Consider the following 72,089-nt stretch of genomic DNA (forward strand, 5'->3'; position numbering starts at 1 on the left):
CTTGAATGCTGAAACACAACTTAATAGTTGTGTGCCCTTTATCTGCTTACTTAAGCTGGATAAGCTTCCATGGTCTCTACTTGTAAAGAAACAGATAAATGCCTAGGGTAAAGATTTCAGATTTCTTTCTTCTTCTTTTTCTTTTTTTTTTTCTTTTTTTTTTTTTTTTTTTGCTTTGGTTTTCTTGTTTGCTTTGGTCTGTATAGTCAAAACTGTGATTTTTCCAGTAGTCATGTACAGATGTGATAGTTGGACCATAAAGAAGGCTAAGGGCTGAAGAATTGAGGCTTTCAAATTGTGGTGCTGGAGAAGCCTCTTGAGAGCTACTTGGATAGCAAGGAGATCAAAGCAGTCAATCCTAAAGGAAATCAACTCTGAATATTCATTTGAAGGACTGATGATGAAGCTGAAGCTCCAATACTTTGGCCACCTGATGCAAAGAGCTGACTCATTGGAAAAGACCTTGATGCTGGGAAAGACTGAAGGCAAAAGGAGAAGGCAGCAGAGGATGAGATGGTTTGATAGCATTGTCGACTCAATGGATGTGAATCTGAGCAAATTCGGGGAGAAGGCGAAAGGCAGGGAAGCCTGGAGTGCTGCAGTCCATGGGATTGCAAAGAATCAGACATGACTGAGTGACTGAACAACAATAGAACAGACGTAAACAATATTATTTCCGTTTTCCATTCCCTTCTCTCTTTCATCTGAATGGCACTGTACTTGTACAATTCTGTAGTTAGCATGATCAAACCTGGAGATTTCACACTGTACATTTGGGAATACAAACCAAATTGAAGAGAAGAATGTGACAAAATTGCATGGTGTGTTTGTTGTGAAAGTTGAAGGTGCTGATTAAATAGTTTCCATTTCTTAGATTATTTCTGGCTCAATTTTCTAGACTGTTAGGTACTTTTAATATCTTTACATTCTTAAGAATAAAACATTCATCTTTGCATACAAACAACTATGTAGAGATAGAAGAATAAAGTAATATACTCATTATCAATAAGTAAATTTAAGACTGTAATGAGCATAACTAAGTATCTTCATCACTTTTGTATTCACTGCCTTTTTACACATGCATGATAATCAGGTGTGATAGGTAATTACAAGCCCTACTTCACAGATATAGTAAGGTTCACTTTACGGGTGTACAGCAAAAAGTTGCAGGCTCTCTAAATCTCATCTTTTTCTATAATATTGCTGCTACCAAATGCAACCATATTCACTTGTGTAAAAAGATCACATTTTATCAATAATTTCTCTGATGTTAGGAGAACACAATTACTGGAGAGGAATGTGGTTGACATAAAATCACTGAAAAAAAAAAGTAAGCACTCTTTTCAGGGAATCTGTCTCTAATTTTAGAAAGTCCATAACTTTCCAAAAGAAAGTACCATAAAGAAGGGAATGAGTTAACACTTACTACCTAGGAAACATTATGTAAGGTCTTTATGAATAGGCCTTCAGTCCTAGATCTTTAAAGTCTACTAGTTGTGGGACTAGAAGCAGTATACCCAATATGATAGAATTTCCAGGAAGGTATGATGATACCTGCTTGAAGAGAAATCATTTCCAAGTCATTGCACCTTGAACAATGTAAAAGTAAGCACTACTGACATACCTGTTAGACTAAATAAACTCAGAATACAATATAAATTGATGAGATCTTTGCTATCTATAAATATTAAATAAGCATTCGACCTGCCTACATCATGGAGTATTTAGGAATTATCATGGAACTAAAATATCCCATATTGTGTAAATGACAATAATATTATAAGGAGGTATTATTCTCAATCTGAATTTAAAAGGTTCTGTTGTTTTAATCCACCTAGCTCATTATTTTTGAAACTTATTGATCATTCATTTAGCATATATATATTGAACATCTACTCCATTGCAAAAGCTGTGATAAGCACTTAAAATTTATTTTAGTAGAAAAAACTTCGTTCAGTAGATAACTGTTAAGTACATTTTGAGCCCAAATGTGTTTACACTAATAGATGTGTTTCAGGGTATCTTTCGGGTCATATGTTTAAGGGTGAACAGAGAGTGGGATGGAGAAGAAGGCAGTAGATCTTTGAAGAGAGTGGATAATTTTTAATACAGTTACAGAGAGAGAGAAAGCAATGAGAGGAAGATAAACAAAGCAAGGTTGTTAGATTACTGAGGATCCGTTTGGTTTTGGTAATCACTGCTTTACAGTCAAATCGATATATTGCTAAGTTTTCAACTTCTATAGGCCTTGTCATTACAGTTTCAGTAAATCAGCTTCAAGATGCTGTGTAGAATGTCCGATCTTAGGAAGATCTTTAAGATGTCAAAATATAGTAAATTAATTGCAAGATGGTGAAGAAAAGGCAGACGAATTAAAGCTGTATAATGACAACTGTGTCAGTTGTTATAAACTTTTTTTCTTCTTTATTACAGCAACACCATGCTGTAGGTACTGTTCCTCTAATGTTACATATGGTATGAAATTCAGGAATATTAAGCAACTGGCCCAAGGTCATGAGTGACAATAACCAGGAATAGCACCATATTCGTCCCTGTCCTAAGTACGTGCTATTTTCTCTCACTACACTGTATGTCTATTATGGGCATTTTTTTATATTACTCTACAGAGTATAATCCCAATGTGTACTTCCCCCAAAATGTCAAGAACACCTACCCCCCAAAAAATGTTCTTTAGGAGGTGAGGCTTTAATCTCTTCAGTGTTTGTGCAAATACATAGTTGCTGCCTTCAATTTCTGTTCCACAAAGCACAAAGGAAGTGGCTTTAGTATGGGAAGTTTTGAAAACAGGCATTTCCTGTTATTTGCTTCTGCACTGAAAGGCCCTTGAAATGCCCTGTGCAGCACCAGATTTTGAGCATGACCACATTTTAACAGATCTGCCAGGATACATTAGCTGCAAAACACTTCCTCTGGGTTGACCTACTGACCTGATTAGTGGCTTGGCTCAACATTATCCATCTGGAAGCTGAAGCGTGTCTGCCAAACACAATGGTCAGAGTTTTGGCAGGGTTGAAATTGAGCTGTTCATTCTAATGATGCCTTGCTAACAGGTTCATTTACCTCCCATGACCACTTCTTGAACGTTACAGTAATGTCATGCTTGGTGGGGTGGAAAACACATAGGTTTTGGAACGGAATAGACTAGCATTTGAACTGATTTAACCACTTATTAGTTTGTCAATTACAGTACCACTTTGAGGATCAGTATTTTTTTAAATCCGTAAAGTGGGGACAATGATTTCTTTTCAATGGAGTTGTTTTGGGGATTAGAGATAGTGCCCTGTGGAACAAGAAGGAATCATTTATTGAAACTTTATTGTTGAAATGCATTATATCACATGCTTTACAAAGATTATTTCATTTTGAAAATATCATATTCCTTAAGCACTATTATTATCCCAAATTTAAGAATGAAGAAATAAAAGTTAGATAGGTAAATTCATTTGCCTTATACAACAACTTCAGAATTAGGAGTAGAATTTGATGTCAGTAGACACACTTTAGAATGTCTGTGATTTGTCACCAGATATAAATGCCTTCAAATGCCTTGGTGAATTTGCAATCTCCTGGTTTGGGGAACTGACTAGAGATCACCCATCAAAATATCAAATTACAGAGTTAAAAGTTTCAGAAAGGTTTACTAGATATAGCTTACATCATTTAATGTTCAACACACTTATAAGATCAGAGAAGGCAATGGCAACCCACTCCAGTACTCTTGCCTGGAAAATCCCATGAACGGAAGAGCCTGGTAGGCTGCAGTCCTTGGGTCTCAAAGATTCGGACATGACTGAGTGACTTCACTTTCACTTTTCACTTTCATGCACTGGAGAAGGAAATGGCAACCCACTCCGGAGTTCTTGCCTGGAGAATCCCAGGGACAGGGGAGCCTGGTAGGCTGCCGTCTATGGGGTCACATAAGAGTCAGACACGACTGACACGACGCAGCAGCAGCAGATACTTATAAGAATGACAGAGGAATATATTAACTGATTTTCTGTAGTCCTCTTCTGCTCTTAATTATGCTGGGCTTCCTGCAGGAAGTGTGATGGAGGAATTACCAGAGCTCAAAGTAATTCACCATTCACTAGGCTAAATGTTTTGCACAAGTCTCTTTTGATATTCATTATCTTTAAAGTGTGTCCCTCTGGTAGTAGATGAACTAATATGGGAAGTTGTGCTTAGAGCATAAAAACTGACTGAAACAACATTTCCAAAGGGGGAAAAAAAAAGCACACCAATTTGAGGAGTGTGTGTGTGCCTGTGTGTGCATGCAGTTCTATACGTTGTGTGTGGTACTCTCAGTTCGCATGCAGTTGTTTATGTTGTGTATGTGGTATTCTCGGTTTGCCTGATAAGGGAATCTGCCTGCTAAGAACTCTCCTCTTTAAGACGTACTGTAATAAAGATTTTACCTGGGACAAATTGAGCCAAGAACGTGAACAAAATGAATAAATTCTCATAGTTTGTGTAACATATTTCCAGAGACATAAAAGATGCACCCAAACATTAAGTGACTGGAAGTGTTCTCTGTAAACTTACTATAACAAGATTTCAAGTCTAAACTCTTTCAACAATCTATCAGGAGCTTGACTTAATCTGCCTGTAATTTTAAGTAAATATTTTCAGTAGAGGCAAAGTTTTATGTCTCCCTTTCATGGAAAAAAAAAAAAATCAGGGCGCAGCTCTCAACCATGGCAGGCAAATGAACACCACCTTACTCAGAAATGCACTGAGCACTGCCACTGATTTGATGCATTTATAACCCTGAACAAACCATTTAACCGAGGGCACTGGGAATGCAGCTCCCACACTCTGGCCACCTGACGCGAACAGCTGACTCCTTGAAAAAGACCCTGATGCTGGGATAGATTGAAGTCAGAAGGAGACGAGGACGACAGAAGATGAGATGGTTGGATGGCATCACTGATGCACGGCAGGAACTTGGGCAAACTCCAGGAGATGGTGGGTGACAGGGAGGCCAGGTGTGCTGCAGTCCATGGGGTCACGAAGAGCTAGACACACTTGGTAACTGAACAACAACGACAACTGGGAATGAGGCAACTATTTGTCAATGGAGGAGTTTTAATTACATGATTGAAGGAGAAAAATTATAAGGAAAAAAATATTTTGGCAATTTGAGATTCAGATTTCAGCACTACTGCTTCCTACATGTATTCTCATCTGTAAAAAAAGAAAAAAATACTTTCATAATTAGAGTCCTGTGAAAGTGAGTTTACATAATACATACCAGGACTTGACAAAACATAAATAATCAATAAATACCACTTATCTTTCCTTCAATATTTCACTCTCCACAATTTCACAATTGTAAACCTGGGGAACCAAAAAATCTTGATTCTAATGAGAAAGTTGCTTAAATTCCCTGAGTCTCATGTTCAGAATTAATACAAAGATAAAGTTAGATCAAGACTGTGAAAGAGGTTTCAATCCCTCTTATGCATTGGTAATGGCCTTCTGGAACAGTCTGTTAAAAACATTTAAGTCTACGTGGAGACTACAGGGGGAAAAAGGCTGCTGTTAATAAGTCTGCTGTGATACAGGCATGCCACATACACTCTATCCTGGGATAGTGATTTATACTATTCTCCCCAGACTTTAAAGCACAGGGTTACAGAATTTGTTGAAGCTTACACTGGAAATCAATTTTGAAAGAAAAATGATGTGTTCCTTTAGTCATAGTACAGTGACAAGATGATGTCATAAACAGATATTAAACAAGCCACATATAATGCACTGAAATCTGTGCTAGGGATAGTGAGAGACATAAATTTGAGAAAAACATCTTGTCTTCCAAGAACAAACTACTATTTACTAAGGCTTAATTAACAGGCCCATAGATTTTCATAGGAGTCTCAGCATTAAAGCACTGGTGATGGTCATGGGTACCCTCATGCTTGCAGAATAGATATTTGCAAGCACACTAGAAAGAATATGCCTACTAATTATATGATTAATCATATTTAGATTTAATAATCATGTTCATGTGCCTGACCCTGGGTTAAATTAAACAACACACTTAACCTCACTATAAATGATAAATTAAGTAATACTGTGAATTAATGTACTTTAAAAGTAAACTTAGAAAGGTAAAGGAATCGGTCCAATGTCACACAGTATCTACTGGAGCGAAGACCTGAAGCAAGTCCTGCTTGCCTATAATTTGGTTGTTTAAAATTCTACCTTATTAAAATGTCATGGACTGATTTGCAATGGAAGGGAGTAGAGACGCATCACAGCTACCTAGTCAATGGTTGAATGAAAGAAAACTATTCCTCAATTTCTTTGAGCCTCTCAATAAAAATGAGACAAAGTAAAAACATATCTCCAATATCACTTTGAAAATGTATCAAGCAGTATATTGTAGGTATATAAATTAAAAGTGAAAAGGAATCTAGAGATATTTAAGCAAGTCTCTTAATTTTAGAATTGGGGAAAAACCAAACGGAACAAAAGCAAAAGTTTCAAAACTGATCAAAAGATAGTCAATTTGATCTTTTTCTGAACAACATAGATTTCACCATACCCTACTAGCCTGCTGATGATTTCGTTTACAATCTGAGTGAGGGGGTGAATGTGTTAAGAATTTCTAGTTGTGCAAGAACTGGGACTTACCTAGTTTCCATTCCAAGGATTTGGCACATTGGACAAAAAAAAAAAAAATGTGCTTAGAAGCAGAGCAAAGAGCAGATTGCACAAATCAAATTAATTTGAGTTTTGCCTTGAAGTATGTTTGGGGAGAAACTAAACAAATAAACAAAAATATACAATTAAAATGGCAAGTACAGAATGCCCTCAAAACCGCAGGTTAGGGCAGACAATGCTAAAGGAGAAAAGTCAAGATAGAAGTGTATATGGCTATTAATATCCATGGCCATAGGAGCTTAGAACACTCACTGTGGAGAGTGCTACAAAGTAAATTGACGCTGATAAAAAAATTCAGTGAAGAGAACTAAAGCAGTGGCAATATTGTTGCTGCTGCTGCTAAGTCACCTCAGTCCTGTGTGACCCCATAGACGGCAGCCCACCAGGCTCCCCTGTCCCTGGGATTCTCCAGGCAAGAACACTGGAGTGGGTTGCCATTTCCTTCTCCAATGCATGAATGTGAAACGTTAAAGAGAAGTCACTCAGTCATGTCCGACCCTCAGCAGTCCCACGGACTGCAGCCTACCAGGCTCCTCCGTCCATGGGATTTTCCAGACAAGAGTACTGGAGTGGGTTGCCATTTCCTTCTCCAATGCATGAATGTGAAACGTTAAAGAGAAGTCGCTCAGTCATGTCCGACCCTCAGCAATCCCACGGACTGCAGCCTACCAGGCTCCTCTGTCCGTGGGATTTTCCAGACAAGAGTACTGGAGTGGGCTGCCATTGCCTTCTCCGGGCAATATCGTCAAGCACATTTAAAACATTGTTTGCTCTCTGGACAAGTAATTAATGCAAAGATAGCATTAATTCATCGGATAATGAAACTCTGAGCTTCTCTCCTGTCCTAGGCATTCTGCTTGGCGCTGTGCACATAATGGTGAATCAGATTCAGGCACAGAGAACTTGACTGATACACTATCTTACACTCACAGGACTAGACTTTTCCCTCAAATATAAAGGAGATATTAAGTTTCTACAATTAGGCCCAGATTATCAGGATGGTTTACTGTACAGTGAGTCCTCAGAGTACTAAAACAATGGTCCTGATCAGCCCAGTCTACTAGAGTCACAGGATTGAGGCCTCACTAGTCCAAACTAAGGGCCCCGGGGCCCTAGCAGGAAGGGAAATCAAGGATAAGAGATCGTAAGATACTACCTATGCAGTAATCTATGTATTACTCTATTGTAAAATAGTTATTCCTAGTTGTTGCTGTCATAAATTGAACTTAACGCAATGTTTCTCAGTTCTCAGGTTTAATTAAAATTTGCTTCTGTAATAGTGTATGAAATGAACTTTATACTCATATAAGGATCTCAAATAATAAGTAATCATCCAATAAATTGAATTCTCCATGATAAAATAAAAATGGTCATTTCAGTTATAATATGGATCTTAGACCTGGCTTAAATTTAGAGTTCATTTTGTTCAACTCTATCATCTTACCACGAAACATCTGAAGAACAGAGATGGTAGAGTGCTTGCTTAAGGTCACATAATTATTAAATAGTTGGAGAAGCAAGGATCTTATTCTCTGGTTTTCTAAATAACTTTTCCATCAGATATCACTACATACAAAAACAAGCACTATTTTTTCACCTCCCCATATCAAAATGAGACATCCATTAATCCTCCGTTTCCTTTCCCTCTTAGCTCTTCACTTGACTAATTACTAAGAAGCAAAACGTGTATACCTGTGTTGGATTCATGTTGATGTATGGCAAAACCAATACAATATTGTAAAGTAATTAACCTCCAATTAAAATAAATAAATTTATATTTAAAAAGTTAAATAAGCAGGGTGACTATATTAAAAAAAAAGAAGCAAAATCATCAATGTCACTCTGATGTGGATTTCATTGTCTTTTATCTTAACAATATTAATAACATTAAAACAACCCTATTACTTTTCTCTTCAGTTCAGTAAAAACACTTTTATCACTAGGAAAAGGGTAGCCTCCTAAAGAAAAATGGGGCAATTCCTTGAGAATATGAGAAAATCAATCTTAGGCAGGAAAAGAATAATATTTGAAACTATAATGTATTTGCAAAATCAATTTTCCTGACATATAATTCTAATCATATAATTTGCCTACTCCACAACTTTCAACATCTTCTAATTGCCAAAGAAATTAAGTTGTAATTTATCATTCTGCTATTCAAGGACTCCCCAACATTGACTGATCTATCTTTTGAGATATCTCCCCTATTTTTTCCAGCAGCTCTAAAATCTATACTGTGATTTGATTGAGTGGTCTTCACATTTGTTATCCATAATGTCCATATTTACAGGTTGAACACTGAAAGTAATCAATATTCACACAGTAAAATAAATAGAATAGAGCTGGTGATTCTGCCACATTTTATGTTTCATTATAAATTAAAGGAAACATCACAGTTGGTTAGATTGTTTTTCACAGTCTGTGTAGAGAAGGATTACCTGTATGTGAATAATTAGCGGTACTCAGTTTGTAAAACTAAGAGCCACGATCTTGATCACAAGTTGCACCATCAGTGTGGAGCTACTCATGAGTCATAGCCTGAGGCTGCCCCTCATATTCTGTATGCCACCTTGCCCTCAGTAGGTACATAAGGCATTATGAGTATCTGGTGGTCAGAGCAAAGTACTCTGCAGCTGGAAGACCAGGGTTAGCATTTCAATTTTGATAGCCAGTAGATATATAATGCTTGAAATGGGATCTCTGCAAGGGAAATTCTCCATAGCTGAAGGATGAAAGGCTGGACACAACTGCCTCTACATTTTCCTTAATTGTGTAATCTTATTACAATGATTACAAATTTAAAGTAATATTCAAATTCAAAAACATTTTCTAAGTTGAGAGCATCATTGGGGAAGGAGCCTTGAAAAATGTCAAATCTAGCTTTCTTTTAACATGGTAACATTGACATAGGAATATATAAATTGGAATTGGCATGTATTTTTGGTGACATAGACCTGTTTTAAATATAAAAAAATAATTATCTAAACTAACCTCTTCATGAAAAATTGCATAGAAGAAATTAAACGACATGGATACAAATAACCAACATGTAGTAGACAAAGTAGATTCCCCAGATTACCTCTGTTTTCCCCACCCCACTCGTGTTCTTTTCTTTTTTCTATGTTTAGGGATGGATATATTTCACATATGACGTATGATTTGCTATCAGGTTTAAAAAGATTTTTCCTGACATAAGTGTAAGAACTCACATAAACACACATGAAGGACAGCTGAAATGAAAGAAGCTTGGAAACTTGCTAACATGTATCTTTTCAATACATGTTGACCCAAACTTTACACAATACTACAAGAAAATTACTATGACTAATTACGATTTAAAATATGACTGCCTGTTATATGTTTCCAAATACAAAGACTGTACCATACTGAAAAATAAAAAAAAATAATAAAGAGCACATGCTGATAATTTGATTTATCTTTGAAATGCGTGCTGTAAGAATGTTCTAATGCTCAAAAGTTTCTGATCTTCATACTGGGTAGACAACTGAAAATAGTTGTTTGTTTTCCTTAGGAGAAAATACGAATGAAAATATTTCTTCTAGAGGAACTTGGGCATGGGATGAAGGCTGGGTAAAACTGGACCATACTGGAACGTCATAAAAACAAATCTTTGAATAACCATACATGGATAGCCAATGGTTCATACTATTCTGGATGCTCTAAGAGTATAAACTATTATTCTTTGTTTTCAATTTTTATTTAAGTATAGTTGATTTACAACATTGTGCTAGTTTCAGGTGAACAGCAAAGTGAATCAGTTATACATATACATCCACGCTTTTTTTTAGATTCTTTTTCCATTTAGGTCAATACTGAGTGTTGAGTAGAGTAACTTCTTATTAGTTAACTATTTTATATATGGTAATGTATATATGTCAGTCCCAATCTCCCAATTTATCCCTCCTCCTCTCATTCGCTGATAACCATAAATTTGTTTTCCATATCTGTGATTCTACTTCAGTTTTTAATTAAGTACATTTGCACCATTTCCCCCCCAGGTTTCCACATATAAGCAATATCACATGATATTTGTCTTTCTATGTTTGCTTATTTCATTCAGTAAGACCATCTCTAGGTCCATTCATATTTCTACAAGTGTTTTTATTTATGACTGAGTAATATTCCTAGGTATATATGTACCACATCTGTGAAGAGTGAAGTACTTCACATATGTACCATATTATTCACTCCTCCATCAATGAACATTTAGATTTCTTCTGTGTCCTGGCTGTTGCAAATAGTGTTGCAATGAATATTAACATGCATGCACCTTTCTGAATTATGGTTTCTCTGGGTATATGCCCAGGAGTGAGATTGCTGGGTCATATGGTAGTTCTAATACAGTTTTTTAAGGAACCTCCATACTGTTTTCCATTGTGTCTGTACCAATTTACATTCTCACCAACAGTTCCCTTTTCTCTCCAGCATTTACTTATATATACATATACATACACACATACTTACTGCCTGTGGTTAAATATTTTATGTTGTAATATAACTCATCACTCTGAATTATGTGTGTATCTGCATTAAAGTAATGGACTTGTTCATATTCTGTGTGTGTATACACATATGTAGTAAGTAGATATATTGTTCACTTTATAGCATTGAATAGATACATCATTGAATAGATACTTGGCATTAGATGCAATAAGAAATTCATGCTAAATGATGGTTTTTATTAATTAGATAATCATCTGTTTCAGTTGTACCCTATTGCTAAACATCTTCAAGGAAATACGTTTACAAAGTTAACAGATAAATCTAATTACAGTGGACTGCTTCCTGGCACTGCTTTGGATTAGCAAAATGGTTGATTTCTCTGATACACAAATAAATCATTAAAATTATCAATACTATTTTATGTAATATTAATGAAAATAAAGAATAATCTCTGTAGTAGTTTTGTTGAGGACAAATACAAATACAGGGGAAATATAAAACTAAATTATACAAACATACTTTATTAAACAAAATGGTAAGTTTTAGGAAAACTATATGATCAAGCATCATTAAGTTATAGATGTCACAGTTTTATTGACTACATTTTTTGATAAGATTTTGATTTAAAAGAGGTTTTAAATTTGGAGAAAACTTGTGAAGATTTTTTAGGAGGTCTCCATATGACTCACATCAAGTTCCCCCAATAGTTAATGATTCACATAGCACATTTTTATAATTAATAAACCAACACTGACACATTATCATCAACTAAATTTTGGGTATTATTCACATTTATTTTGCCTTTACCTAATTTTTTTCCTATCCCAAGATTGCATCCAGATTGGCATATTACATTTAGTAAACATGTATCATTAGATTCTGTTAATTGTGGGAGTTCTACAGACTTTTCTTGCTTATGATGACCTTAACAGTTTAAGAAATAATGGTAAACTGTATACATTTTGTAAACCGTATACCTCAGTTGGGATTTGTCTGACATCTTTTCAAGGTTATAGTGGGATTATGTGATTTTTGTAAGGAAAACCAGATATAAAGTGCCATATTCTTCACATCATATCAAGGGTACTTACTACTGACATGCCTTATCACAGTTGATGATAATCTTGATACCTGGTTGAGTAGTTAGTGTTTATCAGTTTTTCCATTGTGAAGTTACAACTGTTGAATCTGTTCACATTGTGGTCTTTGGAAAGAAAGCAATATGCACAGCTCACACATAAGGAGTAAAGATGGTAAAGCCTCTGCATAAATAATCTGAAATAATGGATGATAGATTTGTCTACTCTTCCCTATTTATTTATTCAATGATTTATAAATATCAGAATGGATTAATGGATATTTATTTTATACTTTGGGTAATAATACAATAAAATTTTATTTTGTTGCTCAAATTGATCCCTGCTTTGGTCACTGAGAGCTTTTCCATTTGGTTCCTGTGTCCCTTCAACGTATTCACTTTCTGTATTTCATGACTGCTTCTCTGGTAGCTCAGATGGTGAAGAATCTGCCTGCAGTGTGGGAGACACAAGCTCCATCCCTGAACTCGGAAAATCCCATGGAGAAGGGAGTGACTACTCACTCATATTCTTGGCTGGAGAATTCCATGGACAGAGGACACCGGCAGGCTAAATTCCATGGGGTCACAAAGACTTGGACATGACAGTGACCAACACTTTCATTTTCACCCTCGTCCTACACTGAGCCAAATCTCCAAGAAGGCCTGGCTCCTCTTAATGTAAGAATCGTATTAGAAGCCGAGATCTAAGTACTAGGTGTGCTTGTAGCTACTGAGGTGTGGATGTTTCAAGACTCTCCAATGTGAGAACAATGTGTTTATATTAACCTATATGTATATTCATACATTCATATCTATAAATTTATATATGTAATAAATTCTATTTTGAGTCAAGTATGTATTTATACTAATGAATCTAACTGTAACCCATTACCACATAAACTACCTCCTTATTGTCGTTTTTCTCTAAAGTCTCACTCCAGCGGCAAGAAACTTTCTTGCTTTCTAACTTCTACCATAAGCCATTCATTTGCTTAATTCTAGAATACATGTTGATGTATACTAGTGTGTATATATATATATATACACATATATATATACATATAAATATATATATACATATATATATATGTTCACTGACTCTAGTATATATACGTTAATTGATGCTTTTGAACTGTGGTGTTGGAGAAGACTCTTGAGAGTCCCTTGGACTACAAGGAGATCAAATCAGTCAATCCTAAAGGAAATCAGACTTGAATATTCATTGGAAGGACTGAGGCTGAAGCTGAAACTCCAATACTTTGGCCACCTGATGTGAGAAACTGACTCATTGGAAAAGACCCTGATGCTGGGAAAGATTGAAGGGAGGAGGAGAGGGGGACGACAGAGGACGAGATGGTTGGATGGCATCAGTGACTCTATGGACATGAGTTTGAGCAAGCTCCAGGAGTGGGTGATAGACAGGGAAGCCTGCTATGCTCTAGTCCATAGGGTTGCAAAGAGTTGGACACAACTGAGCAACTGAACTGAACTGAGTGTACATATGTAACACTATGAGTACTGCGCATCAGTGCCTGAAGGAAATAACTAACAGCTCGACTACACTATCTATGTTCAGCCTCTTTTGCCTTTAGTCTTAGACTCCACTCATCTCCAAAATTACTTAAAGCAAAATGTTTCTTCCATCCCATTAGGTGAAATTGTTTCATATATATATATATATATATATATATATATAATACAGTTAGATTGCTCTGTCTCATTCTTCTGTGTGTCCTGGGACCCTATGATATAAACATATTTTAAATTTTCATACACCAAGGTTCAACTTGTAGCTGTAAAGCTCTATGGCTTTTGACTAACACACAGTGCCAATTTCATATAGACTACGTTCAGTACCCTCTTCACCTTCCTCCTCTCTGGCAATCTCTGATATTTTTAATACTTCTGTAGTTTTGCCTTTCTTAAAACGTCACATATTTGGAATCAAATGGGATGTAGTCTTTTCAAATGGGAGGTAATTTTTTTACTTAACATTTGCTTATAAGCTTAACCTTGTGCCTTTTCACAGAATGCTAGCCCATTTCCTTTTACTGCTGAATAATATTCCATTGTACAGATATACCATAGATTGTTTAACAATTCACCTGTTGGAAGCCTTCATGCTTGCTCTCAGTTTGTGGCATATACAGTTAAAGCTGTTATGAACATTTACTTGCCTATTTTTGTATAGATGTAGATTTCAAATCCATTTATTGAATATGTAAGACCATGACTGCTAGATTGAATGACAGACTCTTTAGATCTTTGCAGGAAACTACCAACTTGTCTTCCAAAGTGACTCTGCCAGCTGGCATCACCTCCAGCAATGATTAATAGCTTCTCTTGCTTTCAACCCTCAACAGCAACCAGAATTTTGCTTTCTTTAAAACTATTTTAGCTACTCTAAAATGTGGGCAGTGATATCTTACTGTTGTCTTAAAGTTCTATAATGTCAAATGACATTATGTGTCATTTCAAATGTATTTGTTGTTGTGTATCGTCTTTGAAAACATGGCTGTTAAGACCACTTGCTCATTTCTTACTAGAGCTGCTTTCTTGAGTTTTTAGAGTCATTTGAATGTTTGAGATTAAAAAACAAAACAAAAAGTTTACCAGATAGTGTTCTGCAAATGTTAAACTTCCAACCTATGACCAGTTTGTTTTATTCTCTTAATGATGTCTTTCACAGAGCAAAATTTCTAATTTTAATAAAGTATAATATTTTTCATGGATCATGCTTTTGGTATTGTATCTAAAACACATGGGTAAACTCAAGGTCATCTAATTCTTCTCATATTTTCTTCTAGAAATTTTATAGTTGTGTGTTTTACATTGAAGTCTATAACCCACTTTGAGGCAGCTTTGTAAAAAGTGTACTTGGTTGGTTTATATTCATTCTTTTTTTCATATGCACATCCAATTGCCCTAGCATCATTTATTGAAAATAATATCATTATTCATTGAATTGCCTTTTTTGTTTGTTTGTTTTGTCAAAGATCAATTGACTATGTCTCTGTGGCTCCACCTCTGGGCTTCCTTTTATATTCCATTGATTCATGTATTCACACTCTGTTGATTATAGTAGCTTTAAATGGTCTTAAAAGTCAGGTAATGCCAATTCTCCAATTTGTTCTTCTAAAGCATTATGTTGGCTACTCAAGGTCATTTATCTTTCAATATAAACTTTGGATTGAGTGTTTTGTTTGTACAAAATAATTTGCTGGAAGTCTGCTTGGGATTACATTGAATCTATAGATCACATTTGAAGGAACTGACAGCTTAACATTAGTGATTCTTCTAATGGATGAACATAGATATTTATCAGTTTATTTATGTCTTTGTTTTTTTTTTTCTGAGTGTTGTAGTGTAGTTTTCCACATTTTATTTGATTTATACATAATTATTTCATTCTTTCAGTACTTCTGTAAGATGTATATCTTAGCTATGTTAAGAATATTAAAAATATTTACTTTCATTTATTCAATCTCTGATGCTTTCCCTTCTTTACACAGATTCAAGTTTCTAACCTATCATTTTCCTTTTCCCTGAAAAACTACTTCTAACATTCTTTTCTGGTCATATATGCTGGTGATGAATTCCCTCAGTTCTTATTTGTCTGAGAAAGGTTTACCTGCTCTTTTTGGAGGACAATTCATTGGAAAATAATTTTAGTTTGGTGATCTTTTTTCAATACTTAAATATTTGTGGACAAAGAATGTTCCCTACCACCAAGTCATCAGCCACTGCAGCCAGCAATAATGCATTCTGAGGGGAATTTTGGGTGGAGAACAACAGGATACTGGTCTTATATACGTAAGATGCATATCAGAGAAATCATTATTAATTTGAGATGTCTGTTTTCATTTGGTGACTAGCAGTAATATTTTGGTGTTTGACTACATGTTTTGTTTTGTTCCCAATAAAAACTCCTGTGTAAAATGGATAACCAACAAGGACATAGCACAAGGAACTCTGCTCAATGTTATGGGGCAGCTTGGATGGGAGGGGAATTTGGGGAAGAATGGATACATGTATGTGTACGGCTGAGTCCCTTCCCTGTTCACCTGAAACTATCACAACATTGTTTGTTAACTGGCTATTTTGTTGTTGTTGTTTTTCAGTTGCTAAGTTGTGTCCGACTCTGCAACCCTATGAACTGCAGCATGCCAGGTTTCTCTGTCCTTCACTATCTCCGTGAGTTGGCTCAAACACATGTCCATTAAGTTAGTGATGACGTCCAATCATCTCATTTTCTGTTGCCCTCTCTTCCTCTTTCCCTCAATCTTTCCCATCATCAGGGCCTTTTCCAATGAGTCAGCTCTTCACATCAGGTGGCCAAAGTACTGGAGATTCAGCTTCAGCATCAGTCCATATAACTGGCTATACCCTGATACAAAATAAAAAGTTAAAAAAAAAAAAAAAAAAAAACCAAACCTGTGTATCCTGGCTCCACCATTACCTCTTTGCAACAGCTTCTCAGAGTTATTTGAGAGGCCACTTCCTGGCTATAGTCTTCAGCAGTGCTCCAAATAAAATATAATTCTCAACTTTTAGGATGTACATTTTTTTTTAATTGACATACTCCATTTTCTACTGTCTTAACTTGGTTTCTGTTGAGAAGTTCACTGTCATTTTTATCTCTGTTCATGAATAAGTAAGTTGACCTTTTTCCTTCTCTGGCTTCACCAAGATTTTGTTTTGTTTTGGTTTTCTGCAGTTTGACTATGACATACATAGGTGTAGTTTTTTCATTTGTTTCTATGCTTTTGTTTGTATTTATCCTTCTTGGTGTTTTGTGGGGTTCCTAAATAAGACTTAGTGTGTGTCATTAGTTTTTAAAATTCTGAGTCTTATATACTTTTTGCTCCATTTTCTCTTCCTTCATCTTCTGATATTGCAGATATATATCTTACACATTATGAAACTGTCCCAGACTTCTTAGGTGATCTGTTTATTTATTTTTAATTCTTATTTTCCTCTTTGTATTTCAGTTGGGAAATTTCCATTGACCTATCTTCAAACTTACTGATTCTTTTCTTGGCCATTTCCAGTGTACTGAGGAGCCCATTAAAGGAATTCTTAATTCCTGTTTCTAGCATTTCCTTCTGATTATTTTTTAGAGCTTTCATCCCTCAGCTTTCATTAACCATCTGTTCTTACATGCTGTCTACTTTTCCATTAGAGCCCTAACATATTAATCACAGTTATTTAAAATTCCCTATTTGATAATTTCAACATCTGTGCCATTTCTGAGTTTGGATCTAGGTTTACTTTGTCTATCAGACTGCTTTTAAATTTTTCTTGCTTTTTGGCATGTTTTGTAATTTTTCTGTTGAAAGATGGACATGCTGTATTAGAATGATAACTAAGATATGTAGGTCCTTGGTGTAGGAATTTATTTTAGTGTGGCTGAAAGTGGGCTTTTTAAATATTTGTTGTGGCTATAGTTCCCAGAGGCTTCAAATTCCTCTAGTGTTTTTCTTTTTGTTTGCTCTCTGGATTTTGGTCTTTACTGCATAACTCTTCTCAGAAAGAGTTCATGTTTTGTACATCTTTCAGTTGTAATTTCCCATTATACTATTATACTGGAGTTCTATTAGCATAGTAGTAAGGTATGCAGAGGGGAAGCATTGTGTATACCTCTTATTAACTCCTAAACATTTAGTAGTCCTCTGTCCCTGGGCTATGACATTCACAGGTTTTTCTCAGATTTTTGTTCTCCTTTGGTAACACTGGAAGACTAGAATGGGGCTGAAATAGGATGTTTTCTTTTCCCCCACATTAAATAAAGCTCTGGAAAATAAATAAATAAATAAATAAAGCTCTGATAAAGACAATTCTCCTAGAGAGTAAGCCTTTGTTGTGAAGATAGCTCTGGGAGTATTCAGGAGAATTACCCTTCCTATCTACCTATCAGAGTCAGGAAGGGATTTTTTCATATTTTTACCTTGAGAAGCTGGTAGGGCTCCTGGAGGTAAAACCCCCAAAAGTGTGGAAGTCACTTTAAGACTGTTTCAAACCAGGAGCTTCTCATTCTTATGCTAGTCCACACTCAGACTCCAGTAATTTTTTGAAATTATCATTTAAGTCTTTCTACCAGTTTATCGCTTCAACAATTTCCATTCCAAGCAGATTTCAACTGTGCCTCCCTAGATACCCCCGCCAACCCAGATTTTGAGGTGGCAGTTTGCTCTGTGAACTACAATTCTCTTATGAAACTAAAAAAAGAAAAATCTCCTATATAACAATACTCACTCTGCTATTTCTAATGTACTTGGATTGACAGGGAGATCAGCAAGGCACCATCTGGAAGCAACTGATGGTCTTCTTTCTCCTCAAATCACCAAGCTTATCTAGAAGTCTAGGAATTCTTCTCCCTTGCATATCTAGCTCTAGAAACAGCCTCTTCTCAGCTAGACTACCGACACCTAGTCAGCCATTTCCTCACTCTGATGTCCCACCATCCAACTGTTAGAAATACTAACTTGTCTGTGGGAATAGAAATAAACTCTGATTGTTCATGTACTTTTTTTTTTGTCACCTAAACCATTTTTTTTTAATTTTTATTTTTACTTTATTTTACTTTACAATACTGTATTGGTTTTGCCATACATTGACATGAATCCTCCACGGGTGTACATGCGTTCCCAAACATGAACCCCCCTCCCACCTCCCTCCCCATAACATGTACTTTTGAAAATTAGACATTATTCCCGGACTTTTAAAAATTATTATTAAGATTGTATTTTCTACAGCAGTTTTAGGTTCATAGCAACATTGAGAGGAAGGTACAGATATTTCTGGTGTACCCTCTGCCTCCACAGATGCATATCTGCATGTGGGTGCTTAGGTGCTCAGTTGTGTCAGAGTCTTTGCGACCCCACAGATCGCTAGGCTCCTCATCTATGGGATTCTCCAGGCAAGAATACCAGAATGGGTTGCCATTTTCTACTTCGGGGATCCTTCAGATTCAGGAATCAAACCTGTATCTCTTCCGTCTCCTACATTAGCAGGTGGATTCTTTACCATTGTGCCACCTGGGAAGCCCCCACACATGCATGGCCTCCCTCATTATCATCCTCCAGTAGAGTGGTACATTTGTAACACTGATGATCCTACACTGACACATCATAGTCACCAAAAGTACCTGGTTTACATTATGACTTACTTTTAGTGTTGTGCAGTCTATCAATTTGAGCAAATATATAATGACAAGCATCCATCCTCGTGGTATCATACACAGTATTTCACTGTCCTGAAAGTCCCATGTGTTCTGCCTATCCATCCTTCCCCTTTGTCCCCCCTAATCCCTGGCAAACATTGATTTTTATGATTTCCATAGTTTTGCCTTTTCCAGAAGGTCACATATTTGGAATCATGCACCATATTCGGATGATCTCTGAACTTTTTATATTTCATGTTCTTCAAGTTCATAATCTCTGGCCCTTGCAATGTCTTGATAGTCACATAACAACAAGGTTCAGCTTGTATCTGTTCTTCGTAACAACAATTTATTAAGCTGTGAATGACATATTGCTAGTATTGGAAAGAAAAAAAATCTTTAGGAGGCATTGAGGCATGAGGGACTCTAGGAAATAAAACAAAATTGTACATACAGTAGCTATAATCATATAAACATAAGCTATTTAACCATAGTTTCATGATTGCATAAAATAATTTCATAGCTTTAGAATAAAAATAATGCTTTTATCCAGAATTTATTTATAATTACTTTTAACAAACAATGATTCAGAATTAATTAGTGCATAATAGCCATCTACTCATAGACTATAAGCTAAAGGCAAGGATCATATTTAATGCATTAATAGTTATTCTAAAATATCTATCACTAAACTGTACACACAGTAGGTGTAAAGGATAATAAAGTTAAAAGCTTATTTGAGCAGTTAAAATCATAAGTTTTAGTTCCATCTATAGCTTGACAATTGCTCTAATAAGACATTGTGTTGAATGTAGTTGTGTTGAAAGTTGTGGGCAACTAGTATCCAATGAGTACCTACTTTATGCTGGGTGTAAAGTAATTCTCATAATTATAACAAATGTTAAAAATGAAAATTAGAGTATTTATGTAATATTCCCAGGAGCCAACTACACAGATCAGATTTGAGTCATGTATTATGATCCCAGAGCTGTTATTTTTCCTTCCTCTATGTCAGTATTATATTGATGTAGTTATACACAATTGACTTGGAATTTCATTCTGGATTTTTTAATGAAGCATTCAATACTTCACAGAAAACACTTTTGTCTTCTGTCAGTACATGCAGAGGAATTACTGATGTTTCACTTTTTAGAAGAAAAAATATCGGTTGGTTTTAGATTTGTTACCACAAATGCTGTACTGTATGTCACTATTCTGGATTGGAATAGAAACACAACTAGTGAAAGAAAGGAATGTGTGCGGCAGGTTTTTCACACTTTACAAATTGTTACAAAGTGATAATTAGCAATGTGCTAAATACTAGGTGATAATGCTCAACAGAATAAGGTGAAAATTAATTGTCTGAGATACAATATCACTGGAATGGTTCATTTCCTTAAAAGTCACTGAAACAGATGAAAATTGACTCTCTCTAATTTTGAGGTACATAATACACTATCATCAACTCAATTGAATTGAACCAGTCCTAGTCATTACCATCATCTTTCATTCATGCTTCTGTTCATCCAAAAAATTATCTATTGAATGTTGGTGTTGTGGCTGTGATAGATGCTTGAGGATAAAGGAGCAAACAAAAGACACATGGCCTCTGCCTTTATGAGAATTTTATTATATCAATTCTTATCACCTTTGGTGTCTTGTTACCTTCAATATCACTCTCATCATCCTAATCCTATTATCATCATCATCACCACTTACTCTAGAGACAAACTCTATTAATGGGTGAATTAAGAGATAGAAAACAATTAGGAAGCTGTTATATCTTACAGTGGACTCTTAGCCTTTTCTCCCCACGCTCATTTACAGTATAAATTTAAAATTTCATCCCACAAAACCTTCTCTGATCATCTCATTTAAAGTTGATACCCTCAGTTGGGCTTCTTTGGTGGCTCAGATGGCAAAGATTCTGTCTGAAATGCAGAAGACCTGGGTTCAATCCCTGGGCTGGGAAAATTCCATGGAGGAGGCCATGGCAACACACTCCAGTATTCTTGCCTGGAGAATCCCCACAGACAGAGGAGCCTTGCAGGCTATACTCCATGGGGTCACAAAGAGTCAGACAAAACTGAGCGACAAGCACACACACACATACTCCCAACTAGGCCTCCCAGGTGGCGCTAGTGGTAAAGAACCTGCTTGCCAATACTGGAGATATAAGAGACATAGGTTCAATCCCTGGGTCAGGAAGATCTCCTGAAGGAGGGCATGGTGACTCACTTCAGTATTCTTGCCTTGAGAATCACATGGACAGAGGAGCCTGGCAGGCTCCCATCTCAGTTCAGTCGCTCAGTCGTGTCCGACTCCTTGAGACTCAATGAATCACAGCACGCCAGGCCTCCCTGTGCATCACCAACTCCCGGAGTTCACTCAGACTCACGTCCATCGAGTCAGTGATGCCATCCAGCCATCTCATCCTCTGTCGTTCCCTTCTCTCCTCCTGCCCCCAATCCCTCCCAGCATCAGAGTCTTTTCCAATGAGTCAACTCTTCGCATAAGGTGGCCAAAGTACTGGAGTTTCAGCTTTAGCATCATTCCTTCCAAAGAAATCCCAGGGCTGATCTCCTTCAGAATGGACTGGTTGGATCTCCTTGCAGTCCAAGGGACTCTCAAGAGTTTTCTCCAACACAGTTCAAAAGCATCAATTCTTCAGCGCTCAGCCTTCGTCACAGTCCAACTCTCACATCCATACATGACCACTGGAAAAACCATAGCCTTGACTAGATGGACCTTTGTTGGCAAAGTAATGTCTCTGCTTTCAATATGCTATCTAGGTTGGTCATAACTTTTCTTCCAAGGAGTGAGCGTCTTAATTTCATGGCTGCAGTCACCATCTGCAGTGATTTTGGAAAAATCACTGCAGATGGTGACTATAGGCTATAGTCTATAGAGTAGTCTATAGGCTACAGTTTACAGAGTCTCAAAGAGTTGGACATGACTGAAGTGACTGAGCACAGCACAACACAGCACATACTCCCAATTATTTTACATCATTTGAACTTAGAATGATGGTGGATGCCCAAATCATAGTTTCTGAATGAATGCATAAAGTAATAGACATTTTTGTTTTCTCTCCATACCTTTAATGGCCACATGTGGCAAGAAATAGTCACTAAAGGCACCAGGCCATGAACTCGGGCAGAGCTCCAGTGTTCTGTCTGCAACCAACTGCTTTGCCCCATCACTGTCAGCATCTCATTAAGTTTATAATTTTTCATCTTGAAACACCCTCGCTCTATTAAATACTGGCTATCTTACTCTGATGAAGCTTGGTTGGCGTGTATTAACTTTCTGCAAATAATTATCTAGATGTTATTAGTGGCAATAATTCACCTGGTCAGGACTGGGCCCCAACAAGTTAGCTGTGGATAATTGGACCACACCGTATATAATATTGGCCAGAATAATGAATATTTAAATTAGAGTGATAACAGTGGGAACTGGAAAAGGGATATAAATCCAAAAGACAGAATAGGACATTGCTTATACTAACAGAAGAAGAGAACACTGGGACCTGTTTTACAGATAGTTCTTCATGATATTCAGGCACTGCTCGAAAGTGGGCTGCTCGTGAAGACCCTAAAATTTTGTGTTCCCTCAGTCTTGAAAGAGCTTCCTCCAGACTACTGTTATGATCTCTGTCCTTTAACTAGCTCAGGTCTCTGCTAAACTATTACTTTCCAGAGGGGGATGCCTTGAATACCTATGGATCTATCTTCTATTTCCCACTCTAGACCCATTCTCTAATCTGTTCCCTGCCCTACCAGGCAGTCCAGTATCTACTATATGACTAACTGCCTTGCCGTTTTATTTCTGGTAGGTCTTGTCTACTGAACAGCACCATCTGGAGACTAGATGGAGGAAGGCATGTTAGTTTGGGGTATTTATTCCTCTGTTCTTTGTGGAAGTCACCACTAAAGTCACAGTTCCTCATCAAATGGCTCTATTCATAAATTCTCTCTCTATTCCAGATTCTATTCTGGATGCCTTCAGACATGATAAGGTCTCTTACTATCCCAGGAAGTATTAAATCATCTGTTAGAATTTTCCAGCATTGAGTTCACGAGTTTATAAACAGTCTCTTTAATAAATAAATACCCTAAAGTATCCCAGTTCAAATGTGTCATTGTGTTCCTGCAAGAACCTTATCAGAGAGGGTGGGACAAGTTAATAAGAGAGTAGCACTGAGACATATACATTGCCATATGTAAAAGAGATAGCTAGTGGGAAGTTGCTATATAACAACCTGGTGCTCTGTAACAACCTAGACGGGTGAGGGGTGGGATAGGGGAGCAGGAGGGAGGTTCCAGAGGGAGTAGATACATGAATGCATATGGCTGATTCACACTGTTGTAAATCCAGTACAGTACTGTAAAGCAGGTATCCTTCAAAAAAAAAAAAAATTCAAAAAAGTAGAGAGATAACAAGTGGTGGTGAGGATGTGGAGAAAAGGGAACTCTTGTACCCTGTTGGTGGGAATGTAAATCCGCTATGGAAAACAGTACAGCAGTTCCTCAAAAAATTTTAAAATAGAATTGCCATATTCTGGGTGTACATCTTAATTTATTTTTAAATACATTTCCATTCTCCCTCCTAGATTTGATGTTGCCAGTTGACCAATCATGTTCTTGCTGCTCAACGTCCCTTCATTATCTACTGTGATGTTTCTAATATACGATAGTTTGGGGAATCAGAAAACCAAACTACTGCAATTAGAATGTTGGGTATAGTATGAATAAACGAACCCTCGTTCAACATCCAAGAGGTATTTTAGGGTTAAAGTTCATGAAAACAGCTAAAAGGGCTTTTGACTTTTCAGAAATTTTTTAAATTTAATATCTCTATTGTTGCTTAATTAGGAGTACTTTACAAAGAAAATGAATCACTAGAGTAATGACGTTCTAGTGGAGAAAATAATTTACCAAAATCCAGAGAAAAATGTCACACAATGACACTTGAACTTGAAAAAATACATCACTAGCAATTGGCAATAGTGTATAATTCTTGTCTGTGAACTTCTTAAAGAGTATTTTCTATACCATAAAAATGCATGTAATAAATAAGACCTCATTAAAGTTTTAGGACAATTAAAAAATAATTGTAAACAGTATGAAATCCTATACAAATAGTCTTATAAATCTTACACTTTTACTATGCTTATTTTCCTTCAGGACATTGACCACCCTTTACCATGGCTATATATCTGTTTACAGTCTATCTTGCTCACTATAATATGAGCTCTACAAGTCAATGGGGTTTGTTTTGTTTACTGCCATATCCTGATTCCTTGAACAATGCCTGGCATATAGTGAGTGTACAAATATATATGTGTCCAGTGAACAAGTATACAAATAGTACACCAATGTCTACCATAGTACTGCCATTTACCTTTATTCTTTTCATATCTTCCCCTAACATTTTTAAGTAGAAAATATTTTATATTCTAAATTGTTTTGATCAAAATATGTAGTAAGTAATCATACCCTCTAGGATTCAAATTCTAAGAGAACTGTACATGATGTTAAATAATGCAAAGGTGTATGTGTGTGTATGTATGTATATGTGTATTTCATGGATATTCCAAACTTATTTGGAATGAAGTAAAATTATTTTACTTTACACACTGATAAGCACTGAATTTCTAATTACCTATCCCTATTTCAAACTTCCAAAATTGACTGAATTAATCTATTTCTCAGAGTGCTCTGCTAAGTTACTCAGGCATGTCCAACTCTTTTTCAATCCTTTGGACTGTACGTAGTCCACCAGGCACCTGTGTCCATGGCATTTTACAGCAAGAATATTGGAATGGGTCGACATTTTCTCCTCCAGGGGATCTTCCCAACCCAGGGATCAAACTGGTGTCTTCTGTGCCTCCTGCACTGGCAGGTGAATTCTTTCCCACTGCACCACCTGAGAAGCCCAATTCCCAGTGAAGTATTTTTCAGGGAGTATGTATATACCAGGAGGAAACTGAGCGAGAGATTATACTGAAGAGAGGAAAACAGCATGCCTATCTGAATTTCAACTTAACAGAACCTTGTAAAAACTACTGTTTGAAAACATTTTATAGCCACCAACAATCCAGAGAATATTCAGAGATTGCCAAAAAAAGATAACTACATCTTTTAAAATTTTAAGCAGTATGAGGTTTAACTGTGAGCTATTTTTGAGTATTTAAGCGTTATGTATGTATTTTTAATTTTGATTGCTCCAATGAGCTATACAGTTATTTGCTAGGGATACACTTCAAAAAAGAATTACCAACACAGTTAAATCAACCACTTACACTTACCAACTAAACAATTACATGTAAGGCAGTTTTGAGGCTTTTTTTTTTTTTAAATCACTCTTCTTTACAAGAAACGGTTAAACAGAACCAAGTATGGGCACAGATTCAGATAACACTTATAATATCCTCATAATTGTTTATAAAATAATAAGAAAACTATATTGTTTTGTATGAGTTCTTATAACGTTTAGATGTTTTCATATGAGTTATTTCATTCCATACTCCCAAGAAACCTATGAGACATATTATTATCTTTAATTTCATATGTAAAAAATGTCAATAATAGAAAAGGCCTTGAGATAATCTAGTAAGTAAGTCATCACTAAGCTAAGATACAAGCTAAGGTTTTTCATGAAGTCCTACTCAAATGAAATTGTATTTGAATCCCCTCTCATAGAAACTCTGTGACCTTGAGCAGACTGTTTATATTTTCTGTTTCTCAGTGGTAAAATTGTGAGCAGTAATATCTGGCTTATATTTTGATGAAGATTAATTTATATAAAATATAACTAGCTAAAAAATCAGATACTCAGTGATGACAATAATACTAGAATTAGTAGAAGCAAGTCAAGAAGATGCAATTGTGAACTTGTTATTATTTTGTTATTATTCTGATTCTAAATTCTATTATTTAGATTTTAATTGTATTTGGAGTCTAGAACCTTGCACTTTATAGAAATGTTAATGCATTGATCATCGTGTTTCTATCTTGTCTAAATTGTTTTAAAAATTTCCTTTGCAAAAATGTCATTAGTATTTATGAAGATATGATAATCAAATGGTTGTGTCTTCACTGGGAGCTGACAGTATACTGACATGCAATTATCACATGGTCATATCCACCATAAGTAGGCAATGCAGAAGATACTTTGTTTTCATCCTGCAAGTAGTAGAAAATTGCCTTAGGTTCACAGCAGATTTGTTTTCAAATTTCTTTTTTCTTTTCACCCATTTTCTCTTTGCTTCTAGGGAAAGCATATACTGTACTAGTAGTTCAACTTTTTTGTCAAATGTGCATAATACTGGTGTTCGTTTATTCCTGTGATAGAGTAAAGTGATTCAATACCTTTATTAGGATACCCTACATCACATTGGGTTCAGCAAGTAACACCAAAAGCATCAGTGTCATGTTAAATGGTATCCTTATACAACATTCATGTCTGGTCCAGGTGATTCTCCAATCCATCCATCCTCTACATGTTATCTCAGCATCTCTAGATGCCTCTACTCAAATGCACCCTTTCAAAAACATTTTCCCCCCAGGGGAAAGCACAGTCTGAAGAGCTGAGCATCAACAATTAAATGCTGATACCTGGAACTGATGCATATCATTTGTACTTATATGCATTTGTACTTATATTCTATTGCTCAAAAGCAAATTATATGATTTTGCCTATACCTCTGAGAAGTGGGGAACTCAACTCCTCCCACAGTCTCAGGAGTAGATGAAAACCATATATTGATGAACAGAAGTTACCAAAAATAAGATCATAATTTACAAGGGGAGTGTCTTTAAAAAAATATTAAACCATGAAACACCACACTGATACAGCTGACAAAGCAGTTTTTTGTATATGAACAGCCATGGCTATATGTCAAATGATTTCTCTGCTATAACAAGTTATTCTTAACCTAGAATAAGTTGGTTTTTCACCTCTTCACCAGAGAGAACCAAAAGATTCCTGTAGTGTCATAGTACAAGTGTTAGGGCTAATAACATGATGGATATTGTTCAAAGAGGCAGATATTAAAACTAGAGATGCTTACTGTGTTTTTATGTGAAAATAATAATCACAATTCTGCTACAAAGAAAGGACAGATTCTAAAAACTTCAGTGTTGCACAGACATCACTGCACAACTACAGATGAAAGATCATTAAGTCATTGTAATAAGATAGAAATTTCTGCAATTGACATCTTAATTTTTCTGTAAGGAAGTACAACTTGAATTTAGATACTTTCTTTTATAGTTTCAGTTATCTTTTCTCAATTCTTTTTCTTATATTCATAAAGCCTGGTAAAAAAGAAACACACAAGTTCCTGTTTCAGATTGCTATATGGGCTGGGTGAGGCAGATGCTATTCTCTAATCAGATGCAATTTATTAGGATAGTACCTCCATTCCCCACCTAATCATGGTGTTGACTGCCAATACCTGCACCCATCTTCTCCAAAGTATTATTCTTGACCAATAGGAGCCAACTTGTCCTATAGATGTCTGGAATGCTGGAAGGTTATACTCCTCGTACCTCCAAGGCAGACCACAGCCATGGTAGTCTTATCTTGTTATCATTAGGTAGGACATCTGTAAAACAATTTATCTTCAGGATTTCATGTGATACAATGTGGAAGTTGAGCCTTGGAAGGCACATCTCTGTGGGTTGCTTTCCTGTCCTCATCTCTTTCCTCCTCATTTCTTATAGATCTCTCTGAGAGAACTCTTTCAAAAATCACTTTCACAGTAAACCTCTCAGGCTCTGATTCCAGGACTGACCTAAGATAATGAGTAAGCTCAACCTGGAGAAGGCAATGGCACCCCACTCCAGTACTCCTGCCTGGAAAATCCCATGGACGGAGAAGCCTGGTAGGCTGCAGTCCATGGGGTCGCTAAGAGTCGGACACGACTGAGCGACTTCGCTTTCACTTTTCACTTTCATGCACTGGAGAAAGAAATGACAACCCACTCCAGTGTTCTTGCCTGGAGAATCCCAGGGACGGGGAAGCCTGGTGGGCTACCGTCTATGGGGTCACACAGAGTTGGACACGACTGACGTGACTTAGCAGCAGCAGTAGCAGCAGTAAGCTCAACTTAATTAGTGCAGTGTCTAGAACCAAGGCAGAGTTGTTCTCACAGAAAGCAATCTTTAGAATGTTGTTCCAGCCTGCGTTTGCTATGCCTTAAACAAACAAGCAAAATAAATTATACAAGCATAAAACAATATCACCAACCCTGAGGCTCTGCATTGAACCACAAATTATTGATGTTCAGCAAACAACTGCTACATCAACAGACTGTCTTGAGTTAGTCAAATACATAAGACAATACCACTACATTCACTTTGCCTGCTAATTGCATTAAAATTGTAGTAGGTTCTGGTATGTAGACAACACAATTTAAAAATATTCAGATTATGAGCCTTAGTAACCTATCAGCTAACTGGGAAATGAACACCAAGAAATTCCTTGTGAAGTTTACGAGAACACAGTGGAGTACATATATAGTTCTGCTCCATGACCCTTATTGAAATTACAGTTGCAGTAAGTCAAGCTCTAAGTGACATGCAGGCAATCTGATGTCCAGAGAAAAAAGATTAGAGTTTGGGGGGTGTATAATGTAAACATGTATCACATGAAGGACTTCAAAGAGTTATGAACACATTGTGAACATCTCCCACTCTGACTAATTAGTATCTTGTTGTTATATTATGGACTTGTACACAAAAACTAGTTATTGAGTTCAGAGTAATTGAAATTAAGTTATCCATATGTATTTTTTAATCAAATAGAAATTGAAGTTTGTTGCACAGATTTTCTATTTCACAAATTATTTTACAAGTATGGTGGTGATGGTTTAGTCAGTAAGTCGTGTCGACTCTTGAAATTCCATGGACTGAAGCCCACCAGGCTCCTCTGTCCATGGGATTCTCCAGGCAAGAATACTGGAGTGGGTTGCCATTTCCTTCTCCAGGAGATCTTCCCAACCCAGGAATCAAACCCAGATCTCCTGCATTGCAGGCGGATTACCAACTGAGCTATATTTAACCATTATATTAAATTATTTAATCATTAATTATAACAATCAGAGACATGCTGTAATGTGAAATAATATTTTAGTTACTCTAGAAAATGGGAATTATTCAATAAGATCTTTATCATAATGATGGAATATAAAGGAAAAATTCATAAAATTAGGGGAAAAACAAACTCTTGGTTCAAAAGAGAGAACTGTTAATAAATACCAAAGGATTGAGGGTACCACCCCCAATGCTAAGCATGCTGGTATTAAACATATGTATATCACTGCTATGTTCAACATCATCCATAGATCAAAGTTTTGTCTCCAAACTACCCTCATACAGATAGCCTGGACTGCTCCAACAAATGAACAGTACCAAGCTCTAAGGACAGGGAAACCTAGCATACTCTATTCCATGGGATCACAAAGAGTCAGACACGACTGAGCAACTGAACAACAACAAAGCTCCACCCAAACAAGTAGTATCAAAACCTAGAGGAACAAAATAGGGGTAGGGGATCATGAGGTACAAATTACTATGAATAAGATAAATATGATCTAAAGATATGATGTACAGCACAAGGAATATAGTCAATATTTTATAATAACTTTAAATGGAGTATAACCTATAAATATTTTGAATAACTATGTTGTACACCTAAAACTAACATAATACTGTAAGTCAACTATACTTCAATTAAAAAAAAAAAAAACAGAGAATAAGTATACAAATCATCAAGTATCCAGATGATTCAGATACAGTTTCATCCTAAGAAATATTGGAATCTTTTCTGAGCCCAGACTGAGTCTAGTGATATTGTAAGGGTGAAGTAACTATGAAGAGTAATCAATTCATTTCTTTTTTTACTTGTTTTTCATTGAGGTATAGTTGATGTGTATAAGGTTCATGCATATAACTCAATGGTAATTTTTAAAGTTTATATTCCATTTGTACTTATTATAAAATATTGGCTATATCCCCTGTTTTATTTATTTTAGAGATAGTTTACTTTATAGATAATAGTTTGCACTTCCTAATCTTCTGCTTATATTTGGCCACTTGCCACTTCACTTCTTATCTTCTTTTTCTTGGAATATAGAAAATATTTCCCATCAATAACTGTAGTGACTCATGGTTTCAAAGTATTCTATTTCAAACTTACTCACCTAAAGCAATTCCTCCAAATGATCCTGTTATCCCAGTACCACCTTCTCCATCCAGAATTTGCAATAATAATAAAAGCACACAAAGAAGATTGAAAATTCTTAGCACAAACAGCACAGTGGTTATGCCAACGACAGTTGCTGGTTAACAAAGTTTATATTTAGCTGTGTGGAAGAATCAGCATCACTCCAAGCAGTTAATACACATGGAAGGTGAGGTGAGATTTCTTTTCCACCTAATAAAATCCCGGAGAAGGCAGGGCCATAGTGGAAAGAGATAAAGCGATGGAGCCCAAAATACTCATGTCTGTACCTTGGCTATGCTATTTTCTATTTGAGCTGCAACACATGGTTTAGCCTTTTTGAGCTTTTAAACAGTTTGAAAATTTGAGACCAATATTTATTTCTTTGTAGGAAAGAAAATAATAAGAGCTAACATATATTGAAAGCTGGGTCAGCATCCAGAGCAATACAGGAAATGTTTGCTGAAGCCCTTTAGATGGGTACTATTATTATCTATTACAATTATATTTTGAAGATGAGAAAACTGAGGTATAAAACACTAAACTAATTTCACAAAGAGACACAGATGATAAATTGACAATCCTAGTTCTGGTCTTAGGACTCACATTCCAGAAAAGAAAAGTTTGAATATTGAAGTATAGGCATTACTGCAACGAATGGATTTATTGACTATCCCATACACATCACATACCAAAAACACTAAGCCATTTGCCTTTATCTCTTGCCTTTTTGGATTAAACTGAACTATCAATGCCAGACAAATATTGTTAGTCCATGAGGCATATCACTTCTATACTCTTATTCCAAATGATTCTCTTGAAATGATGAAAAGAACTTTTTTCAATGAACTTTTAGCCCAGCAAAGCAGTAAACCAATACCTTCATTACAAATAGGCTTTATGTCATTTCAATGGAATGTGATAAAACTGGAACATATAGGGAGTTTGCCTCTGTTTCACCAGCACTTTGCATGCATGCATGCTGTCACTTTAGCCATGTCCTGACTCTTTGTAGACCTATGGACTGTAGCCCACCATGCTGCTCTGTCCATGGGATTCTCCAGGCAAGAGTACTGGAGTGAGCTGCCATGCCCTCCTCCAGGGGATCCCCCCCAACCCAGGGATGGAAGCCACATCTCTTACATCTCCTGCAGAGGCAGGTGGGTTCTTTATCACCTGTGCCACCTGGGAAGCCCTCAATAGCACAGACTTATCTTCAAACAGCATTTAGTTAGGCTCTTTCCATTATTTCACTAATGGAAAGTAAGAAAACTATGTATGAAGTTACGTCATTACTGAAGTGGTAATGCTTAAAATTCAAGATTTTGAATGCTGTGTGTGCTGTGTGTGTGTGTGTGCATGACTTAACAACCACTGCTGATACAGCATTTGTTCTGCCATTTGACTACTCAGAGACCTAAGATTGATATTATGTGCAGCACTTGACAATTCAAGTAAAAAATAATGTGATATTTTTCCAAAACTGGTCAATAATAAATGAGTTTTAGAATTTAAATCAAAACAATGGATTTCTCATAGTACATTATTGATAAGGCACACTTTTTCTAACCATATTTTCAAAGGATAATGCATTATATACTGCCACTACTAATAAAAACTCCAATATAAATGAAAGTATTAAACTAAAAAACAAAATAAAATAGGTTTGTACATGGTAAACATTCTGCAGGGTAGTTTATTTGGAATTTGGGTAGAGATAATGTGTAACATGATTTGCTTCACAAATTCCCTATTTTATTTTATTTTTTTACCCTGGTGAGTAAAACATAAGTTTCTTATAATGGCTTAAGTGCTATAGCCAAACACTAAAATGTCATATAACTATTCCATATGATTTATGGTACGTATTGCTGATCTGAGAAAGTGACAAGTAACTCTTCACAGTAATAAAGTTGTATGAGTAGAGAATACTACTTTAAGGATTTATTTCATAATTAGATATTTTACTATGATTTTTAATTTTTTTCCCAGGAGTGTTTTCAGTTTTTTACTTTAAATACTGTGTCTAAAGAAATGCAAGTCTCATAAAATTATGCTAACTGAACTTGTTTGTTGAATGAATAAATTAATGCATGCATGACTATTGAAAGAAGAAAAACAACACAGGAAGAGAGAGAGACTTCAATGATATACAATCATAAATGTACAAATTTAGCATAAAGGGATGCTGATTCTCTCACACAGCTAAAAATTAACTCTGTAAACTCTCGCTTTATACTATATCCCCATACTACTGACCATTATCTCCTGGCAATCACTAACTTGTTCTCCATTTCCAAAAATGTATCATTTCAAACAAGCTTTATAAATGAAATTCTTTAGGGATTGTTTTGTTCATACAGCATAATTCCTTACAGATGCATGTCAAGTGTAGTGTTTATCAAGTAGTTCATTGTTTGTTTTTTTTTTTTTTCCATTGGTGAGTATTATTCCATGGTATGTATATACCACAGTTTATTTAACCATTCATTTACTGAAGGGCATTAACTCTGATTCCAATATTGGCTGTCACAAATAAATCTGCTATGACCATCCATGCACAGTGATTTTTATGTGTGACTGTATGCAAATAAACTTTCCTTTTAAAAGGATAAATACAAAGGAGTGATGGGATGTGTGACACCTGAATGTTTAGTTTCGTAAGAGATTACCAAAACGTGTTCCAGAGTTCCGCATTTTACATTCCCACCAGTAACACATAAATGATTCAGTTTCTTCATATTCACATCAGCAGTTAATGATGTCACTATTTTTATTTTAAACATGGATATAGAGTAGATGTCATTATGATGTTAATTTGTATTGCTCTGATGGCTAAGGATGTTGAACAACTTCTCAGTTTTTATCTGTTTTCTGTAAATTCTTTTCAGTGAAAAGTCTGTCCAAAGGGGAAAAAAAAAGAATTTGTTAAGGTTTGAGAGTTAAAAAAATATATATATTTTAGATACTAGTCCTTTGTCAGATATGTCATTTGCAAATATTTTTCTATCAGTTGTAGGTTCTCCTTTCATCATTTTTACATGGGTTTCACAAAGTAATTTTTAAAACATTTTGATGAGGTCCAATACCTAAACTCTTTCACAGATCATGCTTTTGGTATCAGGCCTAAGAACTCTGTCTAGACACAAGTCTGAGGATAGTTTCCTATTTTCTTCCTAAAAGAAAAAAAATGTGTAGTTTTACATTTTACATTTAAGTGTGTGATTTATTTTGAATTGACTTTTGTACACAATGTGAAGTTTAGGTTATTTTTTTTTTTTTTTTTGGCCCCTGGATGTCCAAATATTCTAGCACCATTTGTTGAAGACTATCATTTCTCCATTGAATTGGTTTCACACTTTTATCAAAAATCAGTTAAGTGTGTTTGCATGATTTTATTTCTAGGTTCCCTATTCTATTGGCCTATATGTTCCACCACTTCTATACTGATTACTATAGATGTATGCTGCTAAGTCACTTCAGTCGTGTCCAGCTCTGTGTGACCTCATAGATGGCAGCCCACCAGGCTCCCCCGTCCCTGGGATTCTCCACTCAAGAACACTGGAGTGGGTTGCCATTTCCTTCTCCAATGCATGAAAGTGAAAAGTAAAAGTGAAGTCTCTCAGTTGTGTCTGACTCTGCGACCCCATGGACTGCAGCCTTCCAGGCTGCTCCATCCATGGGATTTGCCAGGCAAGAGTACTAGAGTGGGGTGCCATCGCCTTCTCCGACTATAGATGTATAGTAGGTGTTAATATAGGGTAGAGTGATTCTGTTGTCTATGGGTAGCATGTTTTATACATGTCAATTAGATCCTATTAGTTAACTGCATTGCTTAGAGATTTAATATTCTCACTGATGTTCTGTCTCGCACTTCTGTCAGTTCCTATGATAAAGTGGTACATTGAAGCCTGCAACCATAATTGTTGATTTGCTTATTTCTCCTTGAAGTTTTTTCCATTACTTCTTCATGTACTTTGAGGTTCAGTTGTTTGATGCAGACCCATTTAGGAATGCTGTCTTTCTGGTGAGTATTTCTTTTATCAGTATGTAATGCTCCTCTTTGTCTGCAGTAATTTTCTTTGCTCTGAATTCTACTTTTTTTAAAAATTTAACTTTATTTATTTTAATTGGAGGCTGATAGCACCCCACTCCAGTACTATTGCCTGGAAAATCCCACGGACAGAGGAGCCTGGTAGGCTGCGGTCCATGGGGTGGCGAAGAGTCAGACACGACTGAGCGACTTCCCTTTCACTTTTCACTTTCATGCATTGGAGAAGGAAAAGGCAACCCACTCCAGTGTTCTTGCCTGGAGAATCCCAGGGACAGGGGAGCCTGGTGGGCTGCTGTCTATGGGGTCACACAGAGTCAGACACAACTGAAGTAACTTAGCAGCAGCAGCAATTACTTTACAATATTGTATTGGTTTTGCCATACATCAACATGAATCCACCATGAGTGTACACATGTTCCCCATCCTGAACCCCCTCCCACCTTCCTCCCATACCATCCCTCTAGGTCATCCCAGTGCACCAGCCCTAAGCATCCTGTATCCTGCATCAATCAAACCTAGACTGGCGATTCATTTCTTCTATGATATTATACATGTTTCAATGTCATTCTCCAAAATCATCTCACCCTCTCCCTCTCCCACAGAGTCCAAAACACTGTTCTAAACATCTGTGTCTCTTTTGCTGTCTCCCATACAGGGTTATTGTTACCATCTTTCTAAATTCCATATTTATGCATTAGCATACTGTATCGGTGTTTTTATTTCTGGCTTAATTCACTCTGTATAATTGGCTCCAGTTTCATTCACCTCATTAGAACTGATTCAAATGTATTCTTTTTGAACTCTACTTTACTGCATATTACTATTAAAGCAATTCCCACTTGAAAAATCTTACATGCATGTTAACCTTTTTCCCTCCATTTACTTCTAATCTATATATATCATTTGAGTCAGTTTCTTTTTTTTTTTTATTTTTATTTTTATTTCTATTTTTATTTATTTTTTTTTATTTTTAAATTTTAAAATCTTTAATTCTTACATGCATTCCCAAACATGAACCCAGGCAATAGTTGGGTCATATCTTTTTAACTACTCTATCATTCTCTCTTTCAATTTGTGTATTTATGTTAAAGATAATTACTGGTATGTTAGAATCATATCTGCTATTTTATTAATGGTTCTGTTTGCTTCTTCTGGTTCCCATCTGTCTCTTTTCTTGCTTTCTCATGTGTTGCTTCATCATATATGTTTCCATATTGCTTTCTATAGTGCTCATGAGTACATCTCTTTGTCTAGTTTTCATATGGGTGCTCTGTATGCTACAATATACAGATGTAACATCACAATCTGTGAGTATCAACATTTATTTACCCCTTCAAGTCAAGTACAAAAATCTGTTTCACTTAGGTCCCTTTACCTTCCTCACTTTTAAATAGCTATGTCTTGAATATTAGATGATATAGGAAATTCTGCTTTGATCATCAAATGTGATTTATAAAACTCATGAGGAAAAGGACAATGTACATTATGACCCATGTTTCTGTTACTTTCCATTGTTTTTTCTTTTTTCCCTCCTATCTTATGCTCCATGATTCTTTCTTTTCTATTTTCTTTCTGTTTGAAAAGCTTTATCAGCCAATCTATAAAGGTAGGTCTGCTAGCAATAAATTATTTTCAGTTTCTCCAACTGAGAATTTCTTTATGTCTCATTCATTCCTGAAGGGTAGTTTTATCAGAAATACAATTTTATCATTAACAAATTCTTTTTTCTTTTTCCACTTGAAAAAATATTTTGCCACTTTCTTTTGGACGCCAAGGTTTCAAATGAGAATTCCACAGGCATTTGAAATGGTGTTTCTATTGGGCAATACACTGTTTCTCTTTTCTGCCTTTAAGGTGTTTCCATTGTCTTTGGCTTTCAAATTTTCATTTATTGTTGTTGGTGTAGGTTTCTTTGTGTTTATCTTATCTGGGTTTGCTTAGCTTCCTGGACCTAAATGGTGGTTTCTTCAACAAATGTGGGAAGCTGCCAGCCATTATTTCTTCAAATATTATTTCAGTACCAGTCTTTCTCCTCTCCTTTTGATACTCTGATAATAGGAACATTAGCCTTTTTCTGCTTTTGTTCTATAGGCCCCTGCTGCTGCTGCTGCTGCTGCTGCTAAGTTGCTTCAGTTGTGTCTAGCTCTGTGTGATCCCAGAGACGGCAGCCCATCAGGCTCCCCCAACCCTGGGATTCTCCAGGCAAGAACACTGGAGTGGGTCACCATTTCCTTCTCCAATGCATGAAAGTGAAAAGTGAATGTGAAGTCACTCAGTCGTGTCCAACTCTTAGCGACCCCATGGGCTGCAGCCTACCAGGCTCCTCCATCCATGGGATTTTCCAGGCAAGAGTACTGGAAGGGGGTGCCACTGCCTTCTCCGATAGGCCCCTGAGTCTCTCTCAACTTTTTTCAGTATATTTTCTCTCTGTTGTTTCAAATTGGGTAAATTGTATTGATCTGCTTTCTAATTTGCTGATTTGTTTATATGTCATCTCCACTCTACTGACACCATTTGCTGAATGCTTTTCTTATTATTTCTATTACTGTATTTTTCATTTCTATAATTTAATTTCATTTTAGTATAATTTTTTTTCCTTGGCCACAATTTTTATATTTTTTAAATTTGCTTTAGAAATTTGTAATTCCTTACTGTAACACTTTTGTGGAGGAAGCTTTAAAATCATTGTTGGATAGTTCTAATATTGGGTTAATCTTGGCACTAGCATAAATTTACTATCATTGCTCATTTAAATTATTTTCTTGGTTCCTGCTACAATGGGTGATTTTCTATAGTATTCTCAATATAGTGTCTATTAGGTTTAGCAGCTTACTGCCTATTTAACTCAAGCAACTAGTCACTGTGTTTAGGTTTATCATGCAAGCCTTGGCCTACATTTGTAGATTGATGCTCCAATGGCACTCTAACTTCCTCAGCCTTGTTTGGTTGGTTGGTTTCTTGTTTTTGTTTTATTTTCAGTTTACTAGGTACCAGCATGGATCCCAAAATGAACACAAATGGGATTTCCCCATACTGGGCTGTTGCTTGTCTTCTCATGGAGGAGTGATGTGGTGGGATCACCTGAGCAGTCTCCCCAACCTTCCTCAGCTGTCTGGTTGTCTCTGGGAAGAGGGAGTCTCAGGCCTCCTGAGTTAAAGACTGTCTCTAAAACAGAAGCTTGCTACTGCTATCTCCTCCTTGCCTGTTCTATCCATGTACTTCAGTACCTCTGAAGAGCAGTTATTTTTTTCTGTTTTTAGCTGCTTATTGTGGCTGTATCCATCCATTGGTTGTGCCCCACCTCCAGTGTCTCTGAATGGGATTGAGGGTCAGGATTGAAGAAAAGAAAAGACAGTCTCAGGACTGTGAGAAAAGACTCCCAAATGGAATTTCCTGTTGTGTTGTGACCAGATCCCTTCTTCCTCTTCTACTTTCAGGCCTCAGTACTTCTCAGTGGGAAAGGGGAATCTCTGGCCCTCTAGCAAAGGAGAGTGCTTTGCCCTGGACACTTAATTTTGGCAGAGCTGCTGGTCATGTTTGTGTAGAGCTCTTCGGTGTCGTATGCACTCTGCTATATTCAGGGCAGGAATGAACCGACCAGGGACACGTTCTATGGCTTGCCTGGAGGTAAGAAAATCTCAGGGCTTAGCAGTCTTCATCTGCTGGGTGGGGGGATATTAAAATGCCTATTCTTTCAGTCCTGGGATCCTAACCCAGCTCAGTTCCCTCTTACCACATTTACAGAGTTCTCCTTTGCTGTTGTCTGTGTTATTTCCAGGGTTTATACAGTGCTTAGCAAAGAGCAGAAAGATACAGGTCTATGCCATCCTGTCTCAATGGGAAGTTCCTAAAATGTCCATTATGTTTTTCTTAAAATAAAGATGCATATTACTTTTCCTTTCTTACTGGTGAGAGAAACTAAGGTACAGAAACATATTCTATTTGTTCAATGTCATGAAGTAAGCAAAAGGCAGTAGAGATAAGATTAATCTACCTATCAAAGGGCTCTTTTTTTTTCACTTACTCTCTTTCTTCATACGTGTAAACAGTGTGATAACAACAGAAAAGAGAAAATTCTAAGAAACTATTCTTTACCTAATATCATTTAACTAAGAGGATAAAAAAATCTATGAAATTAAATATGTTCATTAAATTATGTCAAGGCAAACATAGAGGCTAAGGAGATAAATGTAAAACAAATACTTTCCGGGAAATTCCAGGCAAAGGCAATGAGGACAATGGTAATGTATATAGGATTAAAGAAAATTAGCATTTTGAAGGTCAGGTAATGTCTTAGGAAAATGACTGGCTCAGCTCTGTTGCTGGTTCCTTGGCAGTCCCGTCCAAACATGTTTTCAAGAAAAGTAGCACCCCCAAAGAGGAGAGGCACATTTGGCTTGGGAGATTGCCAGAGAGCAAGGACAGCTGAGTTGATTTTAGGCTGCTGCTGCCGCTGCTGCTAAGTCACTTCAGTCGTGTCCAGTTCTGTGAGACCCCATAGATGGCAGCCCACCAGGCTCACTCATCCCTGGGATTCTCCAGGCAAGAACACTGGAGTGGGTTGCCATTTCCTTCTCCAATGCATGAAAGTGAAAAGTCAAAGTGAAGTTGCTCAGTCGTGTCTGACTCTTAGTGACCCCATGGACTGCAGCCCACCAGGCTCCTCCATCCATGGGATTTTCCAGGCAAGAGTACTGCAGTGGGTTGGATTTTAGGCTATCAGTTTGCAAAGAATAAAAATGGCTAACTCTGTTTCTTTGTCTTTCTCTGCTAGACATTTCAGATGCTGGCAGGAGGACTGTCTGGAACTGACAACACCAGCCGTAATTACTGAGGAGACACTTTGTAAGAATATGCTTTGTTTTGTTTTGTTGTCTTCAAATACCAAAGGCAAATAATGAAGTGTTTACAAGAAGGGAAAGATCATCCCTCACTCCTTTTCATGTTGACAAATTCCAGAATAAGTGAAAGAGATAATCCAAGTTACTGAGTAAACATGAAAGAGTTCCAAATAGAGACCCCAGGAAACGGAGGGGCAGAGAGAGGGTATGAGTGCAGAGGGAGAGGGAAGCACCTGAAGTGGTTCACTGGGGATGAGGGAGCCCAGTGTACATCTTCTTCTCCTGCTGTGTGAGAGGTGAAATACAGCAGCAATTTTGTTTCTTGAGATTTTTTTTCTCAATGAAAAGGAATTTTTTTAAGTGACATGGAAATATTGACTTGCAGTGTTTTATCTTAGTAGCTTCCAAGAATGGGATGGGTGCCTGCCAATGTGACAGAAAGAGCTTAGCAATCCTTCCTTCCTAAAACTAGACTTTGACAGAAACTCTTTTCATACAAGGCAAATATGTCTAATAGACAATGCGTTTGCTCCAAGGCAATTATCTGTCTGGTGAGAAAAAACATGGATTTTGTAGAGGAAGGTGAGAAGAACATCTAATATTTATTGAATACTTACTGTGTAATAGATACTGCACATACAATATTTCCCTGAACTGACAGTCTCCTGCAGTGGGATCACCAATCGACTGACGAGCAAATATCAACTCAAAGAACTGCCCAAAGCAACATAACTAGTAAATGGTAGAGCTGAGATCTGAATCTACGATTTCCATACAATATTTTTATTACTATTGAATAAAATTATTAATCATTCATCTAAAATATTGAATGGAAATTGTTTTCCATTTTATTGCAGAAATCACAAAGACTTTCATATGCCAATATGAATCATATGTAGTATTAAAAGGAAAACCATTTTAACACTTTACTAACAAAAACTGATCTGACTTTGGTACATTATCCCCCAGAAGCACCTGTGGTTCCTGGAATCGATGGAACAAATTTTGGGAAATGTTGATCTAGGTGATTAGTATTATAGAAGACTTAACCACCAAATCCAGCTCACCAAACTACTTCCATTCTTAAAATGTTTTCAGGTTTTTTAGGATGCTTTGTGGCTTCTCAGATGGTGCTAGCGGTAGAGAACATGCCTGCCAATGCAGGAGACAAGAGATGCAGGTTGGATTCCTGGGTTGGGAAGATCCCTGGTAGGATTGCACAGCAACCCACTCCAGTATTCTTGCCTGGAGAAATCCATGGACAGAGGAGCCTCATGGGCTACAGTCCATAAGGCTGCAAAGAGTTGGTTACGACTGAAGCAACTGAACACACATGCAGAATTTTAAAAACGCATTCACTTCCATCTGCTTGTTTTCATTTCACAAAAATCAGTGGAAACTAGAATGCCTGCCACCACTTGCCATCCATCCAAGGTCGCAGTGTTCTTTTTCAGGAAGTTTTCCCCAACTTAGCACACAAGATACTCTGTTTTCTGTTTTATTCATCATATTGATGTTCTCACTCAACAGCTCTGGTAGAGTGAAGACAACAGAGGGAAAAAGAAAGGGAGTCCTAGAGACTTGTATCTGTTATGGCACTGCCATTCCCTACCTCTTCAATTCTTAGGATTTAATATTAGGACTTCCCTGGTGGCTCAGACGGTAAAGCGTCTGTCTACAATGCAGGAGACCTGGGTTCAATTCCTGGGTTGGGAAGATCCCCTGGACAAGGAAATGGCAATCCACTCCAGTGCTATTGCCTGGAAAATCCCATGGACAGAGGAGCCTGGTAGGCTACAGTCCATTGGGTCGCAAAAAGTCGGACACGACTGAGCGACTTCACTTTCACTTTCACATGTATTAACAGTAGTAATAAATAACCTTTGCATAGTTTTGAGAATGTAATGAAACAAAACATAAAAAGTCAGAAGAAAGTACCAAAGAGATATTAGTATCTCTCCCCAATCTGCCTTTTTCTTCTCAGTGTTTACAGATGGCTTCCACATGGTCCATGGTTCTGCACACCTCTAAGATATTTAAGATCACATAGGAGGTCTAATTACTTTAGTTCATTGACTATCACATTCCACTGAGCACTAATTTGAGAATAATGTGGTGACAGTGTTTTTGAAAATTATTATTATTAATATTACTTTTAAAATAACACAAAAGCAGGGGACTTAGGAGGAATAAATGGATTGAAGGTTTCATACCTTGAGACAAAATATTTAATTATGTTTAGCACTATATTCTTTAAATGCAACTATTCTGAAACTGCAATTAATACATTTTTATCTTTCTCTAGGTTGGTTCATCCCCTGTACTTTCTCCCAGTCACACCCACCCACTTTCTCCCAGTGTTTCTCTCTCAATTCTAAAAGAAATTTGAATTTCTTACGATCACAGTGGGTCACTCATTAACTATATCAAGGTTTTATTTATTCCAGAGGAGTTGTAATTTCATCTCACAGTCACAAAACTCTTCCCCTATATGTCTCATTAAAGCAGCTATAGACTATATATTTCTTGATTTAATTACAATTTAAATATCAGACAGAATATCTAGTAACAACCTGTATATTATTTAATATTGTTTATATTTAACAATAACAGCAATATAGCAGCCATTAAGTATTAAACACCTAATACATATATTACCGTGCAATGATTTTATATAAATATCTGTATTTGTTAAGGAAAGCAGGAAAGGTAAATCCTATTGTCCCTTTTGATGATTAAAGTAAGAAAGACTGACAGAGTATGTGAATTAGCCTTAAAAGTCAAAGTTAGGAGGGCCGAAATCACGTCTGTCTGACACCATGCCTGTGTCTTTCATTCCATGCCAACTGATCACACCCTCAATCACTAGGAGTTAATTATGCCAAACTATGTTTGTATAATTGGCAGCATACTAGATAGACCTTCCTTTCAGCAGTGCCTCCTGTTATAGGCTTTTAAAAAATGGTTGTGATTTAGTGGTTGAATTAAACTACTATTGGGAGAATCTATGATTGATTAAAAATACTGGTTAATCAACTGACTGCTTAATGGACTGGTTCCAATACCAGTGTATTGGGATCCCAACTGGAATCCAGCTACACTGTTTGCTGAAAACAAGGCAAAGACTCGAGTCAGGGTCTTTGTCTGCCCTTGTCTTAATGTCAAGACAAGAGCTATAGCTAATGGAGTCAAAGAAAGAACTTTACTAACTTTAGTGTGACCAAAATTGTATGATTTATAATGAAAATAAGCTTAATTATGAATTATATAATTATAAAAAACAAAATTGATATGTTTTATAAATTTAATTTTTGTAAATTTGATATGCTTAACATTTTATGTTACTTACAGTCAGTCCACTGCACTAAATGAGTTAAACAGGGAGTCTTTAATAGGGACTATCTCCTTGTAATTTCCCAAGCCATCTCTAAGAATTTGCTTTGTTCTGGAACGATGCTAGTCATGAAGATACAGTTGCTCTGTGGAGCTTACCAGTACTGTCGACTGTTGTGAACAAAAACAAGACTGATAGTATAATAAATAGCATTATGTCTACTTGGAAATACATTCGACAAACAGGAGGCCAGGAGGACCACTTAGCCTTCTTTATCCCTCTTTTACCCTTTATGCTTATTTAAAAACAATAACAACAAAGACATATAGGTAGATAAAGATCATATAGATCTAGATCTAAATTTATCTTTCACATACCTATATTTGTTATTGTTTTTCAATAAAATGGAGGACTGAGAGAGCAGAATTTAAAGAGAGAAGGTAGGGGTGTGAAGGTTTGAACTTTAACTTTGTTTACACTTATAATGCAGTTTTTTTTGATGAGTTAAAGTAACATTTACAAACAGAATGGTACTATTGATACTGATACTCGACTGTTAGTGCTCAGGCAACTCACTCAATCTCTATAAGCCTCAGTTTACACATATTCCAAATAGGACTGATACTTCACATTTCCCTGGCATGCAGGTGGCACTCACTATCTATTGGGCTTAGTTTCACATGGAGAGAATAAATAATGAGGCTGGCCATCTGCTGACTAGGGATGCACCATGTGACTTGGAGGACATGGGAACACCAAATATCAAAGGCATTGTTCATTTATAACATTTGAAATAAAAGAAATACTCAGATACCTTTTGTATAAGATCATCAAGAGTACTATTAGAAGCAGAAATTTTTGGTTCTGGGAACATTTTGATGTAAATCAGGTGCTGACTTAGTTATAGTATCTGAAAACGGATATGATCTTTATCTACACTAAGATTCTCCATTAAAAAAGGAAAGTAAAATACATCCAGAGAGACCTGTTAACTTGCTCAAGGCCAGACATTACTCGGTGGCAAAACTAAAAACAGATCATAATACTGCATGCTCTGTAAAACAGGCTATAAAGCATGACACCATTACTTCACAAGGCAGACCTGGAATATTAATAACAACAGTGATAATTAACAGCTAATACCTATTGAGTACTAATAATACACAAGATAATATCTTAGGTGATTTATGCATAAAAGTTCATTCAACATTTAAAAAACCTCATAAAATAAATACTATCTGTCCATATATTACTGCAGATCAGATAATCTAGAAATTCCTGCACATTAAATTTATATAGTTGCTTCTAGGTTGCAAACTGAAATTCATCTTGACAATGTTTATCTAGAAAAAGTATCTTAAAAAATAACATGGGTTTCATTAGGTAATAAGAAAATTAGTAATTATATTTTTAACCTTTTAAAAAAACTCTAATTATTTTCTGGCCAACTAACTCTATTCATAAACACACTTCTATTAGCAGATTTCTAATTTATTTATTTCCAATTACAATGATAATATGCAACATTTAGTGTTAAGCTCTGTGGGTCTTAGCCAAATGGATTTTTTTTAAGTATAGACAGGCAAAGGAGAAGAATTGGAGCACTTGCCATTTTTATTACTCAACTCTGAAAACAATTTCAGAAGGCGGAACAGAGTTCCTTTGCAAAATTAATTTTGAGTGGGAACAGCATTCTGCCTTTGGTTACATGGTTGATTACTTTTAAATGTATATGGCATTACTGCCATTCACAATAATTACCTGTCAAAGATTTCTGCCTTACTCTGTATTCCATTTTTGTCAAGTTGTACCTATAACTATTTTAACATAGTATGCCTATCTGTGCATATGTATATGAGACATGCCATCAAGAAATACTGTATTGAAAGAGCTCTCTAAGTGGACAATATCAAATCATGTCACATTTTATTTACAGGGATAATAGGATATGGATAGATGTCTATTTTGGTAAAAAGTATATGATATTTCGATGTGGTTATTAGTGGTGATGATGTTAATGGGTAGTGTAACAAGGGGGATTTTACATGACTTGGGAAATGTGTGTGACATGAGGAAAAGTTAATTTCAGCCTTGCCTCATTAATCAGATTTGCTTCCAGCTAAAAATTGTCACCTAAGTATATTCTTCTTTCAGCAGTGTGCTACTGATGAAGACACTGACTTACAAAACAGAAGTTATTGGGCTTGGTGCTAGGAGAAGGGAGAGAGAGACAAAGTGTAGGAACAAATGTGTTTATAGCCAACCTTTCGAGGGAATTGCCCAAGGCACGTTGAGGTGTCACCTGTCATTGCTAACGGAGACTGTGGATTCAAGACTGTTTCAACAGTCCTGAATGTGAACTGTTGGGGACTGAAATTAACTGCAGCAGTTCCTATGTGTAGGCATTCATATCAAAGCCAGCTAAGCAGAGGGTGTATTAGGAAAGATCTGAATCTATGCAAATTAAATGCCTGGAAGTGGAAATACAGTATGTGGTATGTAGCTGCATTATTACTTCAAAGCCTTTAAAGGTACAAGCATTACAAAAGGCAGATAACTCAGATGGGAAAACTGTGCTATGGCGATATTAATGGAACAGTTTCTATAGAGTACTTTCACATACATGATTTCAATTGTTCTTTCCTCAAAATGGGGAGGTAAATATGAAGACTTGCAATTTATAAACAGAAACTGATTTCATATACTCTAAGTTACATTCCTTACATCATATAGCTGGTATTTGCATAGAAGTTAATTCAATTTTTTTCTCCCCAATCCCTATTTTTTCAATGGAAAGGTTTTAAACAACTTTATTGAGGTATAAATTTTCATGCAATAACATTACTACATTCCCAATGCATAGTCCAAAGAATCTGGCAAACATATGCATAAAGTAACAACACCATAATCAATATTCAGGACATTTTCAGTTACTCAAAAAGTTTTCTCAGTATCTTTGCAGGCAGTTCCCCCACCCACTCAGGTCTTGGCTTTTAATAATTGTGATATATTTTCTGCCCCTAAAGATATGCATGTTAGACTGTCATATGGATAGAACTATTGGGCCTCCCGGATGGCTTAGCAGGTGAAGAATTCACCTGCAATTCAAGAGACACAGGTTCGATCCCTGGGTCAGGAAGATCCCCTGGAGAAAGAAATGGTGACTACTCTACTATTCTTGCCTCAAAAATCCCATGGACAGAGAAGCCTAGTGGTCTAAAGCATGATGTGCCACAAAGAGTCAGACATGACTGAGAAACTAAGCAGTCTTTTACAGCTTCTTTTGCTCAGAACAATGTTAAAGAGATTCATCCATGCTGTTGCATGTATCAAGGTTTGTAAGTGAATGTCGCTCAGTCATGTCTGACTCTTTGCGACCCCATGGACTATACAGTCCATGGAATTCTCCAGGCCAGAATACTGCAGTGGGTTGCCATTTCCTTCTCCAGGGGATCTTCCCCACCCAGAGATGGAACCCAGGTCTCCTGCATTGCAGGTGGATTCTTTACCATCTGAGCCAAAAATCAATGTTTGGTTTATTTTTATTGATGAGAATCCACAGTCTATATACACACCCTAATGTATTTGTCCATGAATCAGCTAGAGTACGTTTGGATTGTTTCTGGTTTGGAGCTATTATAGCTAATGCTATTATGAACAATCATGTGTATGTGCTTATGTAGATATGTATTTTCCATTTTCTTGGGCAAATGCCTAGAAATGTTGGAACATATGTAAGTGTGTGGAACTCAGGTCCTTGGTTTTCTTACATTCTTTTTATCTACTATAATCTTTAATTTTTTAAGGTACTAATTTCCCTAAATATGCTGTTTGAGCTGTAACACTTAAAATTTCATAACCTGAATATGTATTTATTTTCATTTGATGTGATGTTTTGTCTAAAGTCCAAGTGAAATCTCTATTTTTTTTTTCATTTGCAAACATTTGGGATTTTTTTCCTGGTATCACTTTTTTATCAAGCTGCTGATAGTAACATTCATATACAAGTTTGTGTACAGATGTGTGTTTTAATTTCTCATGGAATCAAATTGCTGTAACATAAGATAATTATATGCGTAACATTTTAAAGAAACTTTCAAACTATTTTCCAAAGCTGATGTATCATTTTATATTCCCACAAAGTATACGAATGTTCTGATTTCTTTACATCCTTAAAATAAACATGTGAGTATCTGCCTTTTCTATTACCAACATTGCAGTTTTATCTCATCATAGTTTTGATTTACATTTTCCTGATGACTAATGATGCTGTGTATTTTCATCTGCTTATTGATCATTTGTGTGGCTTCCCCAATCCACCTGCAATTCAGGAGCTGCAGGAGCTGTGGGTTGGGCCCCTGAGTCAGGAAGATCCCCTGGAGGAGGACATGGCAACCCACTCCAGTATTCTTGCCTAGAGAATCCCATGGATGGAGGAGCCTGGCAGGCTGTAGTCCATAGGGTTGCAAAGAGTAGGATACAACTGAAACAACTTAGTACAATCATTCAGATAATACATTTTAAATATTATTTATAGACCTAACCAATTCTACCCTTCAGTGTTTTTTATCAATTTTTAAAATTTATTGACATTAGAGATGTATGAAACATGAAATTTTGAACACAAAGCTTTTGCTGCATGTGATATTGCTATAGGTTTTTACTTTAAAAATTCAGGGTACTAAAACATTGAATCACATGTAATTAATATCAAATTATCAATCAATCATCAATCTATCAGTTCTACATTACATCATTCAATAGATTTAACAATGAATAATTGATATATTACAGGCAAGAGAGAGTATCTATTTAACCAGGAATTAACCAGAACTGAATTTTTCATTTACTATTTTGCATTATAGTGTTGTGAATAATTTAACATTTTATAGACCAGGTTTGGGTTCACACATTTCAAATTTGCTTTCTCCCCTAGTGTCCACATACTTTTCGGGGATTCAGAAGATACATTTAGATGAGGATATGACATCCATCATTGCACATTTGTGCTGTAATGTCGGGTGAGTCAGCAAAGTGTGTTTTAGTAGTATTCCCGGAAGCTCATCCCATAATGGAAAGCCAGAACTAACTAAATTATATTCAGACATGATGGTAAGTCACATAACTATATTTTATTTAAATACAAATTAAATACATTCTCAATTTAATTTCCCCTTAACTGGATGATAACATAGCCCACAGCTACTCTAATGCCACCTAACATGAGATAAAGTATGGTATAAAGTGTGGTATCAGTGTAACTCAGAATATAAAGAAAAGTGCTTTTAATCAGTCATGGTCAAAATATCTGCATTTTAAAAATTTAGCTAGACTCATTACCATGTGAAAATCTTGCACAAAGATACTGAAACAGATATCAGGTCATATTATATTCATATCCTATGAATTCTAGCACTGGACATATGTGGACAGTGAAGGAAAAATCTAGTCTTTATGGAGAACTTATTAAAAATAACATTTTTTTTCACTTTTAACTCCCAACAATGAAAAGTTTCTAAAATATTATGGATGCCCAGATAAACAATTAGTTTGGTTAATTTTATATTTTAATAAAAACAGCTCAAAGATAAGGGCCAAGTGTTGGCAGAGAACCAGACAGAAACAATATAGTTCTCATTAAATCTGTTTATTATTATCAGAAATAAAGTACCTAAATTACACTCCATATAATATTTCATATACACCAACCAAATTATTAAGTGACTGTACATGAACATATTTGATTTCACAAGTTTTTGAGATATTGTTAACATTGTTGTCATTGCCACTTTAATCATTATTTTAGTATTTCAATTATGTGCTGAGGAAAATGACAGGCAAAGAAATGAAAGAATTTGCCCAATTATAGTATGCCACAGAAACAGAATCATAAACATTTCTCATCTACAAGCCCATAGTCAAAAGAAGGTACAATAAAAACTTATTTTTGTATTTAATGTAAAAGATACCAACATTGGATAAGCAGATAAGGAAAATGTGGAAAGTATATACAATTGAATACTACTCAGCCTTAAAAAAAAGAATGAGATCTTTCCATTTGTGAAAACATGGATGGAGTTTGAGAGCATGATGCTAAGTGAAACAAGTCAGAAAGACTTGTCACAAAGAGTTGGACACAACTGAAGCAACTTAGCACACACACATACATAGTGAGAGATTCCATGTAACTATCATTTAAGTTAAGAAATCGCTCAGTCATGTCCAACTCTTTATGACCCTGTGCACTGTAGCCCGCTAGGCTCCTCTGTCCATGGGATTATCCTGGTAAGAATACTGGAGTGGGTTTCTATGCCCTCCTCCAGGTGCACAGAGTATAGAACACAGAACACAATTAGACTAGTACAAGTCAATTTGACTATTTTCCCCTCCCTTGAGGTGGAGCTGTTGTTTTTTGCACTGCAAGTCCAAAACATATAGACATATGAATGTGGTAGACCTCCTCTCAACCACATAGAGGAGTCTTTTATGCCAGGGGCCCCCAACCCTCAGGCCATGGACTGGTACAAGTCTGTAGCCTGTTAGGAACTGGGTTGCACAGCAGGAGGTGAGTGGCAAGCAAGTGAGCAAAACTGTATTTATACTTACAGCCTTTCCCCATGGCTCACATTACCACCTGAGCTCAGGAAAATGAGCTCAAGGGACCCACTGTTTCTTCCTTTTCTTCTCCCAGTGATTATGGTGAGCTGTATAATTATTTCATTATATACCACAATGTAATAATAATAGAATAAGTATTAATTGCTCAGTCGTGTCCAAGTTTTTGAGACCCCATGGACCGTAGCCACCAGGTTTCTCTGTCCATGGGATTCTCTAGGCAAAAACACTGGAGTGGGTTGCCATTTCCTCCTTCAGTTCAGTTCAGTGGCTCAGTCATGTCAACTCTTTGAGACCCCATGAATCGCAGCATGCCAGGCCTCCCTGTCCATCACCAGCTCCCGCTGTTCACTCAGACTCACGTCCATCGAGTCAGTGATGCCATCCAGCCATCTCATCCTCGGTCGTCCCCTTCTCCTCCTGCCCCCAATCCCTCCCAGCATCAGAGTCTTTTCCAATGAGTCAACTGTTCACATGAGGTGGCTAAAGTACTGGAGTTTCAGCTTTAGCATCATTCCTTCCAAAGAAATCCCAGGGCTGATCTCCTTCAGAATGGACTGGTTGGATCTCCTTGCAGTCTAAGGGACTCTCAAGAGTCTTCTCCAACACCACAGTTCAAAAGCATCAATTCTTCGGCGCTCAGCCTTCTTCACAGTCCAACTCTCGCATCCATACATGACCAATGGAAAACCATAGCCTTGACTAGACGGACCTTAGTCAGCAAAGTAATGTCTCTGCTTTTGAATGTGCTATCTAGGTTGGTCATAACTTTTTTTCCAAGGAGTAAGCATCTTTTAATTTCATGGCTGCAGTCACCATCTGCAGTGATCTTGGAGCCCCCCAAAATAAAGTCTGACACTGTTTCCACTGTTTCCCCATCTATTTCCCATGAAGTGATGGGACTAGATGCCATGATCTTCGTTTTCTGATTTTTGAGCTTTAAGCCAACGTTTTCACTCTCCTCTTTCACTTTCATCAAGAGCCTTTATAGTTCCTTTTCACTTTCTGCCATAAGGGTGGTGTCATCTGCATATCTGAGGTTATTGATATTTCTCCAGGCAATCTTGATTCCAGCTTGTGTTTCTTCTAGTCCAGTGTTTCTCATGATGTACTCTGTATGTAAGTTAAATAAGTAGGGTGACAATATACAGCCTTGATGTATTCCTTTTCCTATTTGGAACCATTCTGTTGTTCCATGTCCAGTTCTAACTGTTGCTTCCTGACCTGCATACAGATTTCTCAAGAGGCAGGTCAGGTGGTCTGGCATTCCCATCTCTTGAAGAATTTTCCACAGTTTATTTTGATCCACACAGTCAAAGGCTTTGGCATAGTCAATAAAGCAGAAATAACAGAATAAAGTGTACAAGAAAGACTAAATGGATAACTCATGTTCTGTATTACAACTACAGGTGACTGAAAGTATGCATGGAAGCAAAATAATTTAGATCATCGGACAATATTCTAATATCAAACAGCAGGGATGATACCAACCATTTCTAAATAATAGTGATCAGAACAGTGAATGCATACACATGGACTCCATATAAGAAAGAGTCAATAGAACTGAGGATGGATACCCTAGGTAAGGTAAGGGTAAGGTGAAGTCGCTCAGTTGTGTCCGACTCTTTCCAACCCCGTGGACTGTAACCTACTAGGCTTCTCCATCCATGGGATTCCCCAAGCAAGAATACTGGAGTGGATTGCCATTTCCTTTTCCAGGGGATCTTCCCGACCCAGGGATAGAACCTGGGTCTCCTTTCCAAGAGGATTGCAAGTCCTTGAAAACAAGGATGATGTCTCTGTTACATAGAAGAGCATCTGACCTACTGATGCACTTACCAAGCCGAGTATTTGTTGAACTGATAGAAAAATAATAATTTAAAAAATTACCAATAGAAGCTTGCATCATTAGAATAGATCCCTCACAAAGAATCCTTGATACCTTACCTGAAGTCAAATGCCACCGCCATTTGCCTATCTCTGATCACCCATACAATAATTGATCCCAGTTGCTTCATTTGCTATTATTTTCTCCCATTCAGAAGGCTGTCTTTTCACCTTGCTTATATTTTCCTTTGTTGTGCAGAAGCTTTTAATTTTAATTAGATCCCATTTGTTTATTTTTGCTTTTATTTCCAGCATTCTGGGAGGTGGATCATAGAGGATCCTGCTGTGATTTATGTCTGAGAGTGTTTTGCCTATGTTCTCCTCTAGGAGTTTTATAGTTTCTGATCTTACATTTAGATCTTTAATCCATTTTGAGTTTATTTTTGTGTGCGGTGTTAGAAAGTGATCTAGTTTCATTCTTTTACAAGTGGTTGACCAGTTTTCCCAGCACCACTTGTTAAAGAGATTGTCTTTACTCCATTGTATATTCTTGCCTCCTTTGTCAAAGATAAGGTGTCCATATGTGTGTGGATTTATCTCTGGGCTTTCAACTCCAGAAAAATAAACGACCCAATCAAAAAATGGGCCAAAGAACTAAATAGACATTTCTCCAAAGAAGACATACGGATGGCTAACAAACACATGAAAAGATGCTCAACATCACTCATTATTAGAGAAATGCAAATCAAAACCACAATGAGGTACCACTTCACACCAGTCAGAATGGCTGCGATCCAAAAATCTGCAAGCAATAAATGCTGGAGAGGGTGTGGAGAAAAGGGAACCCTCCTACACTGTTGGTGGGAATGCAAACTAGTACAGCCACTATGGAGAACGGTGTGGAGATTCCTTAAAAAACTGCAAATAGAACTACCTTATGACCCAGCAATCCCACTGCTGGGCATACACACTGAGGAAACCAGAATTGAAAGAGACACATGTACCCCAATGTTCATCGCAGCACTGTTTATAATAGCCAGGACATGGAAACAACCTAGATGTCCATCAGCAGATGAATGGATAAGAAAGCTGTGGTACATATACACAATGGAGTATTACTCAGCCATAAAAAAGAATTCATTTGAATCAGTTCTGATGAGATGGATGAAACTGGAGCCGATTATACAGAGTGAAGTAAGCCAGAAAGAAAAACACCAATACAGTATACTAACACATATATATGGAATTTAGGAAGATGGCAATGACGACCCTGTATGCAAGACAGGGAAAGAGACACAGATGTGTATAACGGACTTTTGGACTCAGAGGGAGAGGGAGAGGGTGGGATGATTTGGGAGAATGACATTCTAACATGTATACTATCATGTGAATTGAATCGCCAGTCTATGTCTGACGCAGGATGCAGCATGCTTGGGGCTGGTGCATGGGGATGACCCAGAAAGATGTTATGGGGAGGGAGGTGGGAGGGGGGTTCATGTTTGGGAATGCATGTAAGAATTAAAGATTTTAAAATTTAAAAAATAAAAAACTAAAAATAAAAAAATAAATAAATAAATAAAAATAAATAAAACAAAACAAAACAAAAAAAATTGATCCCACCATATTATTTTCTATATCAGACACAGTTTAGATATATATTTTACAATGTTTAGATATCTCTGAAACTATTCATTAATATATGTGTTTACTTGGCTAGAGATTGATTATGTTATATGCTTGTTTTGTTTTGTCTTTCTGCATCATTGTAAGCTACATATAGAGCAGGAAAATTTCCTAATTACATCCCCCATTTCTCAGTCAGGTCTGACTCTTAGTAGATTCAGTGATCAATGTAGAATTTAAAACTGAATACAAGTGAACATAGTCAAGAACAAATTAAATTGTATGTCAAGAATATTTTAGAAACTAGTTCATCAAATAGTGAGAATTTGGGCCGTATGTTCCCTAACTCTAAAATCTTTTTGTTCAGTACATCCTAGCATCATCTCCACTAAATCCTAGCACAACAGAGTATGCAAGAAAGATCACAGTGAAATTTGTATTACCCAACTCAGCCTACCCTACTGCAGCCCCAAATACATTTCCCTTTTGCCAATTAGAGGACTCATCTGTTCTCTTTGCCATTTAGTTATTGAGCTTTTCTTGGCCAGGCCTACCACCCAGGGCCAGCCGAGACATTAAGCGGGCTGCCTGGCCTTCATTAGTTGTGCCTAATCCATTCCCCAAAAAACACCCCCAGGCCATAAAATGCATCTGTGTGTTGTTTTTATTAGGTCATCTGATTGAGCAGATGCTGATGGCTCTAGAAAAGGAGTGTTTCCCCCTGCCAACCTTAATTTGTTCTGTTTAAGTTAAAGGCAGGGCTCATCAATAGTGCTATTTCTGTGTTTTAACATGCTATTTCAGACCAGATAGTTATTTCTATATTATGGGGCCTTAAAAGTGCAGGGCAGGTTCTGAGAGACACCAAATAACTCTTCTTTAACACACCACTGGTTCAAAGATTCCACAGGCCTAAATTTCACATCCTCAGCCCTGTGTCATACACCTCTATCCTCCCTAGACCTTTTCCAAGTGGGGATTGCTACACACATGTTATCACTGGGTCACCAGGGGCTTTTGTCTTCAAACAATTGTCTAACTGCAGAAAAAGCTGGCTTAGGCTTTCTGATGACAAGAGACCTCTCTACCGCAGAATCACGCAATTTCTAGATTAAAAGGAGACCTTTTTTTTTTTTTTTTTTTGCATTGCAGCATCCTTGTAAAGCTTAAATTCTTTCTAATACTTTTCAAATAGAGTTCCAAATAGAATGTTTCATATCTTCCTGAATGACTCCATTGATCTCCCTCTTTTAAGGCTGTTTATTCCTTCTTCTTTTTCTTCTTCTTCTTTTTTTTTTTTTTTAGGAGCGACACTTAAAGATGGAAGCACTGAATTGTCAGCATTTTCTTTCTGTATACTGAGACAAAATCTGCCTCCCTTTAACTTCCACTTTACTGTCATGCCTAGCATATAAGGATACCCTTAGCACCATCCTTCAAATGATGATTAAACAGCTATGCTCACCCCAAATCACTTACTTTTGTATTTATTTCCCCTTTACGCTCCCTTCAGAGACAGTGATCAGACTATTCATTGCTCCATATATATGAAAAACACTATTTGTGGGTGAAAAATCCTCTCCGTGAAGTAGTAGCTATGACTAAGGACACAGGGTAAGTTAACATAATGATGATTAATCTGAAGAAAGTGTGGAGTTCCTTCTTGTACTGACAGAAAAGCAGAAGACAAGAATACCTACCCCTGTATTATAGAGGTGGGGCTTATTTTTCACTCCTTTTCCAAAGTTTATCAGAAAGAGACAGAGTTTATAAGCAAGAGGTGGCTGACATTCAAAAGGATGCCAAGAGAGCAGTGAGGAAAGAAGAAAAATCCAACCCCAAAGCACCTCCTACTTTATCCTCACAGAGAGGGTGAGTGGCCCCAAAGCCTCTAACCAGCTGGCTTTTTCTAGAGGATAAAATGTTCCTCAGGATTTAGGCCTTCACAGAGCTGCATTAGTTATTTCAAGCCTTGTACTATATTAACACTTTGTTAATTGGTATTCTAGCGGCTTGAAAGAAGTCATATAAATCCAGTGAAATGTGTGTGCAGTCGGCACTCCTAAAAAAAAAAAAAAAAAATTCAATGTAGTGTGGCTCAAAGCCCCAGAGGATCGATAGGCGTTATCTGGGCAGAGATTTCATTGTATTTATATTACACACCTTGCCTCGTTCAAGCTGTTGCCTGGTTTTCTTGATCTGACATGTGGAATGGAGGACAAAGCCAAGGTCAAAAACCAGGAGGTAGGCTGCAGGCTGGAGGCATTTTGCATCTCCCTGGCTCATCTGTCCAAACCTCCGGAAGACTCCCAGGTGATTCTGAGTCACTGACTCAATCCCAATACTATTTAGCAAGAAAAAAATGCTATTTTTATCAAGGTTGTATGGTAGCACATCTAGGCAGAAACACACTTCCATTATATGATATGTTTTTTCTTTTATTACTTTAGACTGCAATATGTCTTTCCACAATCAGGTAAGATCAGTTCATATTCGTTCTCAATTTCCTATCCAAACTCTTACAGGAGGTGATAGACAATGACTGTGGGAAGGAGAAAGAGAGAAATGAAAGCAGCAACTCTAGTGAAAAGACTCAATGTATTAAATCTTACATATGAAAATGGATAGTAATGAAGAGTCAAATGGGCCAAATGAGGAAGAGTTAAGTTTGGATATTTAAGTTCATGACAGACATCAGCCTCAAAAAGGCAGTCTTTAATGAGATGTAAGTTTTCAGGTTAATGATGATTCTCTCCTGGCAGTCTTTTTCCTGTGCTGTAACATATAACTAAATGTCTGCTTAAACAAGCAGAAAAGATTAATGGTAATATTTAAGTAAGGAGAGGACTGGCTCTTATTTTACTTCAAATCTTGACTTTTTTTTCTTTTTTTATATTTGTCTCCTGCTTTAGAACTTGAAATGACTTCCACTCACTTTGGCTGTGCTATCCAACAGAGGAGTCACAAGTCACATGAGTGGCTGATAAGCACTAGAAATGTAGTGAGACTAGGAATTATATTTAGCATCTGACTCTAGATGAACTGTAGGTGTAGAAGGCACACTGAATGTCAAAGACTTAGTATGATAAATAATATATCATACTAACAATGATACACAGAGATCACAAGTTGAAATGGCAATACATGGGACATACTGAGTTAAGGGAAATATATTATTTAAAATTAATTTCACCCATTTATTTTGCTTTCTAAATGTGGCTGTGAGAACATTTAAAATACAATATGTGGTTTGCATTCAAGTTCTGTTATATGGTGCATCAGTCTGACCTGCATCTGACTCTTTGTGTTGCTGCCGTTTTAGTCATTAAGTTGTATCCAACTCTTTTGGAACCCCATGGACTGTAACCTGCCAGGTTCTTCTTTCCATGGAATTTCCCAGGCAAAAACATCAGAGTGGGTTGCCATTTCCTTCGCCAGTGGATCTTCCTAATCCAGGGATAGAACCCATGTCTCCCACATTGGCAGACGGATTCTTTACCAGTGAGCCACCTAGGAAGCCCGCCTGATTTTTTAAAGCCCTATAAGGCCAGGTATGGGGTTTCTGGGTGGCTCAGTGGTAAAGAATCCACCTGCCAATGAAGAAGATAAGGGTTCTATCCTTGGGTCGGGAAGATCCCCAGGAGAACGAAATGGCATCCTATTTCAGTATTCTTGCCTGGGAAATTCCATGGACAGAGAAGTCTGGTAGGCTACAGTCAAAGGAGTCACAAAGGAGTTGGATAGGGCTTAGTGACTAAACAAGAACAAAAGCAAGTACACTCTTAAGGTACCATTCATTTATTCATTCACAGAACACTTTAATGAGCATCTGCTTCATTCCAGACCGTGGGATAGTTTCTGGAATTCAGAGAAGCGGTATAGCCTAGAAATACAAATGTTGGGGCTACTGGCTTATATAATTAAATTATGGTGGTGATTCACAGTGCCCAGGGAATCTGAATAGCAAATAAGGAAGAGAAAAACCAATTCAAAATAACATTAAATTAAAATAAAGTAAAAATAAAAATTAAAAAAATTAATAAAACAAGAGAGGAAGAGGAGTCTGTGAAAAAGATGAGAAGCAATGGCAAGATATTTTAGGAGAAGAACTAAATCAAAACTGGAAATAAAGGTCTTGAACAAATTAGGGAGAATAATCAGTTTTCAGAGGGTAAAATGCTCTGTGGTTTCAACCAATATTTAGCTAAAAATCCATGGTGATGATGCAGTTGAGAAAAAATGGCATTATTTGGAATAACTTGATTCAATAATCTTGTAAAGCATATATTTTGGTTGTATCAACTTCTAAGACATATAAAGACTAACAAGCAGCAGCTCTAAGGTTGTTTTTTTTTTTTTTTCTTTTTTTTTCCTAGTGTAGCCAAGAAGATAGATTAGCAATAAAACATCTATAGCTAGGGAGAGAATAGGAGAGCTCTGGGGATAAGAGGGTAATCAGACAAATGAGGGACAATCCTACTGGGAATTCAGAAGTGCATTCAGGTACAATTGACAATGATCTCAACAGACTGAGATGAAAGCACACAACCGTTCCAATCCACGAGGTGCATGGATGCTTGTGGATTTGAGCTGTAGGCTGACAACAAACCCAGCAAGGACTTAAATGTCCTTCAGTAAAATGTGGCCACGACTTAGACAGAGTATGAGGAATAACCTATCAGGTGAGGAAAATAAAACATAAAAACTATTGAGATAACATTCAGCTAATATTGTTTCTTCCTGGCCACTCCAAGCACTGCTGCAAGGATTCAATGTTTGAAGTCAATTGTCAGAGGAGAAATAAAAATAAAAACAAGAGTGAACACTGAGGTGGACTGCAGATTTGCTTAACTAAGATGATGTCATTGGCTGAAGAAAGGTAAAAGTAGAGAGATATTTCTACTAGGAGCAAAGACCGTTATTTGAAAGAATCACTTGGAAAATTTGACTATGAAACCCCTTCCAGAAGCCTGGTCTCAACACCAATGAAAACTTATTTACCAACCTGTGAGCGGACCTCTGAGGAAAGAAGGCCTCTACATTCACATCTCAGACCCCTTAATGTGGATGTAGAGGCTGTGATTATTAGCAAGTGTTAAAAGCCCTGGATGGCAGCTTAGATAAACAAGAATTAAATCCACCAAAAATAACCAGGGGGTACTGATGCTTATTAGTATTCTGGGAGATGTTAAATCCATAGAAAATGGAAGTCTCAACAGTGACTTTTTCAGGCAGAAAAGCAGTAACTTCAGTCCACAAATGGGGCACATAGGAGAGGGTCACCAGTATTAACTGAGTTCCTCCCATGAGGTTGGTATTTTCAAGTGGGTCAACTCATTTAATTCTATAAACTAGATTTAGTAAAGAATTCTACAGATCAGGAAACTGACTGTCAGGGATATAGGCATGGGAAGAATTTGAACCTAATCCTGAAGCAGTTCTCAAGTAGTACCAAGAGTACAGCAGCGCCAATTCATTTTATTTTCTCTTCCTGTGAAGAGCTAGAGGAAAAGATGGATGGGCATGTTTACAATGTATTAAGTACCGACTATGTGCAAGGTATTAGAGCAAATTTCCTTGATACACATAATCCATACAATAACTTTGATGTATAATGTTGGTTATTTATTTATTTGTCCCTCCCCATTCTTCAGTGGGCTTCCCTTGTGGCTCAGCAGGTAAAAAATCCACCTGCAATGCAGGAGACCTGGGTTCAATCTCTGGGTTGAGAAGATCCCCTGGAGAAGGGAAAGGCTATCCACTCCAGTATTCTGGCCTGGAGAATTCCATGGACTTATATAGTCCATGGGATCACAGAGTCAGACATGACTGAGCGACTCACTTTCACTTTCTTTCACATCCTTCTATAATAAATTTGGGGAATCAGAAAGAATACATGCAGGAATTATTGAGTTGATCATGACTTTTTTTCTGCTTCCTTTTGATACTTTGTAATAAAATCAGACTAGGAGGTAGGCTAATGTTCTTTAAACATAGCTTTTCCACCACTGCTACACATTAGAGCCAGCTGGGGAGCTTTTAAAATAGCTCTAATGCTAAGACCACACCCCCAGAGATTCTCATTTGACTGGGCTGGAGCAGGGTTTTATTCAAAACCTCCTTCAGTGGTTGTGGGGTGCAGCATGAATAACTCGATAATGCCAAAGTTATTTTTTTTTAATGTAAGGGTGGTCAAAATCATGTTAATAATGGGAGCTTATTTTTCTCAGTTAGAAGTAGAGTGTATTGTGTTTAGAACAAAAATAGTCACTCTCTCCAGAACTATCTCCTCCTAAGAATTTTAGGAAGAACCTGACAATAGACATGGATAGGCACAGACCTGCCTGGACATGTAGCCTCTGAATTATTTCTACCATGAAGGACTACTATCTTCAAAGCCTGAAGACACAGCAAACTTTCCATCACCATTTTACAGAACGGATGATGATAGGACTCATGGAAGTAAGGTGGCACAGCAGTAAAGAACCTGCCCACCAGCAGGAGACACAAGAGATGTGGGTTGGATCCCTGGGTCAGGAAGATCCCCTGGAATAGGAAATAGCAACTTGCTCTTGTATTCTTACCAGAAAAAATGCCATGAACAGAGAAGCCTGGTGGGCTATAGTCCATAGGGTCACAAACAGTTAGTCATGACTGAGCTGCAACTGAGTATACACACACACGGGAATAAGAAAGGAAAGATGGCCAGGACTTCTTTCTCAACTATGAGAAGCTGAGTTCCCTTAGAGAAAAGAAGAAAAACAGCTGTCTGTTCATTTTGTTTTGTTTTAATATAGTTGCTTTACAATGTTTTGTTACTTTCAGCTATGCAACAAAGTGAATCAGCTATATGTATACATACACACATTACCTCTTGGAACTCCATCCCACCCCACCTTCCATCCCACCTATTTAGGTCATCACAGTTCACTGAGCTGAGCTCCCTGTACTATATACAGCAGGTTCCTACTAGCTATTATTTTTACACATGGCAGTGTTTATATGTCAATCCTAATCCCTCAATTTGCCCCACCCTCCTCTTCCCTTCTTGTGCGTATACATCCATTCAGTACATATGGGTCTCTATTCCTGCTTTGGAAATAGATTTAAAAAAAAAAAAAAAACTTTTCATTTTGTTTTGGGGTCTAGCCAATTGACAAACAATGTGATAGTTTCAGGTAAGCAGCGAAAGGACTCGGTCATACATATATATGTGTCCATTCTCCCCCAAACTCCCCTTTCATCCAGGCTGCCACATAACACTGAGCAGAGTGCCATGTGCTATACAGTAGGGAGGTCTTTGTTGGTGATTTTTTTTTTTTTTTTTTTTACTTTATGTTGCTTTACAATACTGTATTGGTTTTGCCATACATTGACATGAATCAGCCACGGGTGTACATGATTTCCCAATCCTGAACCCCGCTCCCACCTCCCACCCCATATCATCTCTCTGGATCATCCCCACGCACCAGCCCCAAGCATCCTGTATCCTGTATCGAACATAGACTGGCGATTCGTTTCTTACATGATAGTATACATGTTTCAATGCCATTCTCCCAAATCATCCCACCCTCTCCCTCTCCCTCAGAGTCCAAAAGTCCGTTCATTTTAAATATAGCAGGGAGTTTGGGATGGACATGTACGCACTGGAAATAGGTCTTAATAGGAGTGAATGGAGAAAACAATGAGGGAAGATTCAAGAATCAGACGGAGTTAGAAGATGGGGCACAGTCCATATGGATAGCCTCCAGAGGTTTTAAAATATGATTTATATATTCTCTCTTCTATCAGTTTTGGGTGACACAAAGCATGAGTTGTGTTCAAGAGCTCCAAGATGCTAATTTTTGCCCCCATATTTTTTCTTTTACTGATTTGAGCATGTTTCAAGTCCTCTGAGTAAAAGAAAAGAAAAGTTTCTATTGGAGAACAGTGTATATTTGGTGTGGGGATGATGTTCTTGGAAGGGCTCTGATGAACTTCCTGACCCTGTCTCTTCCTTCCCACCTGTGGATGTCAAGGGGAGAAGCAGAAGCTGTGAGGCCCATCTCCCTGGATATCCCTGTAAAGCATACCAGTGCCATCGCTGTCAGTAGATTGCAATACCCACTTCTAATGAGACTCAGAGAAGTCAGTTTGTCCAGGTTATGACCCTAGGTGACTTAGTCAGTATCTAAACCAAAGCCAACCTAAGTCTGACATCTTTTTTTTTTTTACACTGTAACCTCTTTTTCCTTCCATCATTTTCTTTCAAGGCAAGAGAGAAAGTAGGCATAGTTAACTACATTACTTCTCCTTTTTGTCTTAAAAACCTCTTCCTTTAGGTACATTCATTGGGGTGCAGGAGACAGTAGATCTTGAACAGGGCAAACAGATCCTGCAGTTTTACTGTCTACTGAGTTTAGGATCGGAAAGGAAACAAGATGTTTGCCTTCTACTTCCTTATTGTTACCAGGGCACTTCATTCCAGAGGCCATTGAGCTTCTGCTTCTCCCCCCACCCCGCCCTCTCCATTTCTATTGGTTCTAGATACTCTCCAGTAATGGTTTTCAAACTTTAGCAGGGAGCACAAGCTATTGGCCTCCACCCTGGAATTTCTGATTCTTGTAGTTTTGATAGCCTTAGAAAGTCACATTTTCAACAAGTTAACTTGTGGTGCTACTAAAGCTGCTTGAAGACTAGCTTCTTTGGGACTTACTGCTGCTGCTGCTGCTGCTGCTGCTGCTGCTGCTAAGTTGCTTCAGTCGTGCTTACTAGTGGTTCGCCAAACTTTAGCACCAACCTGTGATGTTAAAAAAAATTAAGTTCCTAGGCACCACGCTGGCCACTGAATTCTAACCTCTAGACTAAGTGATCCCAGGGCGTATCATAATTTTTCACTCTGTGAAGTTCTTAGAAGAATAACAGTAATGAGAATCCAGTCATGCTTGCAATCTGTTAAATTACTATATCTTTTTCTGTTTTAATTTTCTTGGCCTTTATACCATTTAATGATACCTCCAAATGGTCATTCCTTTTGCTAACACTGGGTTTTGATATCATTTTCATGCCATGGTAGAAAAAGCAGATCATTAGAATCAAGCAGGCTTGGATATAAATCCCAGATCTTCCATTTACATGTGTGTTAACTGAAGATAGCATAATTACTTTAATTCTATGATAACTACACGCCTCTTTCACATACTAAAATGTATCCAAATGTGATATTATTTCTTAAAATGGCAAGGCAATAGCTTCCTTCTTCATTCATGTGTTCCATAAATGTTTGCAATTTTGTTTTCTGACACAAAATATTTCAGATCATAATTGTTTATGGTATGCCACATCCTAGAATTGGGGCACACATTGTTTAGAAACATGAAATTTAATGACTTTTAAAAAAAATAATCAAGGTATCATTAGTTACAGTGTTAACAATGATGATAGGATGTGGTATATAAGGCCTTTGTGATCTCATTCTTGTGTTGATTTCAATGAAAGAGTGGGAAATGAATAAATTACTTTAATGTGAATTCCCAGATCCACAGGGGCTTTGAACAAATAAGTGGATATTATCCTCATTTAAAGTTAGAGGAAACAAGGTTTCTGGAATCCTGTCTTACAAGGTTGGATGCAGGGGTATACTAGCTCATCTTCTGGTCAAGAGCAAAAGCAGAGGCTCCTGCTCCCTTGTTAAGTCAAGCAGGTGTTGAAATTAAAGTTTCTACAAGTAATCGTGGACTCATGGGGTGGGGGGTGGGGGCGAAATTGAGTCCTTACATGGGCCACTACCCCCGTCAGAAAGCTAATAGATTATGTCTGCCAAGGAGGGGTGCTGGGCCAAGTAGGCTGCCTGACCTACTGGTTTGTGAGAGCGGGAGTTTCCTCCAACATCCAGCTGAGGTCTGGGATTTAACAGCAGTCCTGTAAAGTTCTCTTCAAGCAGCTCTGACCTGAAGAAAATGCTACTTTTGTGGAATGAATGTCACAAAATTGCCTTTAAATGATTTGGTAAGGGCGGCTTAGATCTGGGGCTCCCAGGGGAGCAGGAGGATTATGATAGGAATTCACCCTATGCTTTACAGGCCTGATTTCACTCTTGACAGCTACCTACTGCATAATTATTCAAAATACTATCAAAAAGTGCTACTTTGTTTTATATAGTTATGTATGCAGGAGATCTTAGAGGCTTTATGACAGAGAATAATTTTTCTAGACTTATACAGCTAGTAACAGACGGGAATTCAAACCCAAGTCCATCTGATGCCAGAGGCTTTTTCTAACGACTCTATCACTGCTCAGAAAATTCTGATATTTTTAATATTATGTATACAATAATTGACAAAGTAATGTCTCTGCTTTTTAATATGCTGTCTAAGTTGGTCACAGCTTTTCTTCCACAGAGTGAGCATCTTTTAATTTCAAGATTGCAGTCACCATCTGCAGTGATTTTGGAACCCCCCAAAATAAAGTCCCTCACTGTTTCCATTCTATCCCCATCTATTTGCCATTAATTGATAGGACTGGAGGCCATGATCTTAGTTTTCTGAATGTTGAGTTTTAAGCCAATTTTTTCACTCTCCTCTTTCACTTTCATGAAGAGGCTCTTTAGTTCTTCTTTGCTTTCAGCCATAAGAGTGATGTCATCTGCATATCTGAGGTTATTGATATTTCTCCCGGCAATCTCAACTCCAGCTTGCACTTCATCCAGCCCAGCATTTTGCATGATAAACTCTGCATATAAGTTAAATAAGCAGGGTGACAATATGCAGCCTTGACGTACTCCATTTCCTATTTGGAACCAGTCTGTTGTTCCATGTCCAGTTCTGACTGTTGCTTCTTGACGTGCATTTTGACAGAAATCTTGTCAGATTTCTCAGGAGGCAGGAAAAGTGGTCTGATATTTCCATCTGTTTAAGAACTTTCCACAGTTTCTTGGGATCCACACAGTCAAAGGCTTTGGCGTAGTCAATAAAGCAGAAGTAGATGTTTTTCTGGAACTCTTTTGTTTTTTCGGTGATCCAACAGACATTGGCAATTTGACCTCTGGTTCCTCTGCCTATTCTAAAACCATCTTGAATATCGGGAGGTTCACAGTTCATGTACTGTGAACAAAGGTCTGTCTAATCAAAGCTATGGTTGTTCCAGGTGTGAGAGCTGGACTATAAAGAAAACTGAGCGCCACAGAATTGATGCTTTTAAACTGTGGTGTTGGAGAAGACTCTTGACAGTCCCTTGGACTGCAAGGAGATCCAACCAGTCAATCCTAAAGGAAATCAGTCCTGAATATTCATTGGAAGGACTGATGCTGAAGCTGAAACTCCAATACTTGGGCCACCTGATGCGAAGAACTGACTCATTGGAAAAGACCCTGATTCTGGGGAAGATTGAAGGCAAGAGAAGAAGGGGATGACAGAGGATGAGATGGTTGGATGGCATCATCAACTCGATGGACATGAGTTTGAGCAATCTCCAGGAGTTGGTGATGGACAGGGAAGACTGGTGTTCTGCAGTCCATGGGGTCACAAAGAGTTGGACACAACTAAGTGACTGAACTGAACTGATACAATAATTGAGTTATGTGATAACCCCGCTTTTCTTGGTTCAATGAATTTTGCCTAATATAATCAATATTACCTGTTAAAGTACAGGTTTGAGGCTTTACTTATATTTTAGACCTAGAACACAGTAAAGTAAAAAGTAAAAATAAACAACAACTGTTTCACTTCTAAATTACTATCACAATACATCATGGAAATGTACTGACATGGCTTGTAGCCTCTCACAGAACTTACAGTTGTCACTAATTTTGATCATGCATCTCTTTTCCTCCTCTTCTCCCTCCCTTCTTCCTTCCTTCTCATAGTCCTGAGAAATCCAGTAATATCTGATTTATTCTTATTACTCTTCCCACCATCTCCACATGCTTTCCTCCACTTCTTCTTCAAATGCCTGGTTGCAAAACTAGGTCACTGCCTTCCTAAATCGCTACTTCATAGCCTCCTGTTTCCTGAGTATCCCTTTAAAGAAATAGTGTGGAGACGTGCGGAGGAAAAAGTCATGCAGAAAAATGATGGCAGTAGACAAAATTTTAGATCCCTTACTATGCACTAGGCTTTGGTGTAAGTGCTTATCAAATTTTAACTTTTTTAAACTTTACCACAACTTTATGCAATAATAATAGTATTATCCAATTTGACAGATGAGGAAGTAGAAGCTGAGAAAGGTTGTGCTGCCAATGGTTAATAGCTAGAAAGTTGAAAAGGCAGGATGTGCGACCAGATAATCACTAAAGAGCTCAGAATTTTAACCTCTTTCCTCTGAATTTGATGATTTTCATAAAAGTTCTCCTTAGTGAATCCATTTCTACAATTTTTTGCTCAGTTCTTTAAATTTTCCTTGAAAGTGCTGTAAAATGTCCAAGAAACACCATAGCCTTATTGTTAAATTTGCTGCTTTTACTTCTGAAATGAGAACTGCCGTAAGGGTGGTGTCATCTGCATATCTGAGGTTATTGGTATTTCTCCCAGCAATCTTGATTCCAGTTTGTGCTTCTTCCAGCCCAGCATTTCTCATGCATAGAAGTTAAATAAGCAGGGTGACAATATACAGCCTTGACATACTCCTTTTCCTATTTGGAACCAGTCTGTTGTTCCATGTCTAGTTCTAACTGTTGCTTCCTGACCTGCATACAGGTTTCTCAAGAGGCAGGTCACATGGCTTGGTATTCCCATCTCTTTCAGAATTTTCCACAGTTTATTGTGATCCATACAGTCAAAGGCTTTGGCATAGTCAATAAAGCAGAAATTGATGTTTTTCTGGAACTCTCTTGCTTTTTCCATGATCCAGCAGATATTGGCAATTTGATCTCTGGTTCCTCTGCCTTTTCTAAAACCACCTTGAACATCTGGAAGTTCATGGTTCACGTATTGCTGAAGCCTGGCTTGGAGAATTTTGAGCATTACTTTACTAGCGTGTGAGTGTAACTGTCTGGTAGTTTGAGCATTCTTTAGCATTGCCTTTCTTTGGGATTGGATTGAAAACTGACCTTTTCCAGTCCTGTGGCCACTGCCGAGTTTTCCAAATTTGCTGGCATATTGAGTGCAGCACTTTCACAGCATCATCTTTTGGGATTTGAAATAGCTCAACTGGAATTCCGTCACCTCCACTAGCTTTGTTCATAGTGACGCTTCCTAAAGCCCACTTGACTTCATATTCCACGATGTCTGGCTCTAGGTGTATGATCACACCATTGTGATTATCTTGGTTGTGAAGTCTTTTTTGTATAGTTCTTCTGTGTATTCTTGCCACCTCTTCTTAATATCTTCTGCCTATGTTAAGTCCATACCATTCCTGTCTTTTATTGAGCCCATCTTTGCATGAAATGTTCCCTTGGTATCTCTAATTTTCTTGAAGATATCTCTAGTCTTTCCCATTCTGTTGTTTTCCTCTATTTCTTTGTATTGATCACTGAGGAAGGCTTTCTTATCTCTCCTTGCTATTCTTTGGAACTCTGCATTCAGATGCATATTGTCTTTAGGCACTTTAAAGAAGTAATGAGAAATTCAAATGAGAATTTACAAATGGTTAGGTGTCTTGAGCTCTGTGTGCAGTTACTTACCCCTTTGCCTCCTGCTATCTTGCTCTTCATTCTATGAGTTCTTGAGGACTTTACCTTAACCTGACCTCTATGTCTGACAATATTTGACCTAGAAATGCCGGTCATTTCTGCCCGTATACTTTGCTCTCATTGTAGAGTCCTGCACTGCCTTTTCACTTTTCACTATCACAACCTCAACTGAGATAACCCTGTCCCAGTCCACTGCTGACTGGACCGGATGCAAATTTCCCTCTCAAAGAGGGTCCATCATGTTCTTTCTCATAGGAACTTGGAATCCTGTATCACCTTGTTCAGTCAGACTCTGTTTTGAAATCAGAGATAAAGAGTAGCCAGGTATGGGGAAGCTTTATTTGGACATGAGTTTGCAGAAGCATAAAAAAAAAACACAGGTAATTGATTGTGCAGACAGATGCGAGAGAGATAGAGAGACAGAATTAGAGATAGGAGATTATGGTGTCCTGAGAAGAGCATGCTGCTGCTGCTGCTAAGTCGACTCTGTGCGACCCCGTAGACGGCAGCCCACCTGGATCCCCCGCCCTGTCCCTGGGATTCTCCAGGCAAGAACACTGGAGTGGGGTGCCATTGCCTTCTACGAGAAGAGCATAGTTACCTTCAATTCAATAGCATTTTGCTTCTAGGCTCCTGGCTCAAGGGAGGCCTAACTGACTTCCCTTACTTGGGCCCCATTATAAACCTTTGTGTTTTGTTTAAACTCTTCTGTGAGGATTATGTACCTTATCTCAAGAAATTTCTGAAAGAAACGACATTAGACATGGAGATGACAAAGCTATAGGATTGGTTCACATAAGTTTCTATCCCTGAAGAATCATGGTAGAAAAACATGATACCATTTCATAAAAGGCTGCTTTGATGCATTGGCAGTACGCTTTGTGAAATATTTAGACTCATATGTCAGCAATTCTCAAACTAAAACTAAATTGGACTCCTCAGTAGTTCAGTAACTAGAGTTGGATATCTCTATCTATAAAATGACAAAATTGGATAAATAGGCCAGAATTTGAGAGGGGAGGGAATATTTTTTAAAATGTGATTTGTTTGGACGCAGACCAAGCCAGATACAAGATCCAGGTCTCATTGAAATTTGGGGCAAGTTGTTTAATGATAATAAGTCATGGTTTCCTGTCCATAAAACTTACATAACAGTGTTCATTTTTCAGGTGAGGATTATGAAGGGAAAATAGCAGAGAAGAAGCAAAAAGAGAGTAAAGAGAAAATAAAAAGAGCACAGGAAAAAGTTTGAAGTGGGAACAAGATATGAGAAAAGCTCCATTTGAGTTGTTATGCACCAGCTCAGTCTAAAGCACTTACAGACTGATGTGTATACATAAGGACATTTAATCCATACACTTGAAGGAATCGGTATGATTCATAGCTTTCACCATTCATTCTTTCCACATGGCTCTAAGTACAATTTTCATTCCTGCTCTAGTTATTTTATTTTGCTCATATATTTTCTTTTTAGCGTTTGATGGTATAGACAGATCATTCACACTCATGGTTGTTCAAATCTTACTGACCCTACCTGAGTGTTTTGGATACTTTGGGTTTTATTTCAAACAGAGAAAATAAACATCTAATTCACTGATATATTCTAGGCAGACTGTATAAATTCAGCTATTTAGTTATTCAGCAACCTCGTTAAATACCTAACTGGTTTGTAATTTCATTTCCTATTTAATATATTTCCTCCAGCATTTCTAGGTAACAGAAGTCTCCTAGAAACTCCAGATTTTATATATTCATTACACAACATGGCTTTTCCACAATGGAAATATCAATACCACATTAGGAGACGGAGCTCCCTGGGAAGAGATCATGTGTTAGTATAACACAGTAAGGATTCTGATCTAATGCCTGATGTTCTGGTGTGGAGTGTGAAGTACCTGCAGCTCTGTTCTTACACTCGCTGTAACTGTGGCTACATCCACTCTCTCACCTTACCGCAGCTTTTCCCACTTTATTTTTCTAATCCTTATCTTAGGGAAGATAATTAACCTTCAGTCCTTATTTATATAAAAAATTCCCTTTTTTTGGAATTGAGAATCTAAATCTCAGTTCATACTCTATTTCTAAAGTTAATTTACAAGATTTTACATCAGATTTTAAACCTTTAAAAGAGCCAGGTCTGGGAAAGCTGTATTTGGCCATGTGCCAGCAGATGCCAAAAAAATCAGAGGTAATTGATTGTGGAGAGAGATGAAAAAAAGGGGAAGATGTAATCCAACTGTACATGCATTATGCTTAGAAATCTCTTTAATTCGATTGCTTTTCGGGGTTTTTTACCCTTAAATCCATAAAATTGCACTGATAACACATATATCATTGTATTTACCGTGGATGATGCTATGTGTGTACAATATGAGAAGATAAAAGTTCTGTAGCATGAAAGCAAAAATGCTAAGGTAAAGTTTCATTTTATTCTCATTATTAATATTATGAAAGTCCATTGCAAATAAGAAATTGTTCACATTATTTATACTGTTTTATTCTTATGTCCCTTATTTCAGGTATGCTGGGTATGTGTGTATATATATATATATGTGTGTGTGTGTATATATATATATATATATATATATATGGAGAGTTACATGACCTTTAAACTGTTACAAGGGATTTCCATTGCCTTTCTCCTCCTCCTCTTCCTCCTCATCATAGTAGGAGTGTGATAATAAATTTTATATAATGACTTCTCAAGGAAATTATAAATGTAGAAAAGATTGAGTTGTTTGGTAATGGGGAAAGTTAGAATTTTGCCTTATCTACACCTGCATACCATTGCCAAAGTCCCCTATCACTTTAGACTCTGTGTTTCAGTAGTGTGATACTGATTGCCATGTTGCAGAAGCCAGCCCAGCAGCCTGCATCCTCTGGAGAACTGCTGATTGTGGAGGCGCCGGATGGATGACTGACAGCCAGCACCTAGTTTTTTTTTTCTGACGATGCTCTCACTTGTCATTAATTCTCCATCTTCCCTCCCATTAGCGGCTGCCGGTTTCCAACCTAATGCCCAGCTGCCAATCAGCTACGAGTTATTTTTAATTAAGACCACTTACAAATTCCCCTCACGTAATGTGCATGGAAAGAAGGGGAATCCTTTCATTAATAATCGAATTTCATGTGTAAATTGCCTTAATCACACTTGTCTGGCAGTCCTGTAATGTGCTACAGGAAAGCAGCACTTTTTCTTGTTCAGTCATGCATGAACTCCACACCTTACCCCTCAGATCCACAGCCACAATTATCTGTTTTTATTTTTGTCTCATTAAACCTGCAATTTCTTTCAGAAACTGGATATTGACTGCTCCAACCCTTGAACTCCATTGCCCATGAACAGATGGCATTGGCTTCCCTTGGGTCAAAATTTGACATGGTTTTTCAGGAATCACTTACAAAGAATACTGTGGGATTAGCAATAATGACTCTCTGACAATGAATATATTCTGTCATGTTATGATCTGACAAGTAGCAGAAGACATATGGGGGTTCACATTTAAGTCTTACTTGAATGCAGGCATCAAAATAACTTCAATATGTAGAGCCTAAATAAGTTAAGACCCTTTGATTTAGATAATTATTTCTGCTTCTTATTTTCTAAAAACATTCTTACAAATACATACCCATAAGTGGAGGAAAATTTTTGTTTAAAAATTATTACTGTACTATGGGATAGTCAGAACCTTATGTGAAGTTTTAAATTTAAAAATGATGTAATCTAGACTGTATACTCATGATTAGAAACCATTCCCAAATTTTTCTAAGCTTGAAATCCAAAACATACTTTGGGGTTATTATATTCACCTGGAGAATGACAAAGTGTGGGGGGATCTTTTCAATCTTTGAATTGCAAAATGTTCGAAAACTCACAGCTATGGAAAGTTTTATATAATGGAAAGGAAAAACCTTGCCAAGCATTCCGTCACATCAAACCAAAGACCACTGGAGCTCCTGTTTTCACATCTGTAGGACCTGGTTGAAGAGCCCTGCCTGTGCATGAGTTTCATTTGTTCCTATTTTTTATCTAAATCAAAGTCTTGACCACGGCACTGTGCTAAAAAACCTTTCAATGGCACCTATCCCTTAGCATGTTAAAAGTTCACACTTTCTATGTATAGTCTAAAAGGACCTCATTAAACATCCCTCTCCTTCCCTATTCCCCTCTTTTAGCCCTTTTGATTTTGACTGACATCTGAGTATTCAATATGCATGGCACTCTTCCACGTTCTTCTATGTGAATTATGTCATTTAATTCTCACAACATATGTGTTTGCAGATGCATAAAACTGAGAATTAGAGAGATGCTATAATTTGCTTAATGTCATAATAACTGGCAGAGCTAGAACTGGATCCCATAAATTCTCCTGTCATAGCCTGTGCTCTTGAGGATTATGCTGTGTGGTTACCCTAAGATTTAACAGTAAGAGGTTACTACAAACATACTATCCGACAAACATCATCATTTTGCAGGCATTGCAGGCATATGCTTTAACCTCTGAGCCACCAGGGAACCCACCACAAACATCATCACTGTACATATTTTGTGATTCCACACTTTATCCCATTCTTCCTTTCTGATGTGCACATGACCCCAGTGTTTTTCATTCATTATATGAGTTTTTCATTGTTCCTGACTCTTTCCCTCATAATTTCCTCAAGGAAAGTATATTTTAATTTTGCACATCTAGTGCCTGGTGGAGGATAGATAGTACATACACTGAATACATAATCATGTTTTTCTGTAGATAAAGACATATTTTTCATTGAAGTGAAGAAAATGCAGAATCATAATGGAGGGACAGGAATTCAATGTGAAGAATACCACGATGGATAATTTCATAGAAGACAGAAAACATTTCCTGTGCACCAGTCACTTTCACACAGTATACTGTATTTGAGCTTTTAACCATATGTAATACGGTTACATATTCTCTCTCTTTTTTCTTTTTTGTCAAATGAATTTAACTGCTCTATATCTTTAACCATCTTTCTTTCTCTAGCTATACATAAAGAGAAATACACCTGAAATTATAGAAGGCAAAATCTTCAAAAGTAGTTTAGATCCCCTTTCAGATATAGGAACTTTTACTTTCTGCTCTTCTCATTGCTCTTTTTCTTTAATTGCATAATCAAACTAAAGGACAAAAAAAAAAAGTCCCTGTGATATAACAGTCACAGCATAAAAAATAATCATTTATACCAAGTGGGGAGATGATATCAACTATCAATAAGGTAAAATATAGAATAATAAAAGATGCATAAGATGCATTTCCCTGCTAATTCATTCAAGCCACTAAAAAGGTTTAATCACCCTTATCTGAAACACTTAGCTATTGCCAATGTGGGCCTTAATTTGAGAAGTGGTGAATTAATTCAGCAAATTCTCATGGACTTTCTTCTATGTATCCAACAGTAGTCATTTTATATGTCATCTATACAACAACCTAATGAGGTAAATACTGGTATTAACAGCATTACGCAGATGAGAAAACTGAAAATTAGGATGATTAATGTAACTTCTAATTCTTATTAATAAGCAGCTAAGTAAAGCTTCTGAGTG

The 72,089-nt window shown here is 37.1% G+C and overlaps 1 long non-coding RNA gene across 1 annotated transcript; it reads left to right on the forward strand.

Annotated features, from left to right (window-relative positions):
* Window positions 1-38,216: 38,216 nt before the first annotated feature.
* LOC121816421 (uncharacterized) lies at window positions 38,217-54,378 on the forward strand. Its single transcript, XR_006056027.2, has 4 exons — window positions 38,217-38,304; window positions 39,452-39,522; window positions 47,789-47,873; window positions 54,223-54,378. It is a non-coding gene; the product is annotated as an uncharacterized LOC121816421 (long non-coding RNA).
* Window positions 54,379-72,089: the final 17,711 nt, after the last annotated feature.

The sequence above is a fragment of the Ovis aries genome, chromosome 14, assembly GCF_016772045.2.
Source record: "Ovis aries strain OAR_USU_Benz2616 breed Rambouillet chromosome 14, ARS-UI_Ramb_v3.0, whole genome shotgun sequence".
In the NCBI taxonomy this organism is placed as follows: domain Eukaryota; kingdom Metazoa; phylum Chordata; class Mammalia; order Artiodactyla; family Bovidae; genus Ovis; species Ovis aries.